Source organism: Telopea speciosissima, chromosome 9 (assembly GCF_018873765.1).
Source record: "Telopea speciosissima isolate NSW1024214 ecotype Mountain lineage chromosome 9, Tspe_v1, whole genome shotgun sequence".
NCBI classification, from domain to species: Eukaryota; Viridiplantae; Streptophyta; class Magnoliopsida; order Proteales; family Proteaceae; genus Telopea; species Telopea speciosissima.
In genome coordinates, this window is record NC_057924.1 from 27197512 (window position 1) to 27269600 (window position 72089).

Sequence of the window (72089 nt, forward strand, 5' to 3'; positions counted from 1 at the left end):
GCACTTCTCCCAATTCAAGATTAAGTTCTTGTCTATGCATCGTTTAAGAACCAAAGAAAGATGATGCAAGCAATTAGAAAAAGTAGAGCCATGAATAGAAAAATCATCCATAAATACCTCTAGAAAGTGCTCTACCATATTAGAAAAGATACTCATCATGTACCTTTGGAATGTAGTAGGGGCATTGCAAAGCCCAAAAGGCATACGCCGGTAAGCAAAAGTTTCATAAGGGCATGTGAATGTGGTCTTATGTTGGTCCTCTAAAGCAATAGGGATTTGGTTATAGCCTGCATAACCATTAAGAAAATAATAATATTCATGGTCAGCTAGTCTCTCTAACATTTGATCAATAAAAGGCAAGGGGAAGTGGTCTTCCATGTTGCCGCATTTAATTTCCTGTAGGCAATGTACACTCTCCACCCCGTTTGGATACGGGTTGGAATCAATTCATTATTGGCATTCTCAACTACAGTGACTCCTCCTTTCTTAGGCACAACCTACACAGGACTCACCCATTGGCTATCAGAAATAGAATAAATGATGCCATGATCCAAGCACTTTAGGATCTCTTTCTTGATTGCCTCTTTCATCACAGGAATAGCCCTCCTTTGGGGTTTCCTAAAAGGTTTGGAACTCTCCATCAGATGGATATGATGTTGAACAATGAAGGGGCTAATACCTTTAATGTCAGACATGGTCTAACCTATGGCTTCCTTATGGTCCTTTAGAAGCTTAATCAACTCTTCTTCCTGAATAGAAGTCAAATCAGAAGCAATAATAACAGGAAGAGTGTGATCTTGTCCTAGGAAGGCATACTTAAGGTTGGAGGGCAATGCCTTTAACTCTAATGTGGGGGGCTCAATAATAGAGGGTTTGGGAATGGATGTGGATAGGGATCCAAGGGGCTCCAAAGGTGGTTGGATGCTCTAGACCTTAGATAAGGGGATATCATCAACACCCTCCAATTCCTACATACATTCTTGAAATCCCGAATCAAAATTAATCTCAAAGAACGTATCAATATCATCGGGAAATCCTTGAACCATATGCACCTTGTCCAACCTAAACACATTGAAGTCAACAGAAGTATTGCCAAAAGATAATTTCATAAGACCATTCCTGCAATTGATTAAAGCATTACTGATAGCTAGGAATGGCTTACCCAAGATGATAGGGATTTGGTCATTGAAGTTGGCAGTAGGTTGGGTATCTAAAATAATAAAATCCACAGAAAAAATAAATTCCCCAACCTTCAACAGGACATCCTCAATCTTTCCCTTAGGAAATTTAACCGACCGATCTGCAAGTTGAAGAGTAATTTTGGTCGGTTTCAGTTCTCCCAATCCCAGTTGTTGGTAGACATGAAAGGGTAAGAGGTTCACACTTGCACCAAGGTCCAATAAGGCATGATCAATAGTGGTATTGCCTATAGTGCAAGAGATGGTGGGGCTTCCAAGATCCTTATGCTTGGCTGCTACTGGCTGTGAGATGAGAGAACTAATGTTAGTAGCCAAGAATGCCTTTTTGGGCACATTGGTGGTCCGCCTTTGGGTGCATAAGTCTTTGAAGACTTTAGCATAAGCGGGGATATGGGCAATAGCATCCAACAAGGGGATATTTACCTGAACCTATTTAAAAACATTCAAAATTTTCTCCATAGAAGGAGACTTCTTGCTAACCAACCTATTTGGGAATGGGGCAGGTGGGGTATAAACTCTTTCAGGGGTGGTCTCTTTTACTTTCTCAACAGAATTGTCTTTGGTTTCCTTAACCAAATCATCTGGAATCTCTTCAGGTTCATCAGACGAACCAGGAACAGTAGGCACTTCAATGGCCTCTTCAGAAGAGAGAGAGTCAATAGGAGTATGAGATGGTAAAGACTGAGGTATACTAGCTTATTGATACTCACGGCCACTCCTTAAAGCATAGACAGCACTAATCTGGCTGGAGGGCCCTTGAAGCTGTTGGCCTTGTACCGGGTTGAGTGGAGGAGCTTGGGTACCTTGTTGAATATAAACCTGATGCCTAGGATTTGGTTCAGGTTGGCTAGGTAACTTCCCTGTTTCCCTCTCATGCAAAATTGTGACAAGTTGGGTGAGTTGCTTCTCCATAAGGGTCATTCTTTTCTTAATCTCACCTATTCTTGGTGCCTCTCCTGTATTGATGAACCCTGGGTGTGGCTGATAGGGTGCAAGGAGAGGAGGCCTAGCAGAATTCACAGAAGGTCCTAGATGAGGACGAGGGGGAAAGGGGTTAGGAGACATTCGTTGGCTTTATGGTGCATAGTTGGTCCTTTGGACACCAAGCTGGCCTTGATGGTTAAAGTTGGATGGGTCTGCTTGGTTCCCTTGATTCCAGGAGAAATTGGGGTGATTTTTACATCCTGGATTGTAAGTATTGCTATATGGGTTATTTTGGTAGAGAGCACTTACATTCTCAGTGTTGGAATTGCCCACCAAGGTGTTGGGGCATTCCTCCAAAATATGTCTAAGTGCTTGGCACCAACTACATATTGTCACCTGGTTGACCTGGTTAACCAGTATAGACTCTTTAAGAACTATGGACTCCAACCTTTTTATGAGGTTGTCAAGTTTGGCCTCCTTAGCTGGCATATCCTCAATGAGATACCCCTTAGTGGTCCTTTCAGCCTCTTAGGAAGATTCTCATTCCCTAGTCTTATCAGCTAAGTTGGTTAAGAATGTCCATGCATCATTTTCCTCAGAAAAAGAAGTAAAGCCTACAGGACACATGGACTCTACAAGTTGTTTGGTTTGATAATCAATACCCTCATAAATAATTTGGCATAGCTGCCACAAGTCGAAACCATGGTGAGGGCATTCTAAGAGGAGGTCCTTGAATCTTTCCATGAATTTAGAAAAGGACTCATGTGATTTCTGCCTGAACTGGAGGATGTCACTCTTAAGCTTATTGGTCTTGTGAAGAGGGAAGAATTTTCTCAAAAAGACAATGGTGAACTCATCCCATGTATTAATGAAATTTGTAGGCAGTCCATATAAACCTGGTCTTTCAGGGCAAAGGGTATAAACCTAAGCCTAACTGCATCATCAGTCAAATTCTGGACCTTAATTAGAACACAAACCTCCTCGAATTCCCTAAGGAAGAGATATGCATCTTCAGTGGCCATCCCATGGAAGTGGGGTAGCATGCTAATGAAGTTGGTCTTGAGTTCATAATTGTTTCCTGTAATAGGTGGTAAGTTGATGCAAGAAGGTTGTGTAGCCCTGGTAGGGTAAAACCTATCCTTAAGAGTCTTGGATTGTTGGTCACCCATAGTCAAAGGTGGGTTTAAGGATAATGGAGAATGTGGTATTCTAATAAGATGATTAGATGAATCACGAGTCCACACCGTAACCACCTAAATGGATATGAGGTCTCCTTTAGAAAATTGAAGAAAAATAAAAGACTTAAGAAAAAGTACTAAAAATAAGAGGGAGCCCAAGGTAGGTAGTACATCTATCCCTAAAAAATCGAAACAATGGTTCAAAAGCTGTAAGGATGCCATATAGGTTGACAGCAAGGGAACCCGTATAGTCTTCTATAGCCACCTACGGTCGACTCCAAATGGATTCTGATGTAGAGTGGAGGTCTACTATACGTTTATGTTTCCAACGCTCTCACTATATCATTTTCCTGTTATCAAGAGTGGTCACCTCCAAAGATAAGTCACATGCCAATCCACCCAACCAAGTCAAGATGTAGCGTCATAGGTAACTTAATCCTATGAGGGACACCAAAAGATGGAGGGTTGAAGCATATGAAGGACTTTAGATTGGGTGCACACTATTTGAAACAGAAGAGAAACAAGAAGAGGTTTTCAAAAACTGATTTTTTTTTTTTCAGAAAAAAGAAGAGAAAATAATAAGCTAAAACACTTCGAACTACTTAAAAATCAGATAAATAAAATGAACAATAATCTCCCCAGTAACAGCGCCAAAAACTTGTTTGAGTTAAAATAAAACTGCAAGTGTACGGGTCAATCGTAGCTACGGGTCGAACATAAGGAGATATACGCCACTCTATTTAACTAACTTAAGAGTAATGCAAAGTGAACCAAATTAAAGTGTTAAATTAAACTAATTAAACTAACGAAAATTAATGCATCCTAACTCATAAGCATCTAACAAAATTAAGGGATTAAATCGGCATCCTAACACATGAGCATCTAACTTATCAAACTAATGCGAATTGAAAGGAATAAAAATACAGCCACACATACTAACCACATAAAAAGAAATAAGGGAATAAAAATGCATCCACAAACCACAACCATATAAAATTAAAATAAAAGAAATAGAGGGAGAAGAAGAAGAAGATAGAGAGAGATAGAGATGGAGAATGAGACTGAGAGTTTAGATAGGAAAACTTGGAGGTGCTTACATGAATGTAATTGAAAAGCTTGAATACTTGCATAAACTTACCATGGCCTCCTCTTCTAAATCTTCAAGTCTTGTCATCAACTGAAGAACTTAGACTAGAAGGCTTAAAACTTAAACTAGAATTAAGAAATTACAACCCAATTGAAGACTTAAATTGAAATTAAAGCATAAACTAAACCTATTATAACCATTAAATGAAAATCAAAAAAGCAAACTAGAACTTAGAAAAGCCAAAAATCACAAATTAGAAGGAGAAGAAGAGAAGAAATTTCACTAAGTGAATGAGCAAAATTTACAAGAGAGGTAAGGGGTATTTATAGGAGAAAGGGGAGAAGAGAGAAGAGGGAAGTGTAGGAGAAATATTCCCTAAGAAAAGAGAATATTCTCTTCTCCTTCCTCCATTACATTGCCTTGAATCCCAAGAAAAAAGAAAAAAAATAGAAAGAGGGAGAGAAAAAAATTTTGTTTACATAAACCTTCTATTTCTAGAAAAGTAAATTTTTAATTCTAACTTGTGCTTCCTTTTCTTTGTAGATATCTTCTCTAAGCAATAAAATCAAAACATCTTTGATTTTTCAACCTTCCATAGATGAGAAAATATCTTTCAAAATAAATCTATCCCAAGTGAAATTCCAAGAATGCCCTTGAAAAGTTGGAGGAGAGAGAGAGAGTGATGACTAGGATTCCACTCAACCAAATAACAAAATCCCCAATGTGTCCTCTAAAAATCGTGGGCATTACGTGCAGCCCATAAAAATCGTGGACACCTTGTGGGCCTTCAAAATTAATGGAATCTAATGGCAATGTGGGTCCCTCCATGTGGGTAGCAGTCTTTCTCTCTCTTCAAGAATGCAAAATTGCCAAAACGGCCCTGTACTTTCAGTAGATCTCCACCATTGCTTAGAAATATCTTCTATAATGTAAAAAATGTCCTTGGGCAGTGGTAGACTGACTATGGGCTTGCACTACAACTCCTTTTTGACCCATTATCCTTTATTGGGCTGAAAAGAATAATCAACTGTATAGTGGGCTAGACGAATGCGTACTTGCATTTCGTCATGTCCAACTTACTCCAAATTTAGTCCTCTTTACAGCCATGAAAGGAAAAATGGCAACTTTACGTGTAACTTGGGACATGTAACTCCCGATAGTCCAGAATAGCCCAAAACCTAAAAAATACAAGAAGGCACCAAAGTAACTCTATCCAATGTGGTAAAATGTATGTTTTATGCCCTAAGATTTCACATATAAATGTGCTCATTACAGTTCTCTCTCTCTCTCACATCAGCAGTCTCAACTCTCTCCAACCAAGCTTTACAATAGAATATAAACAGGGCAAGGCAACCCGAGCCCCAAAATAAAGTTATACAAAAAGGGGATCCGTAAATATAACCAAAAAGAATCCCATGGTCATAAGTAGAGTCAGCTGCCCACCCACCACGGGTCCTCATCAACTATCACAGAAAAGACTAGCACCAGAGGTATGACCTCCATTCGGGTCCACACCAACACAGTCATAATAACCATGGCCCGTCTCTGCGAGAAGAGCCTCCCCGCCACAAAAACATCCACCTGCAGGATCATCTAACAAAAGCATAAACAAGAGAGTGTGAGCTCCACCGAGCCCGTGAATGAAACATAACCATGCATGCACATGCAAGTACAACCATATGAGTCCTACATGAAATGCAAATCATTTTGTTTATTAGCCACCTAACATCACAACTAAGGCAGGTAAAAGTGCTACTACAATCCCCAATACATGTATCCCTGGTGCGGGCTTTTAACCCCTTCCCACAATACACTCATTGAGTTGTCGGAGAGGACCGATCAACTCCCGCATCAGTCACCAAGGTCAGCCCGACCAGCCCTCTGGGATTAACCTGTGAGGCATCCATCATTATTTCAATATAACATATTCTTTTTGCTGGCTTTCAGCCACATAATCACATTTTCGATGTAAAACACTTCTATTTCTTTTTCTCTTTTTCTTTTTCTCTTTCATATAGGTACTCACAGACATCCAACATCTTAAACCTTGTTTGCAAGGTTCGCTGCACTGGTGATGATACTCTAGCCCAATGCATTCTATATGGTATAGTATGAGTCGGGTGGTGTCAACTGCATCCCATTCTATGGGCTACCACAGGCCATATTTTTAAGCCGGCTACGACATCTAATCTAGCAGTTCACATTCAAGCATCATTATTCATTCTCATTATCCATCAGTCAAGTATTCCGTATTTAACAGAATATAAAGCAATTGAAATAAATGAACAGAGTAAACATCATTATTGTAATTGTCGTGACTCGTTAGTCATGTTACATTTACACACACGGTGTAATTTCACTCACCTTGCTCTAGTCCCGCTTGCTCAGCAGTCAGCTCGGTCCCCGCCGGTATCTGACACTGCACCTCGAGCTCGGGGTCAAAACCTAGTTAATCAGACTATTAAAGTATGTTAAACAATGTTTAAGATTATATTAGTGTCCTAGAGTTGGTCTATGTTTAATTGGACTAACTCTGTATATAAATAGGTATTGCTTAGAATTCTCAGAGTCTTACACTGGGCTTTCGGGTCCATCTCCCGGTGCATCATCCAGAGATGTAGGATTCATCTATCCTAGTGTTTTCACAGTATAGTCTGCCTATGCATGGCCCTACCAACCTCATAAACTAGTGCAAGGGTTCACAGCCCAAGTGAGACTAGGTCTGTGTATGGTTTCCTGGCTTTATGGGACCCACTTGAGCACCCGAGGTATGGATGACAGCAAGGACCAAAACAAGTCTGGTCTTATGCTAAGACATGAAGAAATCCCTTTGCATGCAGAGATCCATGCCCATACAGCATGATCTGAGTGCAAGTCTGCAGTGCAGCTCATCTCAAAGACTGACTTTGATCTCTACTGCAGTAGCAGCATCAGATCAGCTCATTAGATGGTCAGATCTTGCATGTAAGATCCAGAGCTTTCCTAGGCATTTAGGTGGTGCTCTGAGCACTACTGGTCAGAGACACACCAGTCTGGCATGAGAATTGGAAACTAACATAATGGATAGCAGGGTTTAGGGACGTGACTGTAGTCATACCTTTGATCTTGGATGGAAGCTAGAACAAAGTCCAAATCAGCCTTGATCCCTTCTTCCTTCCTTCTCCTTCTCTTTCTTTCTCTTCTTCTTCCTTCTCCATCTCTTTCTTTCTTTCTATTTCAGTAGAGGCAGCAAAACGAATAGGAGGGCTGGTCCCTCTTATTTATAGTTTTAGTCCACTTAAGGCCTATTTGGCCTTGGATCCGTCTTTCTAAGAATGCATTTTTGGGTGCATTCTGGGTCATTCTAGTTGCACAGGTGGGGTCCACTTGGTTTCAAAGGTGGGTAATGGTTTCTAAAATTCCCATCTACCTCTAGGGGGTGTTCACAGGCTGTATGCATGGTTCCCAGGTGTCTGGAGTTCAAAATACCAGATTCAGACACTTTGGGCATTTGGGTCAATCGCCCAGTACATCGCCCAGAGAATGGAATGCTGATGTATTTGTCTTGGGCTTGCACAGGGGTTAGGCCTAACACTTGGGCACTCCACCAATACCCCTTCCAAGACCAAATACACATCTGAACAGGTGTGGCCCCAATGTCTTTGGGTAGGAGAGAGATTACCTAGAGTTGGAGTTGTACATCAGGCTGTGGATAGAGCAGTTGCATGGGTCTGCAACCCATCTTCTCACAGGTATACTGGATGACATCCTTGGAGGTTCTCCACTGAATTTAACCACAGGGGTGATACTCCACAATGCGTTTGTGTGATTGGTCACAGGTTCCTGTCCTTCAGGCAAAAATTCCAATCAGTCTGGGGCAGGTTTAACAACGACTGCATTGAGTATTTGAATGGAAAAAGACCTTGGACAAGTTGCAAGAGGAGGACACCATTCGTAACCAATTTTCTGATGAAGCACCAGACTATCATCATCATGTACGACCACTTGATCTAGAAAATTTTGACTTGCTTCAATCTCATTACAAAGGCGGGCATAAGATAAATGTTCTTTGGTCTTCGTCATCTTATCAGTAACAATTGGCCTACTTTTTTTTTTTTTGCTAAAGGTCAACAATTGATAGTATTGACCTACCAAGAACATTTGCAATCAAACTCAGGGCTTCTACATTCCAAAAGTGAAAAGGAAGATTAAGGAGAGTGATCCAGACCGGAATAGAACTCAATTCCACCTTCTCAAGCTTCATCCCTAGTTTCCAAGGCCGAAGGATTAAAGGTCTTCTCTGCACAATCCAAGGACCTCCTTCTAAAACTTTAATCTTATCTTCCTCGAGATTAAATCGGAACACAAAGAATCCACTCAAGGAGATTCACATCAACATGACCAGAAATGCGCCATTGTTTCAACAATTCATCCTTACCATATAAAAAACTCAGCCTACGACCAATAAAATGCCCAAGAAGGGTGTTCTTCCAATTTTTTAATTCTGCATGGGGCATTGCCGAAGAACACTAAGCAACACATATACTATCAATACACGTTGGTTCAATATAACTCAACTCCATCCCTTCAAAATTGTAACTCTTGGAAGAATATTTGAAAAAAGAAGTCCAAGAAACCCCCTTCCTACCTCCAGAAGACACCACTGAATCTACACGATTTCCATTCCCTTCAACTGTTGCAGCCGCTACTTGCACATCAACACCCAAACTAGTCACCACAGCAGCACCATCCGAAGAAGAAAAATTACCACCATCCCCCACTTCAGCAACACTCCCCTTTGAACAAACATGATCAGCCCCTTCGCCACCATAAAACCCAGTCGGCCTAGCACCAACCCCACCACCCGAAACATTCCTTTCCTCCCCTTTCCTCGGAATGAGAATAGGAGGAGGACCATTAGCCGGAGCTAATGTCCTGCCGGCCATCACCAAGAACAAACAACATGACCCCAATCTCACAAAATCGCCAAAGCTTCTTGGAGATGATGGTTCGTGGCTTCATTCAATGATGGATTGGGAATATTTTCTTTTTCATGTTTTGATACATTCTTTTTGGTAGATAGGTTCTACTGTAAATATTCTGATATAAAGCTCTAATCTTTTGAGAGAAAAGGAATATATATATATATCATATCATACTATCATACTATTATAGAAAAGCACGTTGTGGCAATTCTTTCAGTTACTTATTCTACCCTTCATGCTTATCTAAAATTCCATTCTTCAATTCTTAATCTTTATGTCATTCTTTCTCTCAACTCTTAATCTTTCTGTCATTCTTTCTTATAATTTCATAATCTTAAGTACCCTTAGTATTAATTAATATTAATAATATTCATTATTATTTAAAGCAAATCTCTTCACAAAATTAGATTTACCAAAAGTAAATCGGTTAACAATTATGGAGAGAAAATCTCTCCAATTCTCTCTCATAAAATTAAGGCAATAAAAAAAAAATTAATCTCCATAAAATTAGATTAATCTCTCCATTTCCTTATTTCTCTCTCTTTTTTCTGTTCTCTCTCCCACTTTCCTTTTCCTTTCCAGTTTTTCTATTTTTTTGGAAAACTTAGCTACTAAGAAATTAATCTCCTTATTACGTTCAATCTTTGACGTTTTTTACCAAAAAAAAATAAAATTTCACGTTTCATTTTTTATCTCATATATTCTATAAGAATCCTTCAGATCTTTTTTGTTTTTGGGTAGGAAGAATCCTTCACAATTCTAGGTGGCACAGAGACAGAGCCCCGCTAAGAGATTCAAACGGACGGTATGAGCGCTCGCTCAACTCTTAAGCCTGATCACAATATGGAAGAGAGATTCTTTAGTAGATAAATTGGTAGAATGAACGCAGTGGCTCTGTGGTGCGAAAGGAGGGCCTTTCACGGCATCTATTGAACCATTATATGTAGTAGAATCACTCCACGGCTCCACCAAATTATCTCTTCTTCTTTCATCTCCAGCACCCAAAATTCAGATTTTTCATCTGAGGTGGGAAACCAAACCCAAGACCTTCGAGAGGAGGAGCTTAGAAACTGCTTATCCTGGAAGATTGAGACGCTCGCCAGAAGACAACCCGTCCTCTCTGCCTTTCAGAGCTGGATTGGCGATGGATTTCCCGTTCACAGAGGCGATATCTTCCACGCCGTTAATCGACTGAGGAAACTCAATATGAATAAACGCACCCTTGAGGTGATTCCCTCTTCTTTTTATAATTTTTCCTCTGCTTAGTACCTCTCACGATGCATGTTTATGTCGAATTCCTGAAAAGCACACTATGCATTTGCTTAAATGCTCACAAGAACAACGACGCCACCAACTGAATCTCTTCAATGTTAATGTTAGTAGAGTACTATATCAAAAAGTTAAGTGCTTTCTGCAAAAAACATTTTCTTTTGGGTAGATGCTCATTATTTCCCATTGGATTTACTAAAGTCAATGAGTGTGAATAAGAAAAAGGCACATATAAAAAAGAGTTGAGGTTGAATTTCTGCTACTTTGTGACAGGTAATGGAATGGGTGATTAGGGAAAGACCCTACAAGTTGAAGGAGCTCGATTACTCTTATCTGTTGGAGTTCAAGATTAAGCTTCATGGGATATCGCAAGGTGAGCGTCTTTTCTCCCGTGTCCCTCCCGAGTTTCAGAATGAGTTGCTCTACAACAATCTTGTCATGGCCTGCTTGGAAAAGGTCGCCATCAGGCTGTCATTGGCATACATGAAGAAGATGAGGGAACTGGGACACCCTATCTCTCCCTATGTCTTCAATCGCCTCATAATCCTCCACTCCTCCCCTAGCCGCAGGAAAGCCATCCCAAGAATCCTCACTCAAATGAAGGCTGATGGCGTTGTCCCTCACGTCTCCACATATAACATTCTCTTGAAAATTGAAGCTAACCAGCACAACATTCAAGGTTTGACAAAGGTGTTTGATGATATGAAACAAGCACAAGTCGAGCCAAATGAAATAACTTACTGCATTTTGGCTACAGCCCATGCCGTGGCAAGGTTATATGCCGTGTCTGAGGTCTATGTTGAAGCAGTGGAGAAGGTGAAAACAGGGGATAATTGGTCAACCTTGGATGTTCTACTTATGTTATATGGCTATTTGGGGAAGGAGAAGGAGCTTGAGTGCACATGGGGTGTTGTACAACAACTCCCCCATGTTAGAAACAAGAGTTTTGTGCTTTCCATTGAAGCATTTGGAAGAATCGGACAGCTAAACCGATCTGAAGAACTTTGGTTGGAAATGAAGTCAAGTAAACAATTGAGGTACACTAAGCAATACAACTCCATTATATCTGTATATTGCAAACATGGGCATATTGATCAAGCATCGGAATTGTTCAAGGAAATGGAGATCAGTGTGTGCAAAGCGAATGCAATGATGAGGGTACTCACGACTATGTTTCCATCTTTCTTCTTTTGGTAGATGTGTTCTTTTCATAATTCTCCTGTTTTTATACTTAGGGTGCCTTTTGTGTTGTATGCTGGCATATTCATTAAACTATACATATATATGTACTCCCTTATAATTCTTTTTTATTCATTAAATTATACATATATATGTACTCCCTTATAATTCTTTTTTATTCATTAAATTATACATATATATGTACTCTCCTATAATTCTTTTTATTCAGGAAAGTGACCACTTATGGAGTTCTTGATGTTTGATTGTTGGGATTAAGTTCTTTCGATCTGGAATATCAAAAAATTCTTTGTAGAAACAACTCAAATAGTTTTAAAAGTTTTTTCAAGTAAGGATCTATTTCCATGTCTATTAATTAGAATTAGAAAAGGATCATCCTAAACTATTGGGCTAATAGGCTTCACGCTCTCAACTTTAACCTGTCTATGAGTCACTGGTGATGTCTTAGATGGGGGAAAATAATGAAGAATTTCACCCAACTCAGGTGTCCTAATTATTTCTGTATTGCATGCCAGGTGGGTGATCTCCACTTCACAGATATTTTTTATGGAAATTGAAATGGCTTATTGATTATTCTAATAGAACCAGTTAGTTCATCTGCAGAGCCATTCATGTTAAGCAGGTTGGTGATAAAACTCTATCCCCTTCTTTTGTGTATTTGACATAATACATCTATGTTGAAAACCTCATAGATTTGGTGGGTGACGTTTCAGTATTTGGAGTCTGTCGGGAGCTGCTTATAACTAACTCTCTCCCTCTTGCCAACACAAATTCTCACCCGTGATATCCTTGACATTTAACATCTGTAGAATTTCCAAGATCCAATGGGTCTCTGCCAATCCCAAGTTGACTCATCTAATCTCAACCGATGCTGGACAAGTTTGAGTGGAAACAGGTGTCAAGTGAGTTGGTCAGGTCATTCCTTGGAGAATTTGTACTTTGACTCAGCTGTTATGCCCAATCCAGTCTCAATAACTGAAACCCATGATATGTTTAAATTACGAAGGACAGTTTTTATATATTACAATTTTTGGGGATTTCTGTGTTTAGGTAGTTGATTGAGGGATTGTATAGATCAATTCTTCTTTTGAGGTTTTGTTAATTTACTATTTTGAAATCCTCTACATTTGGTGTTGGGAATTAAATTCATCAATTATTATGCTTATTTTCTGTTTGTCTCTTTGCAATTTCACCATTTATGTTTTTTTATTTATTTGCTCATTTTGTTACGCGTTATTTGTAGGTCTGGAAAGCCATTCATTCAAAACAGTGGTAAAAGCATGGATAGTCCCTCTGGTGTTGAAAGTCAAGCTACCAAGAGACTGAAGCTAGAAGAGGACCACCTACGGAAGGTGAACTGAATTTCATAATTCCATCATAAATTGATGCCCCTGGTTTACTGCTAAAGTGTGTTTTCTTCCCATGAAATTGTCTTATAATGGACTAAAGTAGTGATGACTAATTGGAATCAGATGCAGGTGCTGAGGAATCCTTAGATTCTGTTGCTGTTCCATTTGAAAATTATATTAAATGGGGAACAAATATTATATCAAAGGGTGTTTTCCAAGCTTATTAAACATGAAAAGTTCATAACCTAGAGATACAGAAGTTATTTGTTCACCAACTAAAAACAAATTCTGGTTTGAATGGTTAAGGTGGTTCAGTTCTTTAGATTCCGTATACTACCATAGAACTTTAGAGATCTGAAATTTTCAAATCTAGATATCATTGCCATATATTAGATCTCAATTCCAGTTCTAATCTTTAATAATTCATTCTCATGTAATATCCTCGATGAATAGTCTACAAGATAGGAAACCATTTTGATCAGTCTCTTGAAACTATTTCTCTTTTTTTTTTTTTTATGAATGATCTATCTATTGAAAGTGTGGAAGATAATTATATCATGATGGAGAGGATCAACAGTAAGGGAGTTCGTTCAATACCAGTAGTCAAGTAGTCAATATTAAAAAAAATATGTAACTATGCACATTATAAAACATGTATACCCTCACGTTCTTCATTTTTTGTTTGCTTTAAGGGGTTTCAACCCCTATTTTTTTCCCCCCTTCCCCCTGATATCTGCTTTAGATTTTTTTTTAGAATGGAATCAAACTTAAAATATGAACTAATTTATAACTAATGATTTAATGCTTTCTTCCTATCTGTAGAATGGAATTTAATATTCTATTAATTTCTTTAGATGTCGATATATAATTATTGAATTGTCTTTTTGTGCATTTTGTTCTTATAATCTGGAAAAATATTTCTGAGTTGATATTACTAATTGCTAACAAAAAAGACCTGTTGTTGATAGGGTAGCATTGGTTACTGCTTGACTTTGATTGCATAGATTTACTGGTTTTGTTTTCTTGTTCTTTATAATTAGTTTTGTTAATCAACTAAAATTCAACGTATTGCATTTTTTAAATTGAATTAACTTTAATATATTGGTGTAAAGAGGCATTATTTGTCCATATCCTTTACATTGTTACATTGAGAAAATTTCTGAATGATGACAATCAAATTGCCTTCCAGCTTGTTATCTTTACTGTTAGAAAGTTAAAAACTCTCAAAATTGTTTTTTTTCTAGATCTTATCCTTCAGCAGATATTGTCTTACGTAGTGGAGGTTACTTCATCTTTTGAAACAATAGTTAAAGATCTCTTCTTCTCTCTCTCTCTCTCTCTCTGTGGGGGTGGATGGGTGTGTTGCGTGTGAAAACCTCCGTCACCTGGTTCGCCCACGGATGAGCCTGCAAAAAGACGAGTGAGCGCAAGAGAGCCGGTGTGGCTCCGGCCTAGGAATCTCCGACGCACAAGTCAAGTCTCCAGTGCAACAGCGTAATAGCTAGTAAAAAGTGAGATGAGCGTTTGAGCTCCATACTTGAGTATTTATAGAGGGAGATGAGGTGGTTGGAGGAGTCCTAGTATGGTAGGAGTTCCTCTCTTGGAAGGCTCTATCCCGTTGCGCGGAGTGGAGAGTTATTTTCGGGGTCGAACTTCTGTTAAGGGAAGAGTCCATATCTAGGTGCGATTTCGTATCGCGATAGGATTATGTCTCAATCCCTATCCCGCGATTCTCGGATTGTGCTGACATGGCTCCGCGATTCTCGGCAAGCCGTTACAATGGCTTTTGTGGAGGGCTCGGCCACAGTGGTCGGCCTCGGAGCTCGGCCTCGGCCTCGGCTGACAGCGGTGAGGTCGGCTCAGAGTCGATGGCCGATTTGGGTGGCGCCCCGTGGTGCGGGTGCTCGGCACACAGGAGATAGAATGCCAGATCTATCGATGGTCGGGTCGGCCCGACTCGCACGGCTCGGTTTGGTTATCGGACTGTCTTCGGCTCGGCCACGTGGCAGCTTCCGATTGGTGACGTGATTTATGCCTTATCAGGGTGGTTGTGTTCACTCTATTTTAATTAGTCTTTCAATTAGCCAACAACCTAAATTCCTGCTTTGCTATCAAATTTGGTTCGTTTATGGCAGCCTTACTGATAGTAGGTTTTCAATTGACGGTTTGATAGATCATTTTTTTCTAATGAACTGAACTTGAATTGAAATCTTATAGATGTCTATAATTGGAAGAGGTTATTCACTGCTTTTTTCTAAATCTTAGAGAACCACAAAGGATGAAACGCCTTCATTGATCTCACTTCATTGATCTATCTCTAACGTCCATAACTCCCTTCTTCTTCTTCTTCTCTCTCTCTCTCTCTCTCTCTCTTACACACACACACACACACACATAATGGTCCATCATTGCTTCCATCGTTGCAGAGAACAAATGCCAACCAGGTAAAAGTTCACACCATAAAAATTATTATGTTCTCTCTTCTCTGCATCCAAATCAGGGTTTATATTTTTATCCAAACATATTTTCTCTTTCTTAATGAAATTTATGGGAATGAAACATGATTTCGGATCTGTTACTCATGTTTATATTTACTCTATTTTCATACAAGGCGAAAGCAGTAGCATTTTGTCAGCCCTGGTCATCGATTTCTTCACACTCGATGAATCATCAGGTGGGATAAAACATATCCATGAGGCAAAGTCATCTTTTTTGCTTTGAATGTTCCCCATATAATTCAACTATCCAGAGAGAGAGAGATCTCCTTTTAGTTGCATCTTGGTTGGTTGATGGGTGTACTAAATAGTTGAACGACATTCATTAATTGATAATGTTGTGTTTTCACTCTCTTTTTGAGCATCTTAAGAACCTGGTAAAGGGGAATAAAAAGTAATAGAACCCTTCTTTTTTACTCTCTTCTTAGGGTTAGGGATTGGTTCATTGTGGTTATCCTAAGAGGTTCTTGTTCATTTTTTTATTTGTCTGGGTTTACAATGTCTCTGGGTTTGTTAAGAAATAGTGTTCCCTGCCAATTCAACCTCCAGTTATTCATAGTTTTGTTCTTTCTATGGCAGTTTGCTCTGCGTAGCACGTCAGCAAGAACAAGAAGCCACTTCTCCACTTGATCTTCGAGTATCTTGACACCAATTTGGAGAAGTTGATCGATTTTCACTACATGGGACCCAGTCCCAGGCCCCTTCCTCCTTCTGTCATTCAGGTTTGTCCAATATATTCATTCTACTTACAGATTTTCTCTTCTTCATAGATTTAAATATGGATCTTTAGCTCAATTGGCAGAGTACTTGGGGTGTGGGAAATGACTTCATACCTTAAGAGGATGGTGGTTCGAATCCACCAAGTCCGTTATCTATATTTTCAATTTAACCTCAATGGTAGTTTCATTGGAATTGACTTCATACCTCTGCAGTGTAACATTCAACTTTTTCCCCTTTTTTTTATTTTTTTTTTATTTTTATTTTTAAATTTGACCTTTGGAGATGTGCTTGTACTTGGTACAACAACTATAATTAGGGATGAAGTTGCGCTATCCTTTGACAAAGCTGAGAGTGAGGTCTTGTGCTTGTACTTACTAAGGACTCTACCACAGTTGTAGGTGATGGCAGCACTCAAGTAGTAAATAAGCGGGTTGGTCAAATTCGGAACCTCATTGAGGTGAATCCTAGATTGCCAAGCTTCTTCCTTACTCACCCCAACCCCCCCCCCCCCCCCTCCCCACAAAAAAAAAAACCCCCCATCAAAAGAAAGAAAAAAAAAACCCTTGTAACCGCTCAAACTTACATTGTGCTACTGTTGCCTCACATGGTATCTTCCTTGTGTTTTGTGTAGCATTGTGTGGTCGTCAAGTATTTGGTCGATGTAATTCAATCATTATTATAATATATTATGCAATACTTTACCTTGCAATTTTGATTACCCTTTTTGTTATTATTTTCACCAAAATGGAATCTGGAAAGCATGCTTGTCTGAGATTCCAGACCAAACACTTGATGCTTGAAAAATTTGTGCAAAATTGAAGTTGTGTCCAATTCATTAATGCTTGGGTATCCTTTTTGGAGTGTAGGTAAGTTGTTGTTTATGTTGGGATGATATGCAAAATGCTTAGTATGTCTTTAGCCATTTATTTCTTATATTTTAGAATGATTTGGTATAGAATATTGGGTAAAATTGTTGTGCGTTTTAATTGTCTTAAGAGTTCATTTGATGAGGATTGACTGGTTTTTACTGAATCAGGGTGCTAGCGGGATGATGAACCAGGGTCGTAACACTGATATCGTAGCTGAGGACCCCAATATGCTTGAGGTAATTGCCTGGCTGATTTCTGGTTCCTAAATAAGGATTTTGTATTTGCATGCTTGTATTGTTCTCTCTTTTCCTTAGCTTGAACGAAGAAAATAACACTCTTTTATGAATTATGACGGTCATAAAGTTAAGTTCTTGTAGTTACTTGGTATTTTTAGTACCTTCCCATTGAGCTCTCATTTAGAAGATTCTCCTTAAAATCGTGGGTTTTCCTCAACTCTTTAGTTCATCAGCTACTATTTCCAGTTGTTGGGAAGGCCTTTCATTTAGAGAAAAACTCCAGAATGCATTACATCTTACGAAGTGATAGTGAATGAGAACCCAATTGTGGAGGTGACCTTCAGTTTTGTATGTTGCAAGGATTTTAACTTTTATTGATTTCATGTTAAGTGACTAGAATGCTTAATCAAGCTTTCATTCATGTTTTTCTTTGATTGTATGAAGTTTAAAGAGGTTCCTATTGTTAAGAGGTGCAAGCTTGTGGCTTTGAGCTGGGCTTGTTTGCACCATGTATTTTGAAAAGCTGTAGTTACATCGAATCTAATGTGCATTCGATTTATCATATTAAATATCTCTTTCAACCCATAGTTTCCATCAATCGTCATTTTTGTCTCACAAGTCTGCAAAATCACTTGCTACAAACTACAAAGCTTATCTACCACTACTCATTCAGTGTGTATTTATTAGTATTTATTTCTATTATATTGTTTCTCATTTTTCTATACCATAATGTTTTATGATATGCATCAATATGTATTGAAAAGAGTCAAGTACTTATATTATTCTACCACAAAAAAATTTGCTATCCTCCACTTAACAAATGCTTACACGTGCATTTGCACATGCATATTTACTAGTATATATATATATATATAAACCCTAAACCCTAGACCCTAAACCCTAAAACCCTAAACCCTATATATATATATATATATTATAACATAGGCTTGGGAATGATACTGTTAATCATGTACATAACCTTTTTGGGGTACTTTTAAGTTTTCCATTGCAAACTCTGATTTGTATATTTTTCCTACCCTTGTTTTTTGTTTGTGATGTGTAATTACCGCTTCTGGATCTTGGAGGATTAGTGGATATCGTAAGGTATTCGGGTCACCTGTTAGTCCCTCCCAGGGGTGAGATTAGGGTGTGACAATCATGGTTCTTACAATAGATCATAAATTTCATTAATTCATGAAACATTCATGTAATATTCATCATTAGCATGATATGAATCATATTTACATTACTTACGTCATAAATTATAGTTTCATCATTGACCATTCGTTCATACCAAAACTTATCTTATAGCGGTCATAGCCTCGACTTCCCTTTTGATCATATAAGGCATTGGTTAAGACACTTAGGGTGGTAATTCGGTATCCAATCATTCTGGAATGGATCGCCATCACATGATTAACCACTAACATGCTGGAACGTATCACTATCGCATCCTAGGTGGCTGGAACCTCTATACCCTCAGTATTACTAGGATGTATGTCGGCTTTAAACCTAACTTTGTTCTTTTGTTCATGGGTATAACTTTGTCATCATATCATTTCTTGTGTACTTTGATCATTGATCATTCATTCCTGTTGACCTTACTAATCATGCCAGGATAGTATTACCGTTGCATGTTAACCACCAAGTATGGAGGAACGAATCACCATCGCATACTGGAAGGCTAGTTTTGGTCTTCATTCATCATGAGTTCCTTATAGGCCTTATTTATTATTCATCATTGATCTTTAACTAACATTACTCTTCATTTCATTCCTATCATACCTTGTACATACTTATATGTATCGTGTACACATGATAAGTACATACTAAATATCTAATTTCATTTCATGGATACACTATAGCATTTGATCACATATGTAATTCATGCATTCAAACATATCATTCAATCATGTGGAATTAACTTTCTAATTCATATATAATTATAATGCATCAATTGAGAATCCCAACTCACATTCTGATCACTTTCCAATCTCCTTGCACATGTCCTTCAAGCTTTCAATCTTAAGCTTACTTTAAGTGATCCTATGGGGCATCAAAACTTCAAATTAATAGGTACTTTTTATTGCCTAAAAAACTGACCACATAGGGGAACAAAACAATGTAATTAAATCTTTAAAACTCCCCCAAATTACTCCTATCGGTCGACTAGTTGCATCAATCGGTGCTTCCAGGATACCCTCCAGTCAATGCCTGGTTAACCACCAGATAGACCGGCTTGCTCTAGTCGACCGCCACATCATACCAGTAGACCGTTTCCTGAAAAATTCCTGCTCGTGAAGGTCGAGCAACCATGGGAACTTGTCCCAAACATGAGGGTTTCGTCCCCAAACTTTCATGCCAAAATGCATTAAATAAAACCTTCAATATATACATCCTAAACACTCTAGAATGCTCAGTCAACTCATGCATCAACAATTAATGAAACCAAATCAAAATATACCTTGTTCTTCAAAGAAAACCCCAAAACCTAGGGTTCCTCACTTGAATCCTCAACCAAAGCATGAAATCTCTTCAATCTAAGCTAGGTTCTAGTAAAACACATCACATAGAACGTGAATCGATCATCTGTTACACGAATCTTGGCTTAGTTGCAAAATCAATTCAGTTTAAAGCTCTCTTTGTTGGATTTATGTGTCCATCAAACCCGGTTCGGTTCGATTCAATACGGTTTTACTTTGTATTGAACCTTTATACATTTTGATTTAATATTATCACATGCGATATAAACATTTTGAGCGTTATGTGTCTGTAAGTTTTACTTAAAATGGTAGTCACGACTAGGGTTTGAACTGGGAACCCTTATCATATGGTCGTCGCATTGGGTATGCCTAGACATGTGATGTCAAGGTACGAATGCGAGTACTCACATAATCGATGTGTGTATTGGCAAAGAATCTATTTTATCGATTTCCTCATGTATTACTACCAGATGTAGAAAGGGATAGACATGAGTCACAGACACCCTCTACCTGAGGGAACCTTGTCACTGCAAAGTGTGACCACATTCTTTAGTTCATCAATGACTAAGACTCAAGTAAGTCAAAGTCAGTGTTTTGGGAATGCGCGAACACTTTGTGAGTAAAGGAGTTACTCAACATGGTCACCACTGCCCGATTGGGGAACACCAAGATTGAAGTTGTCTATATATGGTTGGATCAGAATCTGGATCCAGTGTCGTTTTAGAAATGTTTTTTTTTTGCAAAACCTATTTTACAAAAAAAATAGATTATATGTAGTTATTTGAATAAAGTGTTTTATCGAGTTTTATAGGATCCGATCAGATACACAAACACTCTTATATGGACATGTACCATGGAATGGGGTTTGGCAGTACAAGTGTACATGCCCTAGATTCCATAATGATGGTGTTGATTAGTGGGGGGTTGTACATGATAATTTATTATCATGTAGGGAGTTATTTGGAATTTGCTAAAATAATTGGATCTTTGTTTAATTAATGGATATGGTGCTAAGAACCTTGGTTGCACCATTGGATGTTTAAATCTGTTTGTTTGGAGTGCTCATCGGAGGAATAATCATTGTCTATTGGAGGAGCAACACTTAAGGCTCATCAGGTTAGCAATTCTATGTTAATTTCTGTTGATTTAATTGTATTGATTATTCATAGGATGTGAAAGTGACCAGAATCGATTGTTTCCGCTACGCATTCGGGTGTGGGTTGGATCCCTTTATCCATGAGATGGAATAGGGATGATTTTTCTCTATGACATGGATCCCAATAATTTTATGGAACGTCAAAGAGATGGACTGGGCATTGGTTTGTCATACCAAACCCTAATAGGGTTCCAGTAGGGTACCATAGACGACCATGGAAAATCCTAAAATTGAAAATAGGATGCCCAAGCCAGATTAGGGTGCCTTAGGGCAACCCTAGGGACAACCCTGGAGTTTCCTAAAACAGGGAACTTGGAAAAATTTATTTATTAGTTTACCAACGTGAACCACCATGATCCCATGGACCATAGCATTGACCTACACTCTTACCATGAAAATATCCTAAAATCCATCCAAAAATGGGATTGACTTCTATTAGATTGTATTACCTATAAAATACAACTAATAACCATCATAATAAGCTATTCTAGCCTCAATTTATGAATCCAAAACATTATTTAACTTCCTATGGTCAAACCAAACGAAAATCAAGACTCTATTACCTCAAAATCCCTTGAATGAATTCACCTCTTCATTCCATTGTTCCAATCCTTCATTAATCACTTCAACCTTTGATCATAAGCCTCTAATCCACTAATTCTATATTGTTTTCTTCATCTTCAAGACATTTCCTTTCTTGTCACTCTCTTAACCTAATTTGGTAAAGTTGTGAAGAATCTTTTGTTGTGAGAATAACCTCTCCATAAAGAATATTCATACTCAGTGATAAACTTATAATTTCCTTAGCTTCTCAAAGGAATGCCCATAAACCATGCTAATAATCATTGCCTTAAATCCATCAACCAATAGGAATTCTCTATAGGGTATCTAGATAATATTTTCTACTATGCCCTTGGTTCCTTAGCCTATTAATGAACTAGACCAAGATCACTTAAATTGAACCAATTCATTGGACCAATATTAAACCATAGTCATAAGTGAACCCAATAATATATCATATATACCTAGGTCACATTCATACATATAACTATCATGAACCATAGTCGAAAAATTAGAACCATAGTATATAAAATAACATCATAGTCTATAAAATAGAATCATGGGCTATAAATGTCCATATAAGACCATCAATCATACATATGCTCAATAATCATGATAAATCATGGCAAATCATAAACACATGGTAATCTTACCATAATCTAGTAATATCATACATAAGGATCAGTCCACTTCGGTCCAGCCCAGTCATTCTGTCAATTCAACAATAAACAATTATTTAATCGACAATTCTAGGTGCCGAATATTACATTAACTCTGTGACTCTAACCAAGAAACTCCTTTTTATGCAATGATGGAACAACATAATTTTGTACATTTTGGACCTCATGTTCTTGATAATTTTATAAACTAATATATTTTATCTTTTTATATAAAACAAAACTAAAATAGTAAACTTATCAATTATGATGTGAGCCAACGATTTAGGTTTTTTTTTTCTTTAGTATTAATTAATGTATCTGTTCTTGCATCCATAACCCAGATCTTGATTGCATACCTAAACTTGACCTATTTGTAAGTAGGAATGAAAGATAAGTGTCTAGTGGATAAAATGTTTGTTATGCATACCAAGTTTATAATGGGATACTGAAAAGAATTGCCACCCTACCAAATATCCTTAAGTGCAAGAAATCGCTGCCTGGTCCCATGGTGGGGTCAATGAGAGCACATGTAGGGATTAAGAGCCATCAATATGGATGAACAATTTATTTTATAGGGGCAGGACAGAAATTTGGCACACTCCTATGTTTGGGAACAAGAGCTATGAAACCTGGCAGCGTTCTATTTCCCTATTCTTAAATAGGGATTAGAAGATTTAAAGGGAAAGTTCAACGTTGGTCGAAAAAGAATCTCTAAGTGGATGCTTCATTTTTACTGTGTGGAAGAGCATTGAGTGTCTAGAGAATGGAAGTGGACTCTCCACATGTCAAATTCATAGCTTAATTCAATCAATGGAAAAATAACTGTCTAAGAGTTTCACCATGTGCCCAGACGCATGGAGGTGAAATGACTACCTCTCCCCCCATGAAATGCTCAAATAATTCCTTACTTGATGCCCTTGTGTGCTCTCCCATTGGCCCCCGTGCACGCACAGGAACCATGCTTCTGGACGGCGAACACTTCCCCTTCAATCAAGTATGCCATAGATCTCTATTATGTCCATGCACACCAAGAATTACTCCAATCACTACCATTCACTTTATCTATCTTTTTTTTTTTTTTTTTTTTTGGTGAATCACTTTATCTGTCTTGATTCTTTAATTTTTAAAAGTATTTTATTACCCAAAAAATTTCCATTGGATTAAATTTAGATGTGAGAGGGGACCTAGGGTAGATATTCATAGAATATGGGCTTCACTTGAAATATCATGCGAAAGATGCTTAAAATCTACTTAAAGATCAATGGAAATTGTCGTGGTCGGAGAAGATGATTATTTTTCTGATGAGACACGTGGTGGTTTCGTATTAGGGGTAGAGAGCGTTTCGTTTCAGTCATCACACTTGACTTCTTTGAGTAACAGTCCATTTACAATGACAATAAATTTCTCTTGCCAGGCGTTTCCTCACTTTAACGTCTTTCAATGTTTACATATGACAACTAATAACATTTCCTCAAATCATGCATATCAATAGGGAATGAATACATTCAATTTCATGCAACTAGACTTCTTTATCTCTGGTCAATTCCAATGTCTACACTCTGTCCTCTTCCAATGTGTACAATTAGTGTTCCACAAACGTTTACATTTAGTGTTTATCAATCACCAATTATGGTTAGTGGGTACAAGCCTTCTCATACTATGACTTTATTTAGCAATGAAACTCTACAATCTTCCCGTATTCATCCATCTCTAATAAAGGCTGGCGGTTACAATTTTTTACACTATGTAATTCTGCGTGAGAGTAAAGCTAAATTGGTTATGTCACTTAAAGAGCATCAAGTGGGGCAGCGGTTACCATCAAACAAGGGGTGTTTGTTTTACCACTACTCTACGCATTCATTCTTTATGGGATCCTTCTTCAAGTACAACTCGTGATTCTGATTGGTTAAACTTTTGTGATTTAAGTCTTATCTATCATAGTAAGAAAAGAAAGGTGGCGAAAATCCCAATGAAGCAAATGTAACGATCCAGATTGTCAAGCCCGCCGCTCCAATGCCTATAGTGGTTCTACCAAGTGTGTGAAGGATAGGTTTAATATATCTTATTGTTTTGTTATTGGACTTTCAGTTTCTTTTGTAGGGTTATTAATGGTTGTGTCCATGCCCTAACTCGGAAGTTCTCGTCTCCAACATGTAAGACATAGCCATATTCCACTTTTTGATTTCTAAACCTAAGTGTTTTAGAAACCTTGTGTAACACATGTCTTCCATTTGAATAGAATTTCTTTCTACCAAAAAAAAATCTACTTAGAGATTCCTTCCAAGATGTCCCGCTTATAGAACCCTCTTTCCCGAAATTTTGGTAAAATTCCAAACACATTGAGTGTGAAGACACCACCTTCCATTGAATAATTCAGTCCAAAGAGTCCAAACCAGAGAAGGGATTCCATATATCTACACGTTATCACCAAACTCAAAAAGATTTCAGAGGATTCTCACATAACCCAATCCAGGGACAACTGGGCATTTAATGAGTTTCGGGCCCACATCTGTTGTTTTGTGTAAGATGGATTGGGCAAGAGAGATGGAGAACGCAGCAGCCGACCAATCGGAGCAAAAAATACAAAACGAAAGCGAAAGGTTGTGAATTGTTTCTTTACGAGCTTAGAGAAAGGCAACCAATTTATGGCTGTTGTTCTGATTCCATGAACGAGACCTAACTTTCTTGTTACTCTCCGGATTAGGTTTCTTGTTACTCTCCGGATTAGGTCCACCAGTGACAGGTTGTAATTTTCACCCTTAGTTGGACCAAAACCAAACATTGCAGCTTCTGTTGGAAACACGTTAAATCAAAGGAGCGGCTCCCTCTACCGCACTGGCTGCCCAATGGCCTTGCTGCGCAGACACAGGGCCGTGCGTAATGATTGTCTTACCTCTGCCCGAGTGCCTTGCTTGAGTCCCGAGTAAGGCAGTCATTGCGCCTGGCTCTTTGTCTGCGCAGCACGGTGTATTTGGGGCAGGGCGCAAAAAATGATCTGGATCCAAAATCAAACCCATCCTTTAACCCAACTCATGGATAGGCTGGTCCAATCTAGTGTCGATATGTTAGATCCCATCAGGCACATAACAGATCACCACCCTTCCACAGTCCGTCTTCTTTGTCGACTCTCACTCTAGGCCACTCTTACTCTCTACACTAGATCGAACCCCATTAGGTACATAATAGATCACCACACTTCCACAGTCGTCGTCCTCGATGACTGTCACTCTAGGCAGCTCTCACTTTCGGGGTAGATAGTCATTTCTAAATGACTCTACGGCTTTTACTCTACTTTAGGTTACCTCTCCTAAGTAGCTTTTTCATGACCAATACGCCAAAAACTCAACCTGTTAAATCAAATTGTTTAACCTATCCCATTTTACACTCTCGCATGGCATTTTATGGCCCAACAACCCTGCCTTCCTCTCCTTTTTTCTTGTCCTATGGACAATAATTGAGCACCATAAAATCCATAAAAAAAAATGACAGGAAAGATTCTTTTGGCCTTGTGTAAATCTCGTTGTCTCATAACCTGAGCGCGTTCTCTCAATCTGGAACGAAAATTTGTTAAATGTTAATCATTTAACCATTTATATTTTCTCTTTTCTATTCAACCTACCATTCTTAGAACTGAATCTTTGAAACAAAATATAAAGGAAATCTCGACTACCAGATTCTTAGCAATGTGTGAACTGCGATAGCCACTGGATCTTTATCTCCTCAATTTACACGACCCTCAATTTTCTCAATTCTATCTCATGGGGGGTGGAAATGACCACCCTGTCCGCTGCCGAACACATTGCCCGGGAGGGGTCCATCTTCCTCTATTAGAGGAAATTGACGCGCAGGCAAATTGAGGTGATAATTTTCCCTACTTGTAAGGAATTTTTATCCTCCTGTTACATCACGGTGCTGTAACGCATCGTGTGGCAGCTGCAGAGGCCATATGCACCATGTGGGGTCCGCTGTACCACATGGACTCTGCAGCGTTGCACGATGCGTTACAGCACTGTGCTGTAACAGGAGAGGATAATGATTCACTTGTAAGTACCGGTTACTATCAACTTCTTGCCTTTTGGATTATTTATAAGCTCTATCATTCAGTCTCTCATTCTCATTGTTTCCTCCAGAAAGAAATCCCGAGACCAAAGGTGTCCTCATCCTCTTTCCTATGGCTCTCAGATTTTATAGCCATAATGGATGTGTTCTTACTGTCGGAGCTGAAGCTTTTCTGCTGCAGGTGCTGGTGGTGGTAGTGTCTCTTCACCAACAACCTTTGAATGTGAAGGGCGTAACAGAAAAGAGTGGATGTGATTACTTCCAAGGGAATTGGGTTTACGATAACTCTTATCCTTTGTACGATACCAGCAAATGCGCATTCATCGAGAAGGAATTCAACTGCCAAAAGAACGGTCGACCAGACAAGCTCTATCTAAAATACAAATGGAAACCCAGTGGCTGCGATTTGCCCAGGTATTACTTTTCCCCTTTACACACCTTTGTTTTTTTCTCAGCTTTTGATTTTCACATTTCCTTTTTTATATATCACCGTTAAGTTTGCACACCTTCGCCACTATGCAATGATTTTGCCGACATATGGTTTCTACTTATTAGTTTTCATTATTTCTTTCTTTGGTTCCTATCTTGGTAGTTCATGAGTCAAGAGTCCATTCTAGATGATGAGCCCGTGTTAATTATTAAGAGGATGAATAATTTTACAGTTGCAACTAATTGATACCATGTGATTTCTTTTACGAGTTTTTTTCTCCTTTTGAACGATACCATTTTTCAGAAAAAAATAATTCACTTCTCCTTTAGGGTCACAAATGCCCTCTTAGGTTTTAATATTTTCCAAAATATTCTTTTAGGTTTTGCAAGTTTCAGGGTACCACTTTTGTTAGCTCACAAATCAAGAGTCTAGGTTAACCATTTGGGATTGGTGTGTGATTTGTGTGATTGTGTTTCATCAAAAAAAGATTCTAGGCTAGCTAATGGACCCATATATATTAGTCACAAGAAAATAAATAAGGTGAGAACGTTACGTAGGCGTTTACAATTTGCTGCCCCTATGCCTAAACACAATGGGCGGTGCAAAATGACTGTTGCACCCCCATGGGAATACTGAATTTTTTAGGGGTACAATGGTCATTTAGCCCGCCCTGTGTCTGAGCACAAGGGCAACATACCACATGCACCCATATAACGTTCTCTTTCCCATAAATAATTATGGGAGAAAATGCTGTCTAGTCGCATTCCCTAAGCCCAGACCATAAGGGTGGTGAAAAAACCGCTCCACCCCACCTAGTGGATGCTTCTGCATGTCCCTTCAATGGCCGGTGTGCTTGTGCAGGAGTACGCGATCAGACAGCAAAACCTTCCCCAGTAATTATATAATTACATCAAATTGAAATCATTAATTATTCAATAATTAATATTTATGCCTTACAAAGTTTTAATAATTGTTTTTCTTTTATTCATTTAAAGCATTATATACATAATACTAAATCAATGGTTTGGAACATTTTATCAAAATTAGCAAAAAGCAGACTAAGCAAAGAAATGTCTCGGGTTGAATTAGTAAAAGAAAGTTACAAAATTTTGAATCTAATGGTGATTAAAAGAGAGTTATATGGAACATCCTTCTAACACATTAGCTCAAAATGTGTAAGACGTGTAGGTTTTTTTTTTTTTTTTGGGGTAGAAAAATTTTTTATTCAGATAGAAGACGTGTGTTACACAAGGTTTTAAAAACATCTAGGTTTAGAAACCAAGGAGTGCTCTTGTCTTACATGTCATAGATGAGACCTTTCGGGCTAGGGAATGGAGACAACCATTAACATTCCTAGAAGCGAAGCTGAAAGTCCAACTAACAAAACAATAGGATATATCAAACTTATCCTTCACAGTTGGTAGAGCCACTGTGGGCATTGGAGCGGCGGGCTTGACAATCTGGATCATCACATTTGCTTCACTGGGATTTTTGCCACCTTTCTTTTCTTGCCATGATAGATAAAAATTTATATCACTGAAGACTAGCCAATCAGAATCATGGGTTGTAATTAAAGAGATCAGACGATCCCATAAAAAAATAATGTTTGGAGTAGTGATGAAACAAAGACCTCTTGTTTGATGATAATCGCTGCCTACTTGATGCTCTTTAAGTGACAAAACTAGTTTAGCTATACTTGTACATAGAATTACATAGTGTGAAAAATTATAACCGCAGGCCATTATTAGAGATCAATGAATATAAGAAAATTGTAGAGCTTCACTGCCACATAGAGTCATAATATGAGAAGGATTGTACCTGCTGACCACAATTGGTGATTGATAAGAACTAAATGTAGACGTTTGTGGAGCACTAAGTGTTGACATTGGAGGAGCACTAAGTGTAAACATTGTAACTACTGAGAGATAAGAAGGTCCAGCTACATGAAATTGAATGTATTCATTTCTGTATTGAATTTCATGATTCGAGGAAATGTTATTGGTTGTCAAGTGTAAGTATTGATGGACATTGAAGTGAGTAACGCTTGGTAAGAGGAATTTATTGCCATTGTAAATGGAATGTTACTCAAAGAAGTCAAGTGTGATGGATGAAATGAAACACTCTCTACCCCCAATATGAAACCACCACGTGTCTCATTAGAAAAAATGATCATCTTCTTCAACTATGGTAGTTTCCATTGGTCTTCCTTGTTGCCTTACCTGTTGATGTTGCTGGGATGAAAGTGATTCTCCTTGTGCTAGCTATCCCATAATTGAATCATGAATACCTGTAGAATCGTCTTATCTAACAACGACTACCATAGCCAAATTATTTAGTATCAGCATGGATGCCTAAGAAGGATCACCATTGTTTCAGTAATACCCCGATTCACCAATATAATGGAGGGAGCTTTCTCTATCAACCTCAAATTGAGCACTTGTCCTCGTAACTCAGACCTACCCTGTCGAGCAGTATTTCTAACCACTGGTCCTCCATGTTTAGGCATATGGTAAAGAGCAGCACATCTTGATTCCAAGGGCCTAACATTGCACAACAATAGCAGTGCATAGGTAGCCTCTCATTTTGATAGCGAGTTGAACACGAACTCTGGAACTGTGGTGAATTGAAAATAAAGCTCGAATGAGTTTCGTTATATTGATAGAAATCTAACATCGCACGTATTGCATAAATTGACCAAACTACATACCTTGTATAAGGATTATAGTTTTGAGATGACCCAGTGTAGATGAAACGTTGAGTGCAAACAGGAAGAAAAAACCACTAACGCATTATTCAAAGATACTATAGCATTATCCACAAACTCGTCCCTTACCACGAAGTCATCTTCATCTTCATCCTCATCTTCGCCGTCGTCATCATCATCATTGTCTTCATCTTCATCTGGATGATTTCCAAGGATCATATAGGCATCATCTTGTTGTAATTAAAACTAACACAAAGGAAGTGAAATCAGTTTATAAAAGAAGGGAGAGGGTTTCTTACAAGGGATGTGTAAAGGAATTGCACACTACAACCAATGGAGAGTTGGAAAATGGAATTATCTATATGAAGCCCACATGGGGTCTACATGGTCAGACTAGGAGAGAGAAATGTCAGTATGGATCCCATTGTTTGTTATGTGAGGAGGGTATGAAAGAGTCTGTATAAAGGTAGTGTAGCAATCTTTTCCCATAAAAGAAAATTGAGATTTTTGTAATAAGAGTGATATGGGAGAGGAAAGAACAGTGAGGGGTGTGGGGTGTCACACCCCGTGTCACACCCCAGTCCCTAAGACTAGGCGGTGTGACTGGAATACCCCTTGTATTCCACACCAACAACAGGATCTACTCTTTACAGTGCCAGGAATACTAACCCAACTATATAATCTTAATCAGAGTATTGGCAGAAGCATAATAACATAAACATAGATATCAGAGTATGGAAGATAATAAGGTGATATCATATAAGTAAGTTGAATCTTATTCTAGCATCAAAAAGTTTATCAAACAGTACTCAGTAATTACAATTATAAAACCATTAAAAGTACATAAGTGTAATTAATTACAACCCGGAAATCAAAATAATGTTCAAAGTTCAATGGGCCTCAAGCCCCAATTTCTACTATGCCCCATAGACATAGGCTTCACAATTGTAGTCTGGGCTATGCCCCCTTCTTGTTGGAAGCAACCCAAACATCTTATCCATCACTGTTCTAGTAAATGGGTCTACCTCAACTGGGTCCGCCAAACCTCCATCCACGTTTGAAAAGAAAGGACCTTCAAGAGATGAGCTTCACTAAGCCCAGTGGGCAATTAGATCATGCAAGCATACACAAAGAATCATGAATGAATGCATATTCTACTAGGACACAAACCAAAAATGATCGACGAATCCCATAGCGCCCCATACCACCAAGATAATTCGTGCATCAGATCCAGTTTACAGTCATGCTATGAATAAATGAGTTCATTTTATTATTCTCCTCCTAACAATCAGAATGCCTAAGTCCTTAGGGTAAAGTGCTACTACAACACCCTAGGTAGCATCCCTAACCTCCAGAGTAAAAACGGATGACAATCTGACGATAGCAAACCTGAGTTGCAGTTGGAAGCCTGCGGTACCGTACCCCTCCATGGGTTGTCCACAAACCCCCGATATAACCCTAGCTCTCACCTGATTCCAGCACCCACTCAAGGATCGTCAGAAACCGATTTATTGAGAATGGCACCCCAGTCCATCAGAAGTCACCACTGGTTACCCAACACCTTACCCCTTGTTAGTAAGGGGTGTAGCACTAGAGAGGTATGATCCTAACCATATGCATCTAAATGAATGAAGGTCCATGCATACGTATAGGCCAGAGGTCGAGTTCATAGTGCTGAAATACTGGTCGGCCCAACTATCCTCTTGTCCCCTCTACCTTACACATATACATGCAAGAGTATGGCGAATGTGATACCAAAATCACGGTCGACTGGTCACAAACCCATTTAAATAACTCATGACAATCCCAAGTCCGACGCCCATTCACGACACTTGGATCCCATCACTCACATTTATCTCATAACCACGTAATCATCACATCTCATCACATAGCACTTGTAATCACCATTCACATTCACATCTCAACACATCATCGCATAACCATTAACCACAATCATATTCTATCCATAACGGTTCATGTATAATTGTAAAACCCTAAGCATCTAGCATCCAACATGATAGGCATTTTAGTATGTCTATCCTAATCTGGCATTCAATGCGAAATCAAATCCATCTAACATTCATGGTGAATATAGCATCTCAACATGTTAAGTATAGAATATGTATGAATGGCAATCACAAAGCAATGAGAGAAACACTCCGAAATTAAGTTTTAGTATCTAATCCACTCACCTTTGCTCTTCGAAACGGTGATTCTAACCAAAATTCAATTTCCGCACGTACCTGTATGACCTCTCCGGACGGTTGTGTTTGCCTAATTTAATATGTTTAAAAGATGTTAATAGTTGTAGAAACTGCCCCCCATTAAAATCCCTCAAAACATTTACTTAAACATCCTTGAAGTAGGCGAGATCATCGGAGTAAATTCAGTTCTACTAAAACTGTTATTGCACAACAGTCAGTTTTGAACCCACTTTCAATGGCCTTCACTTCCGATTGGGTCAAAGGATTCTTCATAAGAAACGTAGCCCTTTAAGTCTAGTTTGCAACGCATTTTGAATCACGTTGTTTACTTTTGTATCGACGAACCCTAAGTCAAACCCTTAAAATAGCAAAATTTTAGCCTCTGCGGATTGTGTTTGCGGTCTGTGAAGTCCACAGTTCGCAAGGGTGCGAGCAGACCTAAAAAAATGTAAGATTCCATTCTTGATGTACATGCTGCAGATGATGTTTGCATAATCCACTCACATCATCTACTCAGGCCATTTTTTCTGTATTTCAGCAATGGCTCGAGCTCTAGATGGTCCAACCTTAGGGGAACTCAAGGGGGGTTGTATGGGAGGTCTTCCTACACTCCTATGGTCATTCAGAACCTTGGGATTCAATCCCAAACATGGTCATTCACCTACATTGGGTTTCAAACAAAAAAATCCCCAAATTCAAGGTGCTTTAATGGAGGTTTAATGGTGGTTAGGTTATGGGGCTGGGAATCAATCAATTGGAGATCACAATAGCTACTCGTAGCATCAAATTGAAGGAATGAAACATTTAGAGCAAAGAAACCTCAAGGTTTGCGATCTAATTAGGTCAGCTACCATAAGAATTCTAAGAACCATTATGGAATCGAGGAGTAGGTAGGGCTACTCACAATGGAGATCGATGGAAGTGGCTGTAAGAGGTGTTCCTGAGCTTGGAGTGGCTCAATCTTCTTCTCCTCCACATTGGGATGAGCTCCAATAGTGCTGGAATGGAGGCGGAAATGAAGATGGGATGGCAATGGAATCACTCCACCTTCTTATTCCTTCTTTCATGCTCTCCACGTTTCCCACTCTCTCTCAAGTTGGGAACTAAAGTGAAATGAGAGGGAGGCTAGGGTTTTACCAAATTTGGGTAAGGATGCTAAGGACTGTTTAGTTGGGACTTGGTTGAAAGCCTAAAAAGTGTTTAAAATACTCTTGGGTCCAAATGGGTATTAGGTTAGAAGTCCTAGGTTCGAGTATGTGGGGTCCACACCTTAAAATCACAAATCTGGGTAAAAATACTCTGAGCGGACTGTCTGTGCGGATGATGTATTTGATCATCCACATAGGCCAAAACTTGCTGAATTTGACTCTGATTGACTCGGGGTTTTCTCCGGGGCCTTATACACACAAATGGACTTTGTTAGGGAATTAAAAATAGTCCAAATGTATCAATTACCATGTGTGATTAATTTAAATAGGTCATGGTCAGATATCCCAATTTTATTTTTTGAGGAGGATGGACGACTGGTTGACCCATCCACTGCACACCCGAGGAGGGTTCTCAAGTATCCAAGATATTGAACTCAAGTACTCATTCAACTCCGATTGACTCGGGATTTTCTCCAATACACTCGTACATACTCATAGGCATAAATGCTATGATTATATGCATCATATGTCATTACTTAACATGCATGGTTAGGTGAAGTTACTTACCATCAGTTACCCAAAAGAGGCTTCGGGTATTTTCTACGGTCTTCTACGCACCATGGCACGTACATGAGGAATTGTCATTACTTCCAATTGACCTCTAGACTGTAACATCTCACAAATCACTAGTGACAACAGTCACCGGGGAAACACCCACTATGAAAGTTCAAATTAGCCCCAGATTTTGGGCATAGGTGTAACGTTGGGTCTATTGGAGGGCTCTAGTGCCTCTCTCATTACTTTCACCTGACCTCCACAGTCATGGGAGAGATGGGTTTTAGGAATCAATTCGGATACAATTTTTTTTTTTGCATTTTTAACCTTTGTACAATCTACTGATATGGTATCGGCCAAGGATTGACGATCGCCGATATCGATCCGGGTCGGGTGATTCCATCATTCTGCTGCCGATCCCTAAAACCATGTGGGAGAGAAGCCCTTTCTTGTAATAAATGTAGAGTTTTAGGAATTGATATTGGATCGGTGATCCGCTATTGATCCCTGAAATCATGTGGGAGAGAAGCCGCTTCTTGTAAAACATGTAAGAGTATTAAGAATCGGTATTGGATCAACCGATATCCAATCGGTGATACAATACGGAGGGCAAAATGAAATGTTAATATCGATATCTATGAAGGCAAAAACTTTTGATACAGACCAATACAAACCAATACATATCATTTCGGAGTTACCCAATACCTGATCCGATACCATGTACTATATACATGTCCAAATGATCCATTAAATTGTTTAAAACACTCCATCTGCTTGCATTAAAAAGAAAAGCACTTCATATGTGACAAAGCTATTATTTGCCTGTTTTGGAAGTAATGATCATGTGTTGGATTTATGAAGATAATTCGATGCCAACAACTATTTATAGTTTTATACCACTGGGGATTGACAAAGGGAGGGTTGGTGGGCCTTGGGCCATGATTTTGCGGCCTATAATCAACCAACAAAAAAAAAATGAAAAAGAAAAACACTTCAGCAGGGCCCATTATCAAACCCCCAATGTGACCCAATACCAATTGTCTTCGCATGATGACTATGGTGTTGTTCTTGCTTCCGTGATAATTTTGTTTGGTAGTTTTACGTCAGGAAACCTTCGGTCTGGTCCACCTGGGAAGAACCTACAAAAAACCGAATGAGCAAAGGAAAATCAGTGTGGCTCCGGCGAAGGACTCTCCGAAGCCTAAGTCAGGTCTCCAAAGCAACAACATTTTAACTTAGTAAAAAAGTTAGCTGGCGTTTGAGCCTCATACCTGGGTATTTATAGTGTGGCCTTAGGCAGTTATGGGAAGAGTCCTTGTAAGGAAAGAGTCCAACTTAGGTAGGAGATCTCGTACGGGAGTTATATTTGGAAGTGGACTCCTTGCATGGTAAGAGTCCTTAGTTGTGTAGGATACGATTCTGTTGTTTGATAACGGCTGATTCCAGGTGACTCAACATATTCCGTGATCTTTGGGATGAGATGATGTGGCCCCATAAATTACTCGGGCTACGATTGTTTTTGTGACTTAGGACTTTCTTGGGAGGTCCAATCTGTAGCATTAGGCTGATCCTGTGTTAGGCTGAGTGTGTGTTATACCCGCACCTCGGGAGTATAATTAATTATTAATTCTTCCCCGTGACGTGTAGTTATCACTGCCACGTATGCCGGTGAGTTGTTCTCACTGGTGGTCAAACCCAGCTATATTGACCATAGTACGAGGTTGCTGTGGAAACTAGTCGGGACCACGGAGGTTGCACCTTGACGTGTCGGGGTAAGTAGTTGACCAAATTTTGTTGTGTGCCGCCCTCTCAAAGCCCTCGAAGTGTGGTCCAAAGGCCACGACCTCTTATGGTGGGAACCACCTTCCTACTCGCATCGGAGGCAAGGTTTCTGGCTGCCTCCGACCCTACATCCAATCGCTAACAAGGACCCTTGTGGGTGAGACCCTGTGGCTAAGGTGCTATTGGTGCCTGCCATGTTTGACCCTACCCAAATAGACCCTAGGTTACACTTATGAGGCCTTATCCAAATAGGCCAATAAATGTGATTTCTATATGAGAGAGAGGGGTAAGACTATTCCTTAGTCTTTCTTTTTCTCTTTCTCTTTCCTAACCTAATCGTGAAAGGAGAGGAGAGCTTTGAAGAGAGGAGGCGGCAAGGAGGAGAAGAAGGAGAAGGAAGGGAAGAAGAAGAAGGAAATGGCTGCTGGGTTTGGAGCTTTAAAGAGGGTACATCGTGTGTACCTCAAACCAGAGTAAGCCAAGTGCCCTTTTCCCCCATTTTTCTCTCTTCCCCCTTGCTCGTTTGAGCTTGGGTGGTTCGTTGGTTGCAGCCCCAAGATGGGGATTTCTTTTTGGAAACCCAAAGGGTTAGCTCGAGCCATGTGTAGTTTCCCCTTGTAGGATGCTATCCCATTTCATTACAATCCTATAAAGACCTCTATTTGACCTCTTGCTGAATCTATTTGATTCTAAAGCTTCAACCACCAAAGAAAACCCCAAATCTGGATTTTTGAGCTTTTGATCCTTTAAACCCCCTTAAATCTTTGAATGTTGGGTGTTTTAAGACCCAAATAGACTCCAAGACACCCCTCCCTTGTCCCTTGAGGCTTAGAGAACCAAATGGGACAACCTGGGCTTTTAAAGACCTTGAAATCACACTTGGGTTGCATCGGAGGCAAGCTGCGTGAGTCCGATGTTTGCCTCCGATGTGTCCCGAGCTGCGGGGAAGGTCGGAGGCAAGGTCGGAGGCAAGCTCTTGAGTCCAACGTTGCCTCCGATGCAGATTTTAAGGCTTATAACTTATGTAAATGGTGGGGTTTCTCTATGAGGCCTCCCTACACTCTCTCACACTCTTATTCACTTCCATAGGCGCCAACATATGTGCAATGGGGTGATTTTGAGCGGGAATCGTTGCGCTTATACAAATTCCATTTGAAGTAATTGGTGAGTGGGTTTGGGTATTGTTTGAGCTTGTTTACTATTGCTTATTCATGCATTTATGAATTATATTGTGACATTATCATTCAAGCATGATTGCATATTTGCATTTATTCTTATTCGATGATGATGATTTGGATGATATGGATTTGTGTTGGGTTACGGTCTTAGGAAAATCGGCACGAACCCCAGTACGTGGAATTGTATATTGCATCTCATTCTTTGTCTGTATGCGCCGTGTTGTCTTGGTACCGGGTGTTAGATGGAATGGGACGTTGACACACCCGGATGTACCTCTCAACACGATAGGATTCATGTAGTATATCGTGGTTAGGCTCGATTCCCTATGCTACGACCCTTACCAACAGGGGTTTAGGTGTTGGGTAGCGAGCACTCTTTGCTGTGGAGAGTTAGAGAGGCCAGGCCGGGGTAGTAATGGTTATCGGGGTCGCCTGCGGGTGGTGATGACTACGACCGAGCGGGCTCCATAGTAATAATTGAGGTTGCATTGTGGTGAGAATGGAAGGATCCACAATGTCTTCCCGAGTTATTGCGATAGCATATACCCATTGACTTAGCATTGTGTGTTAGGTGGTAAATGAATTAATAATAGCATGCACCATGGACTATTTGTGATTGTGTGATTGTGCATCCCCTTTTCTCTCTCACTAGCTCGGTGGAGCTAACCCCGTGTACACATTCTTTTTAGATTTTGATGCGAGATGATTCTTGTGGAGCCGAGACCGTGGCGAGGATCATGGCGATTGTTGCCCATGATGATTGTGCCTACGGGCTGTATTGATACTTGGGACTTGTTCCCTTCTTTTTTTTTTGGGGGCCACGTGCCTTATATAAATATTTATTGTTATACTTGTTTTGGGGTAGTTATGCTATGGTCATTCGGGATATCCATCCAAATTATTTATGTATCACTTAGCCGTGTGAACATGAGGTAACTCATGCGCTTCGCTTATTTTATGATCGTTGGAAATGTAATATTCCTTTATCTTCGCACTCTGATATTATTGTATTGTAATATTGGTTTATGGCGTGAGTTGGCCTTTGCATCGAGATCTGGCGGTGAGGTGGGATGACGCGTGTCACCCCAATCATACCCGATATTGTATTTTATCCCTTGTCGGGATAGGGGTGTGACAACATGGTATCGAGCAATGATGCTCTGCACCTACCACAGATCTTGCGGACTCTTGATTTACTCTCCACAATTAGGTTCTAAACTAAAAATCTTCAAGAACATAAATGATTGTGTGCGGACATAGGAGAAGCGATTGTGGTGAAACAAGGACTTAGAAGATAATAGGTAACATGGAACTTAGGACTTGAACCATAGGTGTTAAGCTACAACAATGTAATTGCTTGGTTGAGTCTTAAGTAGGTCATAGATGGGAAATTATATGCTATAATTCATAAACACTAATGAATCAATCATAACTAAGCACAATTATCAGCAATGATTTAAACAAGAGAGAATTAAGCAAATACATCGAGATACGTATAAGATTAATTACAAATATCTAATTGTTTCAAATCTTCTTGGGAGGCAATCATATCCTTCCCATTTCAACATTCATGATTTCATCCATTCCAACAAAAACATATGACTCCATCCTGCTCAATCAAAAGATACCAATCTAAACACTATAATTGTTTGATTCTCTGTTTGGGCATAAGCGTGCCTTTCCCAACTCGAATGCAAGACCCCATTTGTTCCAATTGAAACTTTTGATTCGGTTATCTCGATTAAATATACAAGTCTACCATTTCTAAAAGTTCCCGTTGTTCATCCTAAGACAAGAACTAGAAGAAGCGATCCGGGATAACTTCAATTTGTTGAGAGAAAGTTGGGATAGTCATTTGCACCACCGCCACCATCGCGACCAAGAAAGGTGTTGATGTCATCTACCCTCTCTCGATACCCTCTAGGCGCCGAGTGCGGTCGAAGAGTTGCTTCGTGACCTCATCGAAGCCATCCACCACTCGTAGGTTCAACCGCCTTATGGTCGTCGGAATGTCAATACCTCCCACGATGAAGGTATAGGGATTCCTTCTAGGTGAACAATAGGTCTTTGCTCCTCAATGGACATTGATAATGTCGGCCAAGCGTCTTTGCAGTGAAGGCTATAGGAACCCCCTTTACATATGAAACAACCCGATAGTTTTGTGTGCCCGGGTTCTCGGTGTTCAGATTTGCATAGAAATGCCTGATGAGTTTTGGGTAGTATGGTTCAAGAAGGTTGAGAATGTTGGTCCACCCCAATGCCTCAAATCTCTGCCCCACCTTGTAAGCTTGAGATCATCCAACACTACATCCCGCCCTTCCATTATATTTCTGAAGCGGAAGTAGTCTCGATAAAGCTCTTGGTCCTCTATCTTTTGGAACCATAGTGGATCTAGGACAGTTGGTGCAATTTGTTCAACGCATGCATGTCGTGTTCTTGGAGCCATTGATTGTTTTAATCTGCAGCCAAAAGCCAAGTAGATAGCAAATTAATACCTTGAATGCTAAGGCCTGAGTAGATGATCAATGTAAGGTTATGAGGTTTAAAACCTAGCCCTTGATTTTTCCTTTCAAAGCAAATTAAATTACAGCAGGATTCTTAGGCTAGAAATTTCTGATTTTTTTTATCAAATTGTGATCTAAGAAGTTGGGGAAAAAGGGAATGCATGGCCACTATGTGAATGCAATCATACATGATAGAGGTTAATGGCCATATTATGCCTAGAAAGTAATATTTTATACAAAACAGTGGGTTCAAGCAAGAAATAGGTTTATTCAATCATGGAGCATGCCTTGGACTTCAAAGAAAATTTTCAGATTTTGTGGTTGGAAATTTGAATCTTAGGAAACAAGTAAATATGGTTTGTGACAACTCAGAGAATGTAAGCTAAGCCCTATCTAGTAAGACCGAATCAAATATGGCAAAAGAGAAGAGGAAAGATTCTAAGGATTTTATCAACAATCATGTATACAAGGAAATATGTTTGAAGATAAGACAATGTGATAATTTTCTATGAGATTTTATGGCATGTAAAAGAATTAGATTTGAACTTGGAGAGTTTTCCCAAAATATTGTGAATTGATAACTTTACCACAATCAAAACCTGAACATAATCCTAGTAAAATTCAACTAGACTTGACAAACATAGCAACAGTCTCTAAAATGCTTGCAAAGACTTGAAAATTTATAAAAGATGCAATAATCAAACAAAGATCCAACAACTTAGTGTCATCGATCAAATAGAACTTGATTTACACCTAAAAACCCTAGTTTCGGCCAATCGGTTTGGTATGAATTTGGTGTACATGGCCATGGGATTACAAGCAAAATCAAGACATGATCACAACTTGAGATGATTCATCCCAAATCCAAGAAAGAGAAAGTAGGAATGGGAAGAAAGCCATATCTTGAACAACTGAGAGTTGAACCTTGAGGCTTAGGATTACAAGAAAACCACCTAAGGGGGAGCTTGAACGAAAGTCCCTGTAGAGCTTTTTCTCCCTGCGGTTATGTCCTTTTCTTTGGAGCCAAAAATGCGTTTTAAAACTCGTGGCTCTGTTTTGTTAAAATTCTACGAACAAACGAACGAACAGATCCACTTGTCGTGAATCCGCTCTGCACAAAACTCGAAATTATCATTTTAAAATTGTGCGGATCAACGAACAGATCCACACTCATGCATCCATTCGTAGATCCGTTTGACTTCAACTCTCTCTGCCTTCGAGACTTCTGAGACCGGACGAATGAACGGATTTGCATTCTACATCCGCCCGTTAATCCGCTCTACCTATTTTCACGGAGGAGCCACGAACGCACCCGTGAGCGCCGACGTCGCTTGTGAGTCCACCCGATTTCTTTTAAGATTTTGAGCCTATTTTGGAGACCTTTTGACCACACCTATATGTGATGATCTTGTGCCTATACCCTAGATCGGACACCTGTTGTGTGACCCATTTGTGGGGACCACATGAGTCTAGTTAATACCTTTAAATTGAAAGAGGTTACGACTTGTACCCGATTGGGCCCGCTAATAAGAACTAGCAGGCATTGGTAATCGCGTGACTCCTCTCTTACATGAAAGGAGAAAAGTTACCTTGAGGATGAAGATCCATAGACCCTATGAATGTAAGGACTCAAACCTTATGGATAGGGAAACCTAACTCTATGCGGGTAGAGACCCTTAAGGGGGTGCGTAGAATCTAAACCCGTGGGTAGGTACTAGGAAAGGAAAGTAATAGGCTGGTTTGGGCTATTTATTTGAGTAAGCCATGAAGGTCACGTGTATTTGGAAGTCACTCATAACACCTCAAGCTAGTGATGACTCTATTTGGACTTTACTTGGTCCATCCAAACCTTGTTTAGACTCATAGAGAAAGTCCTACACCGTGATTCGACTTTTCAAAGAAAGGACTTAGCGAACCGTGCACGAGAACTTCTTGTTCGGTGGATTGACCTAGATGACAGATATCTCCATAGGGATTTGAATGTAATTATTGAATCTATGCCTACATATTGGTGTGATAAATATATATATATATAGATATCCCTTAGAACGTTGGACTTGTGTGACTAGAGTGATTCTCTGGTACTATAATTATGACTTACCTCGACCTTGCTGTGAAACTAGTTGGAGCCCTGACCTTGGTTGACCAAACCTTAGGGTAATGAATAATGAATTTAATGACCGAGTAGGTTAATTTATTGAGACTTGCTTAAAGAGTTGACTTGGACCAAAACTATTGAAGGGTTATTGGTTCTCGAAAGAGGACTGATGTGGACTCTTCCCTGTGGGATAAGCGTGTAGTAGGTTTAAAGGTTGTGAAAGTTGAAAGCGAAGGATGTAACAAGACCTTCTCCAACGACGAGATATGAATGGGATAATGGATCACCAAATGCGTTCCCTCCGTGATCGAGTGAACAATAGGAGATTCCATCAATATTCCAAATCATTCTAAAGTTGGGTTAGGTAATGAGACAACCAGATGTGAAAGCCTTGAGAATGTAAACCCTATGTTGGGTCATGGACGGGTTAAATCCGTAACCCAAGAATGACCAGAGATCGAAGGCTAGAGTGGTATCACCCGATCTGGAAGATCTAGGGAACCTTTGTTCCTTGAGACTTAACTTAGTAGTTGGAACCCTGTTTTCCTAGGGTTATTGTGAACCACACCCCCGTGGTAATGTGACCTGTAAGGAAAAGAGAATTGTGGAACCCGACTTGCGGTGACATGTAGGCACGCCTCATCTTGACCCGACCTTTGACTTAGTTTAAGATGTGGGTGACTTGGGATGTTGTTATCCAACATGCCCTTATCACTGAGACCCTAGTTGCCTCAAATTTCGGGGACGAAATTTCTTGTAAGGTGGGGAGAATGTTATACCCGCACCTCGGGAGTATAATTAATTATTAATTCTTCCCCGTGACGTGTAGTTATCACGCCACGTATGCCGGTGAGTTGTTCTACCGGTGGTCAAACCCACCTATATTGACCATAGTACGAGGTTGCTGTGGAAACTAGTCGGGACCACGGAGGTTGCACCTTGACGTGTCGGGGTAAGTAGTTGACCAAATTTTGTTGTGTGCTTACGCCCTCTCAAAGCCCTCGAAGTGTGGTCCAAAGGCCCTCGACCTCTTATGGTGGGAACCACCTTCCTACTCGCATCGGAGGCAAGGTTACGGCTGCCTCCGACCCTACATCCAATGTCGCTAACAAGGACCCTTGTGGGTGAGACCCTGTGGCTAAGGTGCTATTGGTGCCCTGCCATGTTTGACCCTACCCAAATAGACCCTAGGTTACACTTATGAGGCCTTATCCAAATAGGCCAATAAATGTGATTTCTATATGAGAGAGAGGGGTAAGACTATTCCTTAGTCTTTCTTTTTCTCTTTCTCTTTCCTAACCTAATCGTGAAAGGAGAGGAGAGCTTTGAAGAGAGGAGGCGGCAAGGAGGAGAAGAAGGAGAAGGAAGGGAAGAAGAAGAAGGAAATGGCTGCTGGGTTTGGAGCTTTAAAGAGGGTACATCGTGTGTACCTCAAACCAGGTAAGCCAAGTGCCCTTTTCCCCCATTTTTCTCTCTTCCCCCTTGCTCGTTTGAGCTTGGGTGGTTCGTTGGTTGCAGCCCCAAGATGGGGATTTCTTTTTGGAAACCCAAAGGGTTAGCTCGAGCCATGTGTAGTTTCCCCTTGTAGGATGCTATCCCATTTCATTACAATCCTATAAAGACCTCTATTTGACCTCTTGCTGAATCTATTTGATTCTAAAGCTTCAACCACCAAAGAAAACCCCAAATCTGGATTTTTGAGCTTTTGATCCTTTAAACCCCCTTAAATCTTTGAATGTTGGGTGTTTCTAAGACCCAAATAGACTCCAAGACACCCCCTCCTTGTCCCTTGAGGCTTAGAGAACCAAATGGGACAACCCCGGGCTTTTAAAGACCTTGAAATCACACTTGGGTTGCATCGGAGGCAAGACTGCGTGAGTCCGATGTTTGCCTCCGATGTGTCCCGAGCTGCGGGGAAGGTCGGAGGCAAGGTCGGAGGCAAGCTCTTGAGTCCGACGTTGCCTCCGATGCAGTTTTAAGGCTTATAACTTATGTAAATGGTGGGGTTTCTCTATGAGGCCTCCCTACACTCTCTCACACTCTTATTCACTTCCATAGGCGCCAACATATGTACAATGGGGTGATTTTGAGCGGGAATCGTTGCGCTTATACAAATTCCATTTGAAGTAATTGGTGAGTGGGTTTGGGTGATGTTTGAGCTTGTTTACTATTGCTTATTCATGCATTTATGAATTATATTGTGACATTATCATTCAAGCATGATTGCATATTTGCATTTATTCTTATTCGATGATGATGATTTGGATGATATGGATTTGTGTTGGGTTACGGTGCCGGGAAATCGCAGGAACCCCGAATTACGTGGAATTGTATATTGCATCTCATTCTTTGTCAGTATGCGCCGTGTTGTCTTGGTACCGGTGTTAGATGGAATGGGACGTTGACACACCCGGATGTACCTCTCAACACGATAGGATTCATGTAGTATATCGTGGTTAGGCTCGGTTCCTATGCTACGACCCTTACCAACGGGGTTTAGGTGTTGGGTAGCGAGCACTCTTGCTGTGGAGAGTTAGAGAGGCCAGGCCGGGGTAGTAATGGTTATCGGGTCCGCCTCGGGTGGTGATGACTACGACCGGCGCGGGCTCCATAGTAATAATTGAGGTTGCATTGTGGTGAGAATGGAAGGATCCACAATGTCTTCCCGAGTTATTGAGTAGCATATACCCATTGACTTAGCATTGTGTGTTAGGTGGTAAATGAATTAATAATAGCATGCACCATGGACTATTTGTGATTGTGCATCCCCTTTTCTCTCTCACTAGCTCGGTGGAGCTAACCCCCGTGTACACATTCTTTTTAGATTTTGATGCAGATGATTACTGTGGAGCCAGAGACCGTGACTGAGGATCATGGCGATTGTTGCCCATGATGATTGTGCCTACGGGCTGTATTGATACTTGGGACTTGTTCCCTTCTTTTGTTTTTTTTGGGGGCCACGTGCCTTATATAAATATTTATTGTTATACTTGTTTTGGGGTAGTTATGCTATGGTCATTCGGGATATCCATCCAAATTATTTATGTATCACTTAGCCGTGTGAACATGAGGTAACTCATCAGAACGCTTCCGCTTATTTTATGATCGTTGGAAATGTAATATTCCTTTATCTTTCGTGACTCGATATTATTGTATTATAATATTGGTTTATGACTGTGAGTTGGCCACTGCATCGAGATCCTGGCGGTGAGGTGGGATGACGCGTGTCACCCCAATCATACCCTGATATTGTATTTTATCCCTTGTCGGGATAGGGGTGTGACAGTGTGAGTCTTCAATCTGAGTGTGGACATTCGGTTCTTTCATCAGGGGTTGTTTTGTCTTCCTAGTGTAAACCACTCGGGTCTTCTTGGTTCTTCAATCTTGAGCTTGAGTCTAAGTGAGAGTACTTAGTCTCAACTAATCCTCACCTGAGTAGCACTCTTCTATCCTCCCACATATGCCGAATGTGAGCACTCGGCTCCTCTTTATCATGGGTGAAGTGTGAACACTCGGCTCCTCTTCATCATGGGCCGAGTGTGAATGCTCGGCTCCTCTTCATCATAGGCCGAGTGTGAGCACTCGGTTCCTCTTCATCATGGGCCGAGTGTGAGCACTCAGATCCTCTTCCTCATGGGCGGAGTGTAAGCACTTGGTCTTCATTGTTCCCCTGGTACTCATTGCTGGTTGGGTGTGTCCAACACTGATTGAGTCTTGGCTTAGTTCGACTGGTCATTCTTGTTCCGTCTTTGGGTGGCCACGTGTCTTTCTTTTATTGGTGCATTATTTCTTGACTCATCACTTGCCCCCCACTCATTAAGGTTTGATTGACCTTGATGAGTATATCCTTAGCCTAGCTGACCGTGCCTCACTCAGCTGAGGCCAACCGGTGATGACTTGGATGGGTTGTAAGGTACATATGCTTGATCATTCATTGAGGGCTGTTGGTGCCACATCATGCACCGTTTCACCTTTGGCTCGACATGTCTTATAGGGTCATCATTACACTTGAGTAACTCAGTTGTCCTACGATCTGGACTGTTGGATCACTTGGGATTTCCCAGGCCATTGGATCCATGTCGCTTCGGTTACCCCTCTGCCCCTATAAATAGGGTGAAGTCTTTTTTATTTCACTTTTACTTGATCTCAGAGCACTCGGATTTCCTAGAGCACTCGGATTCCTTAGAGCATTCAAATTTCTCAGAGTACTCGGGCGTTCGCAGCCTTTGGTTTTCTTAATTCCAGCTTCTGTACTCGACATCCATGCTTTCCACTTCCTCCCCACTTGGCTCTGCTTGCATTCGGATCTTCCCTCATTCCCCGCATCCAGTAAGTCCTCCACTCTTCCTTAAGTCAGTAGATAAAGAGTTAGAGGGTTTGTTCAGCGAGATGCAAGAGCTCGTCCATCAGGGCCAAGACTTTAGAGTATTGTCCCCACTCGGGGACGTTCTAGGTTCGGACTCTACTAGGCCCTCATTGGTGGAACCTCGGCCAACCGGCGATGCTGAGGCGTCTCTACCTGTCGAGTCTGAGCACTCGACCCAACATTCCTTGGAAGAGTGGGAGGGGGATTTAGGGTCATCCTCGGGGGAAGATGATCTTTCAGGGTCATCCAAGGATGACAAAGCGACTAGGTTGGAGGCTTCTTCACAATCTCCCATAGTTAGGGTCGGCAGCGTGGGGATCGTGGAGAGCTCCGTGACCGAGTCAGAATTGGTAGGGCTTTGATAGCAGTATGGGATCCCTCCGAGGTTGGCCTCCGAGCCCCCAATGCCAGGGAGATGGCGTGTTACATCTGACCCAATAAAGTGGCTCCATACGAGATGGATTTTGTGAATAGCTTCCGCCTCCCAGTCTCCCTCTTGTTGACTAGTTTTTGGACGGTTTCCAGTTGTCCTTGGGTTAGTTGTCCCCCAACAGCTGGCTCATTGTCTATGGCTTTCATATCTTCTTTAGTAGGATGGGTTGGATTTTGACTGTAGCCTTCTTCTCCAAGTTTTATTATATGAAGGAATTTAAGGAGTGTGGGTGGTACTACTTGATCCGTCGCCACTTTCAGAACAATGATCTGGACACGTTCAAGTTTTTGGACAACCAGCCGAGCTACATCAAGTATTTGATGCCTTAGTTCTTTTTTTCCTCCATCCCTAACTATCCATTCTGGACCGAGTGGAAGGAGATTATATTAAAAAATGTTAACAAGACGCCGACCCCCTGAACGAGATTAATCAAGCCTCGTTCGACTTGATGCTCATGGGTCTACCATTCGATGTCCTAAAGCTTTGTAAGGAGAGTTTTCTTCAGTTGTGGCGGCTAACCTCTAGTGAACAATCATCACGCCGACCCTGAGTACTTAAGAGATTTTTTTTATAGCCGGCTGACCCCTCTTTTTTTCTTTCTTACAATGTCTGGAGTCACCTCCATCAACCCCACTCGATTAAGGGCCGAGTACTTGGAGAAGAAGAAGAGGCTGCGGCCGAGAAGTCCCTTGCCAAGGCCATGGCTGACAGCTCAAAAAAGAGCATTGTGGTCAGCCTCAAGGCCGACCTTAATAAGGCCAGTGGTTCCAGCAAGAAGAAACGTGCACTGGAGGAGTCAGGCTCTCCCTTGGTCAAGCAAAAGAAGAACCACTGTACTCCATCAACCTAACTGGTCCGACTCCTTCGGGGGTTTCGTTGACGGTCATCCCCAAACCTAAGGAGGTGATTGAGGTGGCCGAGGGGGAACCCTCTGATCCTACACTCAGCAGAGCAACGTTGACCAACCTTCCCCTTCATCCACTCCATGTTTGTTCCTAAGAGACTCGATTTTGGAGTAAAACAACCAGGCGAGGGAATGGTTCAACGCAGGTTGGCTGCATGCGGACCGCGAGTCCATGAAGGACATGAGCAATGATGACCTGGCTGCCATTGTCTTTAAGGATATGGTGGTGGTAAGCATTCCTTTATGAGTATAACTCTATCCTTGAACCGAGGTTGTGTGACTGATCTCTTCTCTTTTTGTACAGGGTCTCTCTAAGGTAGTGGAGTCGGCTCTCCGACTTAGCCATCTAGCCTCCGAGGTTGCTTCTCTTGAGGAGCAGAAGAAGAAGGTTGGGGATGAGGTGAAGGATACCATTCACTAGTGTCGGGAGGAGGAACAGAAGAGGTAGAAGGCCAAGGCTGACTTGGGGGCCCTGAAGAAGGACTCGGCCTCTTACAAGGAAAAGACCGCTAAGAAGATCAAGCAGCTAGAGTCGAAGCTTGCCAGTCTATGAGAGAAAGCTGAGTCCAGCCTTCAGGCAGCTAGGAAGGATGCCATGGAGGAGTACTTGATGTCAGAGGACTTTAATACATTGCTTTACGAGCGGATGGGCCCTTCTTATGCCTTGGGCATCGTTGATGGCCACACAGAGGTCATGAAGGTCCTTCGTGAGTCCAACCCCGACCTAGACTTTACTTTGCTAGAGGAGGACATCACTACTCAGGTTAGGGGTGGTGCAATGGAGGGTGGTCTAGAGGTTGAGCAGCTCCTGGCACCGACTAGAAAGACCCTGGTTAAGAAGACTCCAAATCTGGCTGACCCTGCTGCCACCGTCACTACCAAGGACCTGCCAACTGCATGAGACTCTTTCTTTTTTCTTTTACCTTTCTTTTTGAATATGTGTATGTTGCTCCCCGAGTTCGAGGTTCTTTTTGTACATTGGCCGACTGGCCCTTTTCGTCAATGAAACCTTGCTTCCATTTTTCTAAGTATTTTGCCTCGGCATTGTTGTTTCCTTCAGCTGTAGCGTGGCTGAATGGTGAGTCAGAGTAGACTCGATCCCTTGACGCCGGCCCTAATAGGCCGAGTTCTATGCCTTGAGTTATTTTTACTTGGTGTTTTGTACTTTTAATGAGCCGAGTGTTTCTCCCTCATAAAGATTGGACCTGTGGCCGACCCCTTAGGCCAACCTTGATGCCTTAGGAGATTTTTTCCGCTTTTGTACTTCTGGTGGTATCCACTCATAGGTGTTGGATTCGAGGCCGACCCTTCTAGCCGACCCTGGTGCCTTAGGTATTATTTATCTTGGAGATCATGGTTCCTTGTTGTGGCTACCATTTGGGGTCGGCTCTGTGGATGCATCGAGGCTGACCCTCTAAGGTTAGCTGCTATAGACTTGGATTCGTTGACCTGGCAGAGTGTGGCTTTGCCGATCGGTGAGGGTCGGCCTTACGATTTTGGTGCTGCCGACCCTGAGAGGGTGGGTCCTGGCTGTTCGAGCCTGCCAATCTATGAGGATTGGTCTTAGGACTTCGGAGTTCTCCGACCTATAAGGGTCGGTCTTTGTTGTTTGAGTCTGCCGATCTATGAGGATCAGTCTTATAACCTTAAAGTTATCAACCTGTGAGGGTCGATCTTATGGTTCGAGTCTGCTGATCTATGAGGTTCGGTCTTATGATCTTAGGGGCCGCTGACCTATGAGGGTCGGTCTTATGCCTTCGAATCATTTGTCTCGCTTACTTTGTATGGAGTTTTAGGATGAGCTCGGAGCTTGGAGCGCAAATTCCTCTTTATTGATGTCACTCAAGTCTATGTACTTGGAAAAAATTCAAATAACATTGTAAATAGCATGAAATCTGCCTACTGTTGAGGCTTACAATATCTACTGATAAAACTTCTTCAAATTCCAAGGTCGGGGTATCTTTTTGCCCCCAGAGTCTTCAAGCGATACGTCCCTGGTTGGATCTGCTTAGAGACTATGTAGGGTCCTTCCCAATTTGGTGAGAGCTTTCCTTGGTTTTTGGGCTGAGACGCTCTTGCTTTCCTTAGAACAAGGTCCCCCTGCCTGAAGAGTCGTTCCTTCACTTGGGAGTTATAGTATTTGGCCGTTCGTTCCTGATAAGCTACGTTTCTCAGTAGCGCGTTCTCTCTTACTTCATCTAGAAAGTCTAGATTCGCCCCTCAATCCATCTTCATATGTCTGCTCATTGAAGCTTAGTGCTCGGTGGGATGAAGCTTTGACTTCCACCAGGGCTAGTGCTTCGGTGCCATACTCCAATCTGAATGGGCTTTCTCCAGTCGGCGTTCTTACTTCGTCTGATAGGCCCATAGCACACTCGACAGTTCTTCCACCTATCTTCCTTTAGCCTCATCTAGTCTTCTTTTGACCCCTGCCAAGAGGGTTCTATTAGACACTTCCACTTGGTCGTTGGCTTTGGGGTGAGCCACTGCGATTGGTCAAAAGTCTATGTAGAAATGCTTGCAAAATTTTTGAAAGTTCGGGTTGTCGAATTGCTTGCCATTGTCCGTGATCAACACCTTCGAGAGTTCGAATCGGTAGATAACCTTGTCGAGGAAGAATTTTTCCGTACTCTTTTTGGTGATTGTAGCTAAAGGTTCTGCCTCAATCCACTTAGTGAAGTAGTCAATGGCGACCACCAAATATATCCTATTTCCTAAGGCTGGGATAAAATCCCAAAGTATGTCCATTCCCCACATGGCGAAGGGTACAAGACTCAATACTGAGGTTTATTGTATCGCATGCTGGTGGGGGACTGGGGCGAACAATTGGCATTTTTTGCAAGTCTTCACATACTTTATAGCCTCTTCTAGCATTTTCGGCCAATACAATCCTTGCCAGAGTATCTTGTATGCGAGCACACTTCCTCCCATCATGTACTTCCACTAGTGCATACTAGGCTCCTTTGGGACCAAGGCACCTGAGTAAGATGCTGAGACAACCCTTTTGTATAATACTTCGTCGATCATAGTGTACTTGGCTGCTCGGATCTTGACTCTTCTCGCCTCATCACGGCCATCCAGGAGTTGGTCATTCTCCAAATAGTTGATTATTGGGTCCATCCAGCTTGGACCGTCTTTAATATGGTTGATCTATTTTTCTTGTAGCGATGGTTCATCTAGGACTTCAATGTAAATCGAGTTTGGCAATCTTGGAAACTCAGATTCGACGAGTCTCAATAATGAGTCGGCTACCACTTTCTCTTCTCGCGGTACACAGGTCATCTCGGAGAACTCGAATTTGGAAACCATATCTCGGGCTCAGTCGAGGTATGCTATCATCTACACATCTTTCGCCTCATACTTGCCGTTAACTTGATTGACCACAAGCTGGGAGTCACTTCTTACTTTCAGTCGTCTGATGCCTATGGCTCGATCGACTTGGAGTTCGGCTAGTAGGGCCTCATACTCAGCCTCATTATTGGAGGCTGAGAATTTGAACCATAGTGCGTATTGGATGCGGAACCCCTCCGGGCGGGTTAGTATGAGTCCCGCTCTGCTCCCGATCGAGTTGCTTAAGCCATCTACATTCATCGTCCATGCGTGATCACTTCCTGCTTTGATGAGTAGAGCAACGTCAATATCCCGTGTCTCGGGGTTAGCCATGGTGCACTCGACAATAAAGTCTACCAAGGCTTGCCCTTTTACTGCTGTGTGAGGCTTGTACTCCAGGTTGTATTCACTCAGCTCCACCGCCCACGCAATTAGCTGACCTAAGACGTCTGGTTTGTGTAAGATCTTATTCAAAGGCTGATTGGTGAGGATTATGACCTGATGAGCCTGAAAATACGGCCTCAATTTTCTTGCCATTTTCATTAGTGCAAACATCACCTTCTCAAACTTTGAGTACCTAGTCTCCGCATCGACGAGCACATGGCTGACGTAGTATATAGGCTTCTACTGTTTGCCCTCTTCCATTAACAGTACCATGCTCACCACTACAGGGGTCATGGCTAGATACAGTTGTAACTCATCATTGGGCTTAGGTCACGTAAGGAGAGGCAGGTTCTCTAGGTACCTCTTCAATTCTTTGAAGGCTTTTTGGCACTCATCCGTCCATACAAAATCCCTCGGGTTCCAAAGGTTCTTCAAGGTCTTGAAGAAAGGCAAGCATTTATCGTCGGCTTGTGACATAAACCGAGTCAAAGCCGCCACTCTTCCATTCAGCCTTTGCACCTCTCAAACCGTTCTTGGAGGGGTCATCTCTTGGATAGCTCGGATCTTTGCTGGGTTGGCCTCGATACCTCAGATTGACACCATGAAACCAAGGAATTTTCCCAAGGTCACTACAAAGGCACACTTGGCCTGGTTTACTTCATCTGATTTTTCCTCAGCACGCTGAAAGCTTCTTCTAGGTCATCCACATGTCGATCGGCCTTGAGACTCTTCACTAACATGTCATCCACGTATACCTCCATATTTTGGCCAATCTGATCTCGAAACATATGATTGAGCATTCTTTGATATGTGGCTCCGACATTCTTCAATCCAAAAGGCATGACCCGATAACAGAAGTTTTCTTGATCAGTCCAAAATGCGGTAAACGACTCATCCTCCTCATGCATTAGGATTGGGTTGTAACTAGAGTAGGCGTCTATGAAGCTAAGCATTTCATGATCGACCGTGGTGTCGATCAGCAAGTCGATCCATGGTAAGGGGTGTACATCTTTCGGGCACGCCTTATTGAGGTCGGTGTAGTCGATACACATCCTCCATTTTCCGTTTGACTTGGGAACCATGACTACATTCGCCAGCCAAGTTGGAAAATTTTCTTCCCTGATGAAACCTGATTATTGGAGATTTTTCACCTCTTCCTTGATTGCCGACTGTTGATCGAGGGCATAATTTCTCCTGTTCTGCTGAATGGGTTTTCGGGTCAGATCGACATGTAGCCGATGTTCGGCGATGTGCCTTAGAATCCTGGGCATGTCCAAGGCTGACCATGGAAACATGTCTAAGTTCTTCTTCAAAAATTCACCGAGCTTTGTCTTTTTCAAAAATTCACCGAGCTTTGTCTTTTGCTCTTCACTCATCAGTGAGCCTATTTTGACTGTCTTCATAGGGTCATCCTGGCTTAGTGGAAAAGAGATGAGGTCTTCCATTGGTCTTCCTTGATGCTCGGTCAGCTCATCTCTCTAGTCTTCGGAAAGATCTTTTACTTGACGAACGTCACATAGCATTCTCTAGCCTTTTTCTGGTCGCCTCTAACTTCGACGATTCTATTTTCTATTGGAAACTTCATCTTCAGGTGGCTCAGTGAGATGATTGCTTGGATGGTAGTGAGGGTTGGTCGCCCAAGTATTGCGTTGAAGGCCACTACCGACCTCACCACCATGAACTTGACCTTGACGGTTGCTTGGCAACCTCTTATCCTATTGTGACCATTAGCTCGATTGAGCCTTTGATAGTTTTTGAGGCTCTTGAGAATCCGTGTATGGAGGTGCCTTTAGGTTTGAGCACATCATCACCAAAGTCGAATTGCTGGTATGCGTCAAGTGACATCAGATCCACCGATGCTCCTGTATCTATCAATACCCAATGTACGGGACTTCTTGCAATCTCTACCTGCACAACCAAAGCATCGTCATGAGGCAAACTTATACCTTCTAGGTCGGCATCGGTGAAGGAGATGACTGTCTCTACCTTTGCCATTTTCTTGGGCACTTTCGCAACCCCCACGAATCGTGCGCTAGCTTTGGCCTTCCTTGTCAACTCTTGCCCTGGTCCTACGAGGATGATATATATTGGGGCTCCCTTAGCGCCGCTTGGTCCGGAGTCATATTCTTTCCTTTCTGGCCGAGTGTTACTTTTGTCTTGCTCGGTTCTTCGGTCTTCGTGCCTCAGCTCATCTTTTTTACAACCCTGGTCGCCACTTCGCTGACTTCCACGCTCATCTTGTCCTCCCTTCATGTACTGCTTTAGGTGTCCCGCCTTTATCAGCTATTCAATTTCTCTTTTTAGCTGGAAGTAATCTTCGGTACCGTGAGACCAGTGTCTTTGTGGAATTGGCAGTACTTATTAGGGTTCCAAGATGACCTGCATCCGCCGTGGTTTGCGAATGTACCCCTGATCCTGGATCTACATCAAAATTTCCTTTCGAGATGTGTTCAATGGTGTGTAGTCGGGGCTTCGGTGTTGGTCAGTCTTCTCAAATCGGTGGTCGATCTTGGCACGCTTGTCCTCTTTACGGTCATCCGTTGCTGACTTCTTCTTCTATCTCTTCCCTACTTTCGCTTTGCAAGCTTGTAACACCTCCGCCATGTTAGCAAACTCATTGCACCTCTCCAAGAGTTCAACCATATTCTTGGTTGGTTTTTGAGCTAGGTCCTTGATGAGGTCCATGTCTGAGAGGCCGTTACGCATCGTTGTGTGGGCCATAGCCTCATCCAGATCTTTAATGTCCAAGGATTCCTTGTTGAAATGGGAGACGAAGGCTCGGATGGACTCATTAGGTTTTTGTTTCACGCTCAAAAGGTTGACGGTGGTCTTTTTATGTTTCATGATACTCTGAAAGCGGGTGATGAAGGCTTCGTAGAGCTGAGTGAAATTGGTAATTGAATTTGGCCTCAGCACTGAGAACCACGACGTTGCAACACCTTTGAGCGATGAGGTAAAAGCTTGGCATGAGACGATCTCCGTTCTTCTATACATGGTCATCATTGCGTTGAAGTAGTTAACGTGATCGGTTGGATCAGTGGTCCCATCATCCCTGTCGAAGGGATGTGGCTTGAACCCCGCAGGAAGAGGGTCGTTCATGATCTCTGGAGGGTATGGGTGCTGCCCGATCATTGAGTAGGCATCCCCGACTGACTGCTTCTTCAAGCCTTCAACTTGCTCAGCGAGCTCCCGCAATCGCCGCTCCACTTCAATCTCCTGAGGTTGGCCATCATCCCGGTCTTCCAGTTCTTGGCCATCACGCTCTTCGGTCAGTGGTCGGCCGTGATACGCATCCATCCGAGATCGATCGTCACGCTTGATTTGGTCGGCTCATCCCCGTCCGTTCACACGGTGACTCATCCCTCAGGGGCTTCGTGGTTGATCCTCTCGGCGAGTCGGACTTCGGCTAGAGTCTTCCTGACATGTGCGACTTCTTTGGTGGTCTTCTTGTCGGCCTCGGTGGTCTCATTGTCGTGCACTCTCCCCAAGCCGGTCCAAGAAGACTGACCTTCGAGCCATCGAGTATTCTAGGCCGAGCTCATCATGCGTCCTAACGCCACTCGGCGCGCTTGTTCTCCAAGGTTTCCGTTCCCATTCAGCCGAGGTGGGGAAGTTTGCTGAAGTGGTCGGGATGACCCTATCCGACTCACCTCTCTTCTGGTTTGGTCACCTATGAGTTGAGGTCCCCCGCCAGCAGGTGCGAGGGGGAGTAGAGGTGCGGCTAGCGCCTGACGCAGGTTCCCTCCCCGAGCCAAGTGAGCCGTGAGGGTGCATAGTGTCTCGTTGGTTTGCAACATCTGTAACTAGAGGTCCATGACTCGTCGATTACTCGCCGGAGCATCCGGGTCCAAGTCCTCCGGTATGGGTGGTGGTGGTGGCAAGTTAAACCCGACTTCCGTCGGGTCATTCTGTGGCCGATCCTCCTGCGCCACGTCCAGAAAACTACCGCTGTTACCCCCATTCACAGGTGGGATGGGGTCGGTGGCGGTGTTGGTGCCACGACTGGTTACTCCTCCTCGGGGGTGTCTTCCTGCGGCTCCTTGATGTGAAGTCTCAGGTGGAGGTGAGTTCCTTACGCCTCCATTGGGTTGTGCCTCCTCCTCCCGGGAGGTGGTAGTACGCTGGCCTGATCTCGTATGCACCATTATCTTCACTCTTCGATTGGTAGAAACGACAATGGTTGATAGACGTCGTTCCCACAGACGGTGCCAAATCTGTTGCATAAAAAACCTCCGGTCTGGTCCACCTGGGATGAACCTGCAAAAAACCGAGTGAGCAAAGGAGAGCTGGTGTGGCTCTGGCCAAGGACTCTCCGATGCCTAAGTCAGGTCTCCAAAGCAACAACGTTTTAACTTAGTGAAAAGTTAGTTGGCGTTTGAACCTCATACCTGGGTATTTATAGTGTGGCCTTAGGCAATTATGGGAAGAGTCCTTGTAAGAAAAGAGTCCAACTTAGGTAGGAGATCTCGTACCGAAGTTATATTTGGAAGTGGACTCCTCGCATGGTAAGAGTCCTTAGTTGAGTAGGATACGATTCCATTGTTTGATAACGGCTGATTCCAAGTGACTCAGCATATCCCGTGATCTTCGGGATGAGGTGATGTGGCCTCGCGACTTACTCAGGCTACGGTTGTTGTTGTGACTTGGTACTTTCTTGGGAGGTCTAATCTATAGCACTACGCTGATCCTGTGTTAGGCCTAGTTTGAATCTTTGATCCGAATGTGGGCACTCGGTTCTTTCATCGGGGGTTGTTTTGTCATCCGAGTGTAGATCACTCAGGTCTTCAATCTTGAGCTTGAGTCCGAGTGAGAGTACTCGGTCTCGACTAATCCTCACCTGAGTGGGAGCACTCGTCTATCCTCCCGCATAAGCCGAATGTGAGCACTCGGCTCCTCTTCATCATGTGTGAACACTCGGCTCCTCTTCATCATTGGCCGAGTGTGAGCACTCGGTTCCTCTTCGTCATGGGCCGTGTGTGAACACTCGGCTCCTATTCGTCTTGGGCCGAGTGTGAGCACTCGGTCTTCATCGTTCCCCTGGTACGCATTGCTGGTTGGGTGTGTCCAACATTGACTGAGTCTTGGCTTAGTCCGACCGGTCATTCTTGTTCCATCTTTAGGTATCCCCGTGTCGTTCTTTTATTGGTCCATTATTTCTTGACTCATCAGGTAGAAAGATTAACGTGCGACAACGTTTTGGCATCAAATGATTCAATTTCATTTTTCCTCTTCTTCACTTTTGTTTTTTTATCATTTCTTCATGGTTATTATTATATGTAGCCTCCAATTCCATCTTATTGTTCTTTGGAGTTCATTTCCATGCATTCAAAATGATTATTTATGTTATCCTCTTAACATATACCATGTGGCATTCTGGTTAGGGCCTAAATTTGGTGGATAAGTCTTCACATCATCATTTGTTAGTTGTTTAAAATTTTATACCAATCTGATTTTCGCATATATTTTCATAAAAGTTTAAAACAGTTGTACAAATTTAGAAAGTGAGTTCAACATAAATTCAATGGAACTATTGAAATAAAAAAAGCAAAAAAAAAAAACAGAGGGTAGAAATTGCTCGTGTCATGATATCTCTCTTTCTCTCAGTCATTGAGAAGCTTATGATAATGATCAATAAGCAGGTTTGACGGCCAGGATTTCTTGAGAAGAAACAAGGGGAAGAAAATCATGTTTGTGGGGGACTCCCTAAGCCTGAACCAGTGGCAGTCGCTGACATGCATGCTTTATACATCAGTGCCACACACCGCATACACTGATGTGAGAAGAGAAAGCCTCTCCATTTTCACTTTCACGGTTAGCTCTTCCTCTACCATCATCTTCATGTCCCACTCCTAACCATGGTTTTCGGAATCGGTAGAGGATTAGGATCTTGGTTTGAGGAATCGGTATCAGATTGGTCGGATTGGTATATCAGTGGACATCAATATCGATTCCTGACCAATCTTAAATCGGTGGATTGGTATGGACCAAGGGTAAAAATCTTTTTTAAAAAATCCGATTTTTTTGAAGAAAATGGAGATAAATCAATCCGATCTGAACCTATAAAGACCAATCCGAATCAGTAGATCGATTCCAATCCGGATTGGCCGTATCTGATAGATTTCTACTTGGTTTTAGAAATATCATTTATTTTACCCTTTTACCCTTAATCTGAATTGATCTATCGATACAGGATTGTTTCAGAATTGAGGCCATGAAACCATGACTGTCGATACTGATATGGATCGGGCAGTTTCGGCAATCCAATACCGAAACCGATCCCTAGAACCATGCTCCCAACTCCTTTAGTCTTTACCTACAACGAGTGAGAGGGTTTAAAAAATCGGAACTTAATCAGTGGAATTGGACGATTTGAATCTAAATCAGCTGACACGAATTATGAACTTGGATTTATTTTTTTTTAATTAGTAAAATAGTAGAAAAATCAATGAAACTTAACTCTTATAGTAAGATCTACAAACCTGCTTAATAAAAAAAAATTTAATGACAACACATTTTTGTAAATCATTGCTTATTCTTCCTCCCAATATCAAAGTTTAGGATTTCTCCGATTCTTTGTTTTTAAACCTTTTGAAAATTATTGTTAGAATATTGAGAGATCAAACCTAATTGTTGCCTTGACAGTAAGAGAGCTTTCAAAGTATCTCTTGCACTAATTCTTCTGCAAACCTGTAATAAAAATTGTTATAAAAAATGACGGGGTGAGTTGTGTCACTTGATACTGTCCTTAAGACCGTAGACGCCTCCAATGGTGCAACCGGGAGTATTGCAAATCGACCTCCAAGATAAAACAGCCCACTGGCTCTCCTAGTAATCGTGCACTCGACTACTAGACCCTTTCGAGTACTACAGGGCTATGCTTAAACTTAAAAGAACTCACACAAAGGACTTTTCCAAAAGCTCAAAAGAAACTAAGAGAATGCATGAACAATACATGCAAACTCAAATCACACATGCACTTCTAAAGATGACTTGATTACTTGATTGATTGATACACAAAGATACTAAGCCCTCCTCTATTTATATACGAAGGAAGATATAATAGAAAGGAGGAATTAAGAGGAGAATTACGAAGAGAATTCAAGAGTCCAATAACTGAATAGAGTTTCTCTTTTCTTCAGGAGCTTCAAGGGTAGGCTACGTAGCAACCTAAGAATTATCATGAAAAGATATAAGTGTCTCCTAAATCAACTAAAGTGATAAGTAAATAAAGACATAAATATTAATAAAACTTATTTTGTATTTAAACCTATTTTGAATCTTAATTTGTTTTAAAACTTCATTTAAAACCAACAAAACCTTACCGCAAGGAGATAACCATAGTTGGCTTACAAAGAGATGTTGGAAAGTGATTCTTTTCATCATTATAAGCGAAGTGAAGAGATGTTGGAAAGTGATTCTTTTCATCATTCTTGTGTTTCCTTGTTGTTGGAAGCAAGAAGGGAGTTGATTAATTTCCTTTTTGCAGGAATACAACGTTTCATTGATGCTCTTTCGATATGCATTTCTAGTGGACATAGTAGCTGAAAAGATTGGCCGAGTTCTCAAACTTGACTCCATTCAGGGAAGCAAAATATGGCAGGGTGCCGACACTCTTATTTTCAATTCCTGGCATTGGTGGCTCCACACTGGAAGAAAGCAACCGTATGTGTGAGCTAAGAGAGCTCTTAATAAGTCAATTAATTTGCTTTAGTTACCACTTTAAACAAGTACTTATCAAGTAGTGTTCAAGCTCTTCCTTGTTTGTTTACAGTGAATGATATATATATATATATGTTTGTGTTGCAGATGGGACTATATTCAAGAAGGAAATAAGTATTACAAAGACATGGATCGCTTGGCTGCCTATGAGAAGGGTTTGTCAACTTGGGCCAAATGGGTAGACTCCAACGTTGATCCTTCAAGAACCAGAGTCTTCTTCCAAGGGGTTTCTCCTGATCACATGAAGTAAATTCTTCTTTAACTACATCAATATATATATGCACTTTAAAAAAAATTGGGTTGGTTTTCTCTGTGGGGGAGTGTGGCCCCTTTGCGTGTGTGGGCTAATAAGAGCGCACACATTGGAATCATGGGGGTGGGGTGGGATTTCCACCTTTCATGGGGGCAGGGCAGTCATTTCTCTCTTATGTGTCTAGAATTCCTAAAGTTCCAGAGCTGAAGGAGCATGTTCAATCAAGCCATTTAACCTATCTCATACTAGGCTAGCCTAATCTAGGGCCCACTCTAGACGGCTCTCACCCTGTCAGTAGATAGCTCTTTCCATGGTTTCGCCCTTATGGCTGCTTTCATTCTACTCTAGGTAACCCTTTCCATGACTCTCGAAACCCACTTTTTGTTACTCAAACCCGTGACATGATGTCAGACTCTGATACCAAATGTTATCAAGCCCTTTACCCTATCCTAGACTGGCCCAATCTAGCCCCCATACATTAGATCAAGCCCCATTTGGCATATAACAACCCATCTCACTAGAAAAATTTCATCCCAAAATGAGTATAGAAAACATCCATCGGGTTAAACCTTGAGCCAATATCCTTACTCATTTGCGCTGAACTTTACTACTTTTAATCTTCGTTACATGATCAAGAGTCATTGGATTTGTTTCTCTCTCCTTGTTCTTTATTTATTTTCTAATACTTTTGTAAATTATTTTATTAAAATCAGTGGGAGCGATTGGAATGAGCCACAAGCAAAGAACTGCCAGGCGCAGAAACAACCAGTGTTTGGATCAAGGTATTCAGGGGGTCCACACCCTGCAGAGATCAAAGTGAGAAATGTGTTGAGTAGGATGGTGAAACCAGTATATTTGCTCGACGTGACAATGCTCTCACAACTAAGGAAAGATGGACACCCCTCAGTTTATGGCAGTGGTGGGCACTTGGACATGGACTGTAGTCATTGGTGCCTTGCGGGTGTTCCTGACACTTGGAACCAGATCTTATATGCAACACTTAGCCAGCATTAGATTACAAATCAGAGCATAGATTAATTTTTCTGTTTCAATGAAATTTCTTGTTCCGAATTGAAAGATATAGGGGATGGTGGCCATTGACATTTCTGATTGTCATATGACGAATAAAATTCTCATTGTTATTGAAAAGGGTTCACTTTTTTTTTCCGATCAAAGGTGGGAAATGCCCCTATTTTCCTTAATTTTTGCTTCAGCCAAGAGCCGTAGTGTTTTTAGGGAATTGCTTTCTGTTTTGTACTCGGCAATGGTAAGTTCTTCTCGTGCCTTGGTAATCCAAGGACTTTCACTCAAATAAACAAAAGTGGAAGCAAACTGGGAATGATGTATTGAAACTTCACTCTGAATCACTCGGCGTGAACAATCCAAAGGATAGATCAAGAGGGGCCAAAGGCAAAATCCCTCGAGACTACACCATTGTAAAACGAAACTAAATACAAGGAATAAATATAAAAGTGCAAATTTGGGTATTTGATAAAAAATTCCTTTCTTTCTGCCCTTATTCTTCTATTTATATTGACACGCAACTTCTCGGTCAGTTATAACCTCCTGATCGATCATGGCTACTCCCCAGAATGTCGGGGTCAGTTGTAACTTGTAACTGCCTGACCGACCATAACCTTCATATAGTTACTTTGACCGAAGTGCCACAACCATGTGTGTCATGATCGACCAACTATTATAGCCGAGCATATTTAGATGGCCTCAAATTGACTTGGCCGGACTCATTCCTGGCCGAACCTGCTCCATCCTCAGGAATTTGACCCAGCGAAATTGGGGTGTAAAAAATGCCTCTCGCAATCTTTGAGGACGATTCTGCCTCCAGTCCTTGAAGATTGCACCTGTATTGGTCTATGCTCAAATAATATCTCTGACGATCCATATGTTGAAACGACGTATTATTGGAGACACGTGCACCAATCACAAGTGACGCTCAAAACTTTTCGTCTATCTTCTGCCGTTTCCCGAGGAAGTAATCATACTTCCTATTGTCCAGGGATTCTAAACCCTTTAAAAACCCTTCTCGCCTTCTAGACTCTTCACAGTTCCATTCTCTTCCTTAGAGCTGGTGCAAAACAGATTTTCTCCTTCTTCTTCTTCCTCACCTAGCCGTTCCTGTTAGAGTGACAATGAGTCAAGCCAAGCCTGACATCGGTGGTTCCAAGTCAGTTGCCAACCGTCTTCAAGAGAGGCGCGTCAGCCTTCATCCTGCTGTGAACCTAGAGGTACTTCCACCCCAAGATGGTCACTTTGTTGTGGGTCCTCTTTTTGAGGATCCTGATGTGGCTAATTCCCTTTAGAATTTCCCTTCTCATTCAGATGATTCTCTACTCTTTAGAAAAGGGATCCCTAGCTCTCCGATGCTTAAGCTTACTGCCCTCAAATGGCATTGGTCCTCTAGGTATATTGAATGGAACGATTGGGTTAAGAAAAGGTCATCTATCAAAGGCGACATTTGGAAAAAACATGGTATTATTGATGCTATCCTCCATATGTTGACCATCTTTTACCATTGTGACACTGACCTTCTCCACGGTGCCCTTCACTTTTGGTCCAAGTCGACCAACTCTTTCCACTTCAACTTTGGGATGCTAAGTCCCACCCTCTTAGACATATGTGCACTTCTCGATCTCAAAAACAAAGGCGAAGAATTTAAATGAGGGTTCTGACAGTTCTAGGATTGATTGGGATTTGGACTTTACAAAGAAGTCCAGTTACACCTCTTACTTAGCTCACCATCAGAGAGAAAGAGGTCCGATCAATAAACCACAATACGTAGCTTTCTTCTTGTCTTGGATTTGTCATTGCCTGATTTGCACTAGGGCGGACAAAATTCCCAAAGCCTATCTTGCTCTAGTAAATGTTTTGGCTAGTGACCGCCCTATTAATCTTGCTGCCTTTGTCCTTTCCTCTTTATACCATGGCTGCAATGACCTGCTCCGGTCCAATTTTACCAATGGAGGAGGCCCTTACTGGGTTCTCCAATTGTGGTTAAGTGCTTATTTCCTGGAGTTCAGTCCTCCTCCAAATGCTGATGAGTACCCAACCGTTGGCTTTAAGTTGCTTCGTATGCCCATTTCTCAGTCTTTGTCGGAATGTTTTTGACTCTTCTTCGAACTTGATGATGACTAATCTCCTGACTATAGGAGAAGTGAAGAAGAGAAGGAGGTTTTCATTTCATTCAAATCATCCTTTTTCATACAATGGTTGGGCTATTTATAGCACCAAAAGCAAACTACATGAAATTCAAATACAAATTCAAACCATCAAGAAATGTAAATTACAAACGGGCATTATTATTGCCGACACACTAGAATACAAACTGGGCCAAAAGTTTAACAAGTTGGCCGACAAAAGCATAAAGTAAAAGTGTCATATGCGCCGAAAGCAAACGGAGATTGCAGGGAGCATCCTTCAATCCGTGTAGTATCCGGAAGAGTCAGGAGTCAAAAGTAGGTAATTATCTACTTCATGCTCATCGTGGGCCTGCATAATGCGTCGGATGACAGGATGGTGGAGCCGAGAATGGTTGACATCCCATGCGGTGTACGTGGTGTTGATGAGGATATCAGGTATAGTGGCGGGGTCCACGTCATTTTCTTGGCACATAGTGCACATGAAAGCTAACCAGGTGCTTTGTGACTCATCATTATCATCTTGGTGTTCCCAAATGTCAATAGTTCTAGTGCATTGGATAGAAAAGGTAGGGTCATAGATGACCAGGCGATGGGGTATTGGAGGGGTGACCTGGGCAGGGTGGATATGAGCAACGGGTCGGTGGAAGATGATGGTGACGTAGTACTGATCTGTTGGAAGATCTGAGAGAGTACTAATCCATTGGGAAATAGGGGCGAATAATTGGAGGAATCTGGCAAAGTGGGAAGGAACATTTGGCCAAATAAACCTATGGGATTGAGATTTGGAAGGAATTGGGTAGATGGCTGTGGTTTGCCTGAGGTAATGGAGAAGGGCATGGGTGAAAAAGCACATGGCAATCTTATGGACAACAAGGAGATGCCAAAAGAAGACTAAGTGTTCCTTGGCAAAGTTATAGTAGTATGTCATGAAAAAAAGGGTAATGAAGGAAAAGTCTAGATGGCAAGCTTGCCAATCATACAGGAGTCCATAACGGGCTACCAAAACTTTAAGCATGTTTATGTAAGCCAGGGTACTATAGGAGGTTAAGGTACGTCCTGAAATATCACAGTAAATTTCAAGGGGAAGGGAAGGAAGTAGTGAGGTAAGATCATCTGGGTCATCTGGCGGAGGAGGGTGAGATGGTCCGGGGTCTGGTGGAGGTTGGGATGGTCCAGGGTTTGCGGGCCAGAAGGGCATGTAGAGAATAGGAATAACTGGTGAAATTGGTATCTTGGACCTGGATAAAAAGTCTGCTAACACATTATCTTTGCCTTTAATGTGTTTGACTGTGAAAAACCATTGGGAAAACCATCGAGCCCATCGGAGGAGTTGTGGTTCAGGGAGAACCTTCTGTCTGAACTGTAACATTTTTGGAAAGGCGGACATATCCATCTCAACCTGGAAAGTATGGCCGATGAGATAGAACTGAAAATTTTCAATTCCTCTTTTGACTGCCAAAATTTCTTTGAAGGTAGAGAGTGATAGTGCTGTTCAGATGGCTTGAATTGTGTACTCTGATATCCACAGATCTTTCTCTGACCTCTGACTTCTTCTAGAAGGATAGCTGTCCATTGTTCATCATTGGCATTAGTTTGAAGGATGCGAGTGCCATGAGTGGGGATATGAAGAGTGGGGAGGGTGGCAGCGATCTTCTTGAGGGTTTGAAGTGCTTGAGTATGACCTGCTGACCATGGTGGGGGATTCTTCCGTAAAAGTTTGTACAGAGGTCATGTATGAGTTGTCTGATGAGGGATGAATTCTGTCATATAGTTCACAATGCCGAGAATCTGTTGGAGCTGTGTAGTAGTGAGAGGGCCATCAGAAAACTGGAGAAGAGACTTGCCAATGTGAGGTTGGAGCTGATATTGGCCATTATGAATTGTAACACCCAAAAAGTCTATTGTGGAGACTCCAATTTCCATTTTCTTGGAGGAAAGCATGATACCATATTGCATAGTAATGTCGAGAAATCTGGACAATAGTTTCTGGTGATCTGCAACATCCTTGGAGATTAGGAGGATATCATCTATATAGATGAGAGCCTGCTGATGAATGGGAGCATAAATGTTCATCATTGCTTTCTGGAACAGAGAAGGAGCAACCTTGAGACCAAAAGGCATAACAGTCCATTGAAAATGAGAGCCAGGGATGCAAAAACCAGTTTTGGATCTATCTTCTGGGTGGATTCCAAGTTGCCAGAATCCAGCTTTGAGGTCAAACCTACTGAAAATGGTTGCTTCTGAGAGTTGGAGCATGAGAGCTAGTCTGGTAGGCAAGGGAAATTTGTCATCTGCCAGAAAAACATTGAGGGGCTGATAGTTGATGACCAATCTGAGTTTGCCACGTGTCTGCTCTACACGTTTGTTAACGTAAAATGCTTCACATGCCCATGCAGAAGAGGTGGGTTCAAGAAGACCTTGTTCTTGAAGGAGGGTGACTTCTTCTTGGGCAAGGGCCAAGTGGTTGGGATTCATGCCAGAATGGCTAGCCTTGGTGGGGTTGGCATCTTCATTCTTCTTGAAGGGCAATCTGATGAAGTATTTTAAGTTCTTCCAGAGAGGATGATTGCATTTGGTGAGAAAATCTGTATGTGAATCTACACAGCATTGAGAGATAAGTTTCTGCTTGATGTCATCAAGAGGGATGGTAAGGGAGAGAAGAGTAGGAGTAGTTGTCCATGGTAAAGTCTGCTTCTTGTAAGTGAGACCATGGGAACTTCATTGAAGGCCTTGGAACTTCGTTAAGAGGTCAAAACCAATAAGGGCATCTCTACCTGGTAAGGAGGATCCTAGAACTCTATGGTTGACTGTAAGCAGAGGGAAAATCTTGAATTTTATAGGGTTTTTGGAAATCAAGTCGACGAAAAAGGTTTTTCCATCTGCTGCAGTGAATTACTGCTTATGAGATTTCCAACAACAGGGGGGTAAGACATGGGGAGCAAGTATGGTCATAGTGGCAGCTGTGTCAAAATAACCAATGATCTTGATCGGGGGGTCCCATGTAGTAGGGTAGATTGAAAGTGGAGCTAATGGAAGGGTAAGCTTTGGTGATGATGAGTACAGGGGTGCAGATGGGGAACAAAGAGGGTAGACGGGTTCGAATCCATCGGACTCGATATATGGATCAGACTCAGTGTTCGAGTCAAGAGCTTTGATTGCAAACAGAAGATCTGCTGAGAATTCATCGTCGATGGAATATAACGATTCGATGTCAGCATTCAGATCATCTACAGTATCATGGGGAGTGAGCATATGCATGAGTTTTGTCCGTTTCTGTTTGTTCGGACAATTTTTTGCAAAATGACCTTTTTTTCCGCAAGAATAGCATGTGTCAGAAGTTTTTCCACAAAACTTCTTTCGCTTGAAATATTTGTATTTCTTTGGATTGCCTGTACGCCGAGGATGGGAAGACTTGTGCTTGTGCTGCTTATGTGATCTCGAACCAGTGTATCGAGAATGATGATGCTTCTTCTTGGTAGGGCAATGGCAATTCTGGTCCTTGCACTTAATCTTGAGATGGGAGGTGTTGCAAACATCTTGGAGATGGCCAGTTGTTTTCTCCCAAGTCTTGAAGAATTGCTGCTGGTTGCAAAGACGCTGGAGTGCTGTCTGAATTTCTTGGTAGAGACGACCAAGGGTGACTTGGCTAAGCTGAAGACCTTGTGTAGCTAGGTGTTTAACAGCATGATTTTCCAATGGTTCTGGGAAGGAGTTGAGGAAGACTTGCTTCATGTTTACATCATCCATTCCGTCAAGAATATAGAAGCAATCCATCATGCGATGAAAGTGGCGTTCAAGATCAGGTTTCTGAAAGGAACAACACTTCATCTGGAAGTATTCTTCACAAGCCTTGAGGCGGTTGTTTTCTAAAGGACCAATGAACTCATTGTACATTTGGAGAACAAAGTCATCAATGCTTAATTGGACCCATTGCAGTTGCCTATATGGACCTAATGCCATATACCATTCTCTAAGAGTGCCATGGGTGCGGGCCAAGAATTTGGTGATGGCTGCTCTTGGTGTCATACCGGCTTGGAGTAATTCTACTGTAAGCCATGCATGAAATTCTAAGATTTTGTTGGGCCATTTGTGAAATGGAATGCCATCAAAAGTGAAGAGCTGCTTAGGGTCTTGGTTGCTGAACTGTTGGAAGTCTTGTACTGGTGGTACAGGATGCTGGGTTTTACCAATATGTTCATCTTCAGAGAGAACTTCTGTGACTCCAGTAGGTTCTTGATCATCTGCTGGTTGTTTATCCTTGTCAGCCATGAAAATCAAAGGAGGCTCAGAGGACCATGAACTTGTGTTAGAAGCAACAAAAGGCACAGGAGATGGTGATAATTTTGAAGAAGAGAGAGAATCCATGTACAACTGTTTGAGAAAGTTGGAGAGGGAGATTGGGTTGGTAGCAGGGACTAACGGGGAACATGCAGGTTTAGTGGATGGAGGTCTTTGTGGAGGTACATAGGGTACAAAGGCCAGAGCTCAGGAGTGGACTGGTTGGAAAGTTGGTTGGGTAAACCTGTGGGGGTTTGGTTGGTGGAAGAGGGGTTCTTCAATTGGTGTTCTAGAAGGGATTGAACTGGGGCTAGGTGGTGGTGGTTTTGGGGATTTCCTACGGCTAAGTCTACTCTGACTTTGACGTAGATCTTGCAATTCTTTGAACAAATCAATAGGGAAACTATGGTGTGTGGGAGACACATCATACTCTACTGCTGGAGGAGGGGGGAAATCTGGGTAAAACCTTGGAGAGGGGGGAGGTTGTATTGGAGCCTGGATCCAGCTGACTTGATCTTCAAGCCTTTGTTTTTCTTGTTCTCGGGTAGAGATGAGAGAAGAGGCATAAGCAACATCTTTGACTGTAGTTGCTATGTGCATGAGCTCTTTATGGAGAGTTTCGATGCATTCTTTGAGATAACACACATCGATCTCTTGCTGACTGAGATGAAGAGTGGTGTGCTCTTGGTAGGACACAATCTTCGGAGATCTTGGTTTTGCACAATAGCGTTTTTGGCTGCCAATTGAGTGGGCTTCTGATGGTGTTGTCACGCCCTATTCCGGACAAGGAATATAATATCATATAAAGGGTGACTAGGACGACGCGTGTCATCCTACTAAACGCCCGGATCACGACATAGTGTCCCAACGCATATCATATCAATATTAACATAATATAATATTAGAATGCGAGAAAAGAGGAATATTACATTCCAATGATCGTAGTATTGCGAAGCGTATAAATCGAATAGTTACAAGATGTTCAAAGCTAGATGATAAATACATATTAGTTACATTTCCAATGATCATCTAATAACTATCAAAAATGGTATTACGATGAAGTATTTCACCATAGGCCTTAGCCTCAAAAGTAATCAAAAAGGGATCGAGTCCCGAATATCCTCACGGCCCGTAGGCACAATCATCGCAAGGACACCCGTCGCCATGTTCCTCAAACACGGCCTCCGGTTCCTCCTCACCGATCTCATCGTATCCCGAGGGCTGAACTCCAAGTCCGCGAGATATCCGTCACCTGCACCATAATCTAAAAATGTGCGCACGAGGGGGTTAGCTCCACCAGGCAGTGAGGGGATGGAAATGCACAAACACGCAATTCACATAGTCCAATGATGCATGCACATGTTAAGTCCATTTTCCACCTAACAAACAACTAAGTCAATGGCATATGCTCTTTGTGACAACTCGGGAGAACACTGTGGGTCACTTAACTTATCGCCACAATGAAACCTCAATTGTCACGTGGGACCTCACGCCGATCGAAGCCTCCAAGACCACTCGGTGGCAGACCACGATAACCAATACTACCATGACTGGCCTCTCCCACCTCCACGAATCCGGTGTGCGATTACCCAACACCTAAACCCCTGTTGGTAAGGGTCGTAGCATAAGGGTGTGAAATCCTAGCCACAAATATACTACATGCAAGTCCTATCGTCCCGAGAGGTAATCCGGGCGCATCAACTTTTCATCCGGTTTAGTGCCCGGTTACAAGCACGGCACGGCGCATACGATTCAACATGACATTCAACATAATTTCTTCATAAATGTTTATAGAGTTCGGAGTTAAAACTGTACTCCAAAGCATCGAGACCCATCAAGATACAACATTACCAATCAACATTATAACAAATAGATATAAAATTATGCAATATGCGCAAACATGCTTATTAATTATAATGAGTACATAATATATAGTGCAATAATAATAACAAGCCCAAACAACCAAACCCACTCACTCGTATACGCCAAGCACCACGATTATCGTTGTCGCCTCGATCAAGCAATAAGCCACAAAAGTGAATATTTTAACCTATACAAGGAGTGGAATAAGGTTAAACGAGCGAAGGAACGGATCCCAAAAGGTCTCCCATAAACACTTAAGTATAAGGTTTAGAGACGAAGTGGTTGCGGGAGTGGTTTCATGCCCAAATCTGCAACCACATGTAAATCCTAGGAAACGGGGTTCGGGGACGTTTTAGTCAAGGTCGGATGCAGATGTGGTTTGAAAAACTGAATCCGAGTGTAAATCCGAGCTTCCAGGGGCTCGGGACAATTTTTGCCAAGGTCGGATGCGGATGTGGTTTGAAAAACTGAATCCGAGTGTAAATCCGAGCTTCACAGGGGCTCGGGACAATTTTTGCCAAGGTCGGATGCGGATGTGGTTTGAAAAACTGAATCCGAGTGTAAATCCGACCTTCAGAATCCATCTCGGGAAGGTAATTTAGGTGGTTTCTTGCAGGTCGAACCCACATGTAACCCTCACACCTTCAGGTCCAAAATCCAAAGGATTCCCCTCCAAGGACCCCATTTCAAGTGGTTTTAAGCACAAGGACTTCTAGAAAACTCCATCCTAAGCTCATTAGGGTCCAACCTTAAATCTCTCAAAAGGCAATGAGAACCCTCACATTAGAGCTCATAATGGAGTGAACCAACTCCACCATAGCTTGGCTTTAAAGCTCCATCTACTCCCTAGGTTCCAAGAGAGATCTAGGTCAATCTCTCCCATTACCCAACCCCTTTTTGAAACCCAAAATAGAAGAAGGAAGAAGCTTACCTACCCCCAAGATGAAAGCTCCACGATTTCGGCCCAAGAGATGGGGTCTCCACCTTTCTCCAAGCCTCTCTCTCCTTCCTCTTTCTCTTCCTCTCCTCTTTCTCTCCTCTTTCTCTCCTCCACGATTTAGGGTAGAAGAGGATGTTGAAGAAGAAGTGATGTTCTCTCTCTCCCTCATGGACTCATTTATAACAATTGGGTCTATGGGTACCCTTAGTCAAATGGGTCATGAGGCCTAATGGGTCAACCCATTAGTCCTATGTGGGTAAATGGATGGAATAACCCACCATTGGGCCAATAGGTTAAGTGGGCCTGCCCACAACCTTAATTAGGGAAAAGCCCATTCTTAGATGGGCTCATATGAGATGGGTATAAGTCCCCAATGTTCTTCCTAAAGGCACGCGGGACCCGAACTTAAATTATTCCCTTCTCTCATGAAATAGCTCGGCGGTTCAAGCCCGGACCCGCACCGAGGTTACCAAGGGAAGAATAATTAATAAGACTTGAGGCTAGAACTTACTTTTCCCCTGTCATGGTTTATTACCCATGACCCGAACAGCCTTCGCCACGGCAACGCTAAGCTCATCACCGAGCGAAATATCCGGTGAGGTGACGGTCAGGATGCTCTCTCCTGAACTCCTCGCTTCCGGGCTGGTACTTGGAGGGTAGTCGACGAAGTCGCTCCAACGAACTTTCCCCCTCGGCGGTTGAGGAATCTTTCCTCCACGGCAATCCGTGTTGTGGTCAGCGATTTTGTAGCTAGGTTTGACCATCATGGAGAACAGTCACCAAAGATACATGGCGGTATCTACACGTCACGAGAAGAAATGATATTTAATTATATCCCGGAACGGGTATAACAGGTGTTGCTGGGGATAGTGCCATCAAGTTGAACCTGATTAGGAGGTGTTACTTTCCATGTGTGATGGCGTCTATCCTGATCTTCATAGTCTGTGGCACCAGGGAAGTTTTTGCTGAAGCTAGAGCTGCTTCCACTACCAGTTAATGGAAAACATGGTGGAGGTGAAGGTGGAGTAGGAGGGGGGGAGCAACAACCTAACAGACAAGGTTTGCTGCTGCCGTATTCCATAATGAACTGAAACTTGCTGAGGTCGTCGCCAAGGGGGCCGACATTTGGACAACCTTGCTAATAATGTATCCAAAGAGGATCTTTGGATCTTTTCTTCTGTAGTGATTTCCTGGAGGAAATCAGAAGTTCATCGTCTGAGTCATCAAGGCAATCTAGGCAGTCACAGGCATCAAAGTATTTATGGCCTGTGGGGCTTTGGAATTTGTAGACTGGGTTGCCCTGAGCATCAAAAGACGCAATAGGAGCATCGAGTCTTGAACCAAGCTGAGAGACTGAAGATACAATAAGAGGATCCATATTAGTTGGTTTAGGGAAGTTGATCTCTGTTTTGCCGTCGCCAAGCCGCTTATAAGTTGGATCAGTGGCTACAAGAGGCGGTGTGGGCTAGGCTGTATGGGTTGATTCGTAGGCCGACACCCAAGAATCTGGAACAAGTTTGAAGAGATCAGCTCGGCTTAGCTGCCGGGGAACATGGGTGACCGTAGGGGTCTGATCTGAGCCAATATGAAGAAAGAGGGCTGAATCATTTGAAGTATGACCAGTATTGAGGTCAAATGCATGATTTTACAAATGGTAACAGATCTGATAGTGGAGAGTCGCAACAATGGCAGATTCTACCTGGGGAGCACCTGTGATCTGGATCAGGAACTTCCAAGCTGTAGGTAGATTGGGATCTAGCAGAGAGATGTTGTAATTGGGATACAATGTGTAAAACACGGTACCGTTGTTCAGCGTTGACTGGACGTTAGTTAGGATAGCATGTTGGTAGAGCTTGAACCTGGTGTCCAGGAGATCCATTCGCATCACAACAGGAAGACCTTTTCTTCCATAAAGAGTGAGAGTCATCTTGACTGCCCCAAGGTGAAGATGGGTATATCCCAAAACAAGCCATTGCTGGATGAGTTCCGGAGGAATCTCAATGGGGAAATACTGCTCCGTACCAGAAGCTGTGATTTGGTTTTGTGAAAAGGGCGAAGCCTGTACATACTCTTTAAGGCCAGGGGACTTCTTGGGAGCAAGAAGAGTCCAGATGGCTTTAGAAAGAGTTGCAGTCTGTCTGGGGAAGACATCGTAGGGATTGATCACCGGGAAATTGGTAGGGTGAACCTATTGGTCCGAAGGGGTGTAGTTTAACTCATAAAGATAATCTACTTTGGAGGCATGAGACTGAGGAAAAGTTACTGAGGAAGTACTTGGAGTTGATAAACGTGATGAAGGGGTACGAGTAGGGTTCATGTTTGAAGGAATCTATTACCTGGAATAGGAATGGAGATTATCACAGAGTGAATGAAGAAGGCCATGTATGAGCAATATGTGGCATATCGTCCGCAATAAGAGAATGGTTCTGCCAGAGGTTTTCCGAGCCTAGGGATAAAAAGGGCCTCTTGCCGCGATCCCACTCGCTCAAAGACTGTGATGAGCAAACCCATATATCGAATACAGACGGCCGATGTTGGCAAAACATGACATTAAACCTTCACTCTGAAGTAAACTCCATCACCTATACTAGGTAATAGACTAGAGAAAGCTTAGAAAGCCATTAGAGATGGCTCTGATACAAATAGGAGAAATGAAGAAGAGAAGGAGGTTTTCATTTCATTCATACCCCGTCCTGGTTGACTAATGCTTTTTGTAGCCCGCTTGATCATAAAGATTTGTGGGCTTCTTTCTTCGCATGTAGAGACCTTCATTTCGGGGTTTATCTCGAGCATACTAAGAACACCATGTGTAGCATAAAACCCTATAATCCTCAATTATGGGCCTGGCAATTTTGTCTCATTCAGGCTATCCCATACCCCCTGCTACTTCTCGAATGATGAAGGGGGCCCTGAACGTCGGGTGCTAAAAGATTATGATAGCATATGTGATATTACCCTGATGAGTCAATTGGCGCTCTTTGACTTTCGGCGAGGCCACTTTGACCCTCTTCCTACAGTTACTGAAGATTTCTCATCGTGGTGGTCGAAGTACTATTTCTCGATTCAAAATGATCAAACCGAGTCATTTGACTTTCAGCTTCTGGGCGAATTGACTCTGCTGCTGACAATTCTTCTAAATTGCCGCAGAAATCGAAGAAACGGCTAGCACAAGAACAAGGTAAAGACGTCTCTCTCCTCTATAGATTCATTGTAGAGTACGGAGAATTCTTCCATATAAAGTATCATCCTGACTTGCTTATCATGAATTAAAGGCATCATGATGCTATCCACCAATTAAGAGAAATACACGTGCGTGACTTCCTTTCTCGTCTAGAAAATGCACGCCGAACTATTAATGGCATGTATGTAGACATAAGGCATTTTGAAAAAGAGTATGCCAAATTTTTAGATAAACAACCTCCTTGGCCGATAGCTCACTTTGCCATAGCTGTTGTA

General features: G+C 41.8%; 2 protein-coding genes across 2 annotated transcripts; both read left to right on the plus strand.

The window, feature by feature from the left end:
* Positions 1-10297: 10297 nt before the first annotated feature.
* LOC122638799 (pentatricopeptide repeat-containing protein At1g07590, mitochondrial-like) lies at positions 10298-18006 on the plus strand (the record flags this gene model as incomplete). Its single annotated transcript, XM_043831646.1, has 7 exons — positions 10298-10579; positions 10895-11779; positions 12628-12713; positions 13062-13170; positions 16256-16384; positions 17419-17487; positions 17932-18006. Coding segments are annotated over 7 exons (1635 nt in total), but the record flags the coding sequence as incomplete, so codon positions are not given.
* An 8485-nt stretch (positions 18007-26491) lies between these two features.
* LOC122639577 (protein trichome birefringence-like 43) lies at positions 26492-59468 on the plus strand. Its single transcript, XM_043832445.1, has 5 exons — positions 26492-26819; positions 56065-56236; positions 57912-58087; positions 58232-58390; positions 59111-59468. Exons 1-5 carry the CDS (start codon positions 26518-26520, stop codon positions 59409-59411), a joined length of 1110 nt encoding a protein of 369 aa, XP_043688380.1. The 5' UTR covers positions 26492-26517; the 3' UTR covers positions 59412-59468.
* The last annotated feature ends 12621 nt before the right edge of the window (positions 59469-72089 follow it).

What these genes read in the sequence shown, in the direction of transcription:
- LOC122639577 (XM_043832445.1), top strand. Translation starts at nt 26,518, where the DNA reads ATGGCTCTCAGATTTTATAGCCATAATGGATGTGTTCTTACTGTCGGA. An exon ending in AGTGGCTGCGATTTGCCCAG is followed by an intron (nt 26,820 to 56,064) that starts GTATTACTTTTC and finishes ATCAATAAGCAG; the next exon opens with GTTTGACGGCCAGGATTTCT. An exon ending in GTTTCTCCTGATCACATGAA is followed by an intron (nt 58,391 to 59,110) that starts GTAAATTCTTCT and finishes TATTAAAATCAG; the next exon opens with TGGGAGCGATTGGAATGAGC.